The following is a 72,089-nucleotide window of genomic DNA, read 5'->3' as shown; positions in this document are numbered from 1 at the left end:
CGTGTGCTAAATACCGCTTACAGGTCCGCCGTGCCTCCCCCCCCTTCTGTCACACACGGGGTAGCCCGCACGGCTGCAAATGGATGTTTCCATTTGCATCCTATGGGTCGACACCCACATCATTCCATGATCACTGGATTGAACCAGAATAACCCCCATAGTGTAGGTAAGATAATGGAACGAGAAGGAAATGTAGTCCTGCAATCATACATCCACAGTCTGACCGGAGCCTGGATAGTAAAGCACGTTTTTTTTCTAAAGGGCAAAAAAACATGTGCACTGTAGGTGATGCAAACGTAACATGTGCAGAGAGTTAGATTTGGGTGGGGTGTGTTCAGACTGAAATCTAAATTGCAGTGTAAAATAAAGCTGCCCGTATTTACCTTGCACAGAAACAAAATAATTTACACAAATGAAAAAAATGGGCTTTTGCGATCCAGTCTGAATTAGGCCCTTACTTCATAATCATAATGTGAGAGCACCTCAAATGGTGAACCTCAAACAGCAGCGTTAGCACACACATTTAAACAGTGTTAAAATATTTATTTTATGAATATAAATACTAATTAAATATTTATAAACTTTTTAAATTGCTCTTAAAGTTTCACATATCTCTAGTAATTACACTTATATTTATGTTTAGTAGTATTTTAGTATAATGTCGCTTTAATAGATCTTATTTTCTTGCAGTCTCTTAGAGACCTATATATCAAAGACAGATCCCTAAAGTCTGTTTGTGAATGATTTAAGTTAGTGGTTCCTAAACACTGTCCTCAAGGCACCCTAATGGGGCCTACACACGGAGCAATTTCGGGACATTTTCTAAGCAATCTGACTAGATCTGACTAGATCGCTTAGAAAATTACCCAAAATCACTCCGTGTGTAGGGGTTATATCGATAGTGATTTGTGGCCCCGCGCGTCACTATCGGCCGTCTACATTTATACTGCATGTAATATAAATCTAGTCAGATCGCCAGTGTGCTCACCAAACACCGGCCCTGCCAGATTGGTCAGCACACATCGCTTCTGCATCACTGTCTGCTGAGCAATCTAGCTGGCGCACATCCCTCTGTGTGTAGGCCGCATAACAGTTCAGGTTTTAAGGATATCCCGGACTGAGCACAGGTAGTTCAATTATTTTTTGGGAACATGTGATTCAGGGAGTCTCCCATTTTACCATTTCCCACAGGGGCAGTAGCCAAAGCTTGGTATTTTCTATCTTCGTGATGGCAAAGAAGGTTTTTCGGGGCTTAGTACATGTCCCCAGAATACACCTCTCAGGCTAGAATGTCCATGTATAGTACTGAGCAATAGTTATCAAAAAGTTCATGTTTTCCAGGTCACCGATGGATCTTTAAATGTGAAATTTGCCATTACACCTTTGCCCAGCTAGGTGATCTGGAAAATGTGACCTGTTTAGGGTCCTGAGGACCAAGTTTGAAAACCTCTGCTCTACAGGATGTTTCTCCATTATGTTGGCGTGCAAATGTTCATACCTGCTATGTACAATTTGCTGAGGGCAAATAAAATACTTGCATTCTTCAGCAAACTGGTTTTACCTAGAGAAACGCTTAAGAATAAAGTGCATAGACAATGCAGGCATTAGAATGGAGCATGGTCCATCTCACAACCTGCACTACTGAATATGGAAGCTTTTCCAGTGCTGCTAAACAAATACACCGGTTGATCGCAAGACAAATTTGTTTTCAAAGTAAGGGAAAACCATGTTCACTGCAGGTGGGGCAGATGTAACATGTGCAGAGAGAGTTCTATTTGGGTGGGGTGTGTTGAAACTGAAATCTAAATTGCAGTGTAAAAATAATGCAACCAGTATTTACCCTGTAAGTCAGGGCTGGGCAACGCCAGCCCTCCAGATGTTAATGAACTACACATCCCAGGATGCTTTGCATTAGTTTTGCTATGTGGCCATGCTGAAACTGATGCAAGGCATGCTGGGATTTGTAGTTCATCAATATCTGGGGGGCTGGTGTTGCACAGCCCTGCTGTAAGTGGTTCTCAAACTCGGTCCTTAGGACCCCACACAGTCCATGTTTTCCAGGTCACCCAACAAGTGCACTCATTACTGACTGACACATTTTAAAAAAAACCACAGGTGGAGCTAATTATGCACTTGATTTTGTGAGGAGACTGCAAAACATGCACTTTGTGCACTGTGTGCATGTCGGTCCTCAGGACGAGGACCAACTTTAAGAACCTGTGCTCTATGCACATGTTACATCAGCCCTCTCCTGCAGTGCAGTATGGTTTTGGCCATTTTGCGAAAAAAAAATTCCTGCAGTCAAGTCTGAATTAGGCCCAAATACAAAAGGCAATACTGACTGTCCCAGTGTACTGATAACAATTAGGATATTGAACAAAGGGAATTATTCTGGTTGGTTTGCAAAAGCAGATTCCTTCTTTAATGGACAAAAGCATGGGTACTTGTTTCCTATCTGGGCGCCCGTCGCGGGCATCGCGGGTACATTTATGCCTGCCCGCGACGCGACCGACGCGATGCCCGCGATTTTCCCATTGAAAACCATGTTAAACCTGAAAAATCGCGTCGGTCGCGTCGCGGCCGGCCATAAATGTACCCGCGATGCCCGCGACGCGATGCTCACGATTTCCCATAGGAATCAATGTTAAAAGCCGCGATGGACCCGATTTTACTGTTAAATGCCTCAATCCACCCGATTTGGCCATAGGAATCAATGTTAAATGGGCCACAGAGCCCATTAACCCTTAAATGTCCCCCCAATTTTTTGACGCCACCCCACGATCGACGCCAACCCGAAGCGTGGCGAGCGCAGCGAGCCCGCGAGGGGCGGCGGTACGCGTCCTCCGACCTTTTCATGCCCTACTATCCACTAGGGCGTGGTGTGAGAATATAATAGTGTGGCGAGCGCAGCGAGCCACCGAGCCCGAAGCGTGGCGAGCGCAGCGAGCCCCGCGAGGGGACGCGGATACCTTCACAATTATGCGCGTCCCCTCGCGGCCTTCACAGTGAAGGTATCCGCGTCCCCTCGCGGGGCTCGCTGCGCTCGCCACGCTTCGGGCTCGGTGGCTCGCTGCGCTCGCCACACTATTATATTCTCACACCACGCCCTAGTGGATAGTAGGGCATGAAAAGGTCGGAGGACGCGTACCGCCGCCCCTCGCGGGCTCGCTGCGCTCGCCACGCTTCGGGTTGGCGTGGATCGTGGGGTGGCGTCAAAAATTGGGGGGGACATTTAAGGGTTAATTGGGCCTAATTCAGGGTTAATATGGCCAAATCGGGTCAATTGAGCCATTTAACAGTGAAATCGCGGTCAATCAGCCTTTTTAACATTGTTCCCTATGGGAAAATCGCGGTGATCGCGGTCATCGCGGGCATCGCGACCATCCAATTTTACCCGCGATGGCCGCGATGACCGCGATCACCGCGATTTTTACCCCCGATGACCGCGATTTTGATCGTGGGCGCCCAGATAGGAAACAAGTACCAAAGCATGTGCACTGCAGGTGGTGCTGATGTAACATGTGCAGAGAGAGTTACATTTGGGTGAGTTATTTTGTTTCTGTGCAGAATAAATACTGGCTGCTTTATTCTTACCTAGCTCTCTCTGCACATGTTGCACAGGGGCATAACTACGGCTCCGCAGCCCTAGTGGTGGCGGGGGGGGGGGGGGGGGGGGGAGGCGCCACCTGGGCACAGGCTCACGGAGGCTGCCAGAGGCCCGGAGTCTTGTGTCAGGAGTCAGCAGCAGCCAGTAAGATACTTCCCTCTCTGGCTGTCTGCGTGAGGACACTCAGTGACCCGCCCATGGGTCCTCATACAGACAACCAGAGCACTCCCTCTTCCACCCTGCCCACCTCTCCCCCTTCCACCCTGGGCGCCGCTCCCCCATCCTCACTGCTTCTTGTAGAGAGCAGGATGCTCTCCTCCCAGGCCTGACAGATTAAAGCAGGGCAGGTACCATTTATTCTGTACCTGCGCTGTGATTGTGTACCTGTGCCGTCTGTGTGTGTGTGTGTGTGTGGTGGTGGTGGTGGTGGTGGTGGTGGGGGGGGGGGGTTTATGCTGCTGATGTTGCATCAGACCCACCTGCAGTGCACATGGTTTTGTCTATTGAAGAAGGAATTTGCTTTTGCAAACCAAAGTGAATCACCCCCAAAGTGTATGTAGTACTTGTCACCCAGGAGGTTTTACATCTACCCAAGCTGAACACAGCTTCATTGAATCGGAAAAATAGTGTTCACTGGGTCAAACTGAAGAAGGCAGTGCAGATTACTCTCATGACGAATAATATGATTACACTTTATTAAATTATATTAAAGAAAGTACCTAGAGATTATCCTCTTAATACTGCAAGTTTCTTGATAACGTCAGCAAAATACTTAGAGATAAGTAAGCCAGTATAGAACATAAAGGGAATAAAACACATTGCCTTGGGTAAACTCATTAAATGAGAATATTAATTTCCCTTCATTTGTATCATATACAACTTTATGATTATATTTATATAGCTCCATAGAAATACTGTATTATAAAGTGTTATATTCTCTGTTCATTTGTCATTTTAATTATATGCTGAAAACCTCTGTGCATTAAGGCATTACTTCTGTAATTGAAATGAGTATATCTAATGCGAACACATTTATTTGTAGATTCCTTGTAGTTCAAAGACTTTTTGTGTCGAAATACAGTAGTTTTATCATTGCTGCTGATCAAAGAGTATATTTAGCAATTAAATATAAACAAGAGACAGCGCTGGGAGCTGATAACTTCTAATCAATAGACGTAAGGTACAAAATTCAGTACACTGACTGGTAAGTCCAATACAATTAGAATTAATTGTCCACCTAAAATTGAGCCTCAATATGGATTTCAGACTGACACCCCTCTCAGATCGCAAACTTCGGTTAGCCTCTGAAACGGTGTTTTCACCTTAAACCCAGGTTGCCCATTATACAGAGGGCGACCCAGGTTGGTCGACCCAGGTTATAAACTTTGGTACTTTCACACCTCACCTCAACTCTAGTCGACCTGGCAATTACCTGTGTCTGAGGTGCGATGTGAAAGGGGTATGAGAAAACATATTGTTACCAGCATGTTGCCAGCGCACATACAGATGTAGCACTTCTCAGCCAGCCCAGGGAATCACCAGATTCCCTGAGCTGGTGATCACTGGCAGAGAGACGCTGCATTTGACAAGGATGCGCGAGTGTCTCACATACACGCACGTCCCCTTCACTCGATGGCGGCTGGCGGAAACTCTGCCCCTCTCCAGTTCAGGGAGACAGACAGGGTTGGGGGGGAGTGGGGCGGAGTGCGTGGAGCAGCGGGTAGGTGGTGGGCTCCGTCAGAACGGGGCACGCGAGTGTCTAGTGCGGGCTGCTCCATCTGTATCTCCACCCGGCTGCAGGTGCATTAAACTAAAGGGAGTTTATTAGTGTATGTCAGTGCCATAAATGTTTATATTTAGTTTGTAGCCTTTGCATATTTATCAATGCCCAGAGAGGAGTGAAAGGGGGGCTGAACGAGGCTTTGTTTTGGGGGCGGGGTGAGGCTGATGTCACTAAGCCCCGCCCCCACAAAATCATACTGATCGCACCCCGGGTCAATTCCGGAATCTACCCAGGTCAAATCCATTTCATATAACACATTTATACCAACCATCATTTTTGCCTGTTTTCCAGTGTTTGGAAGCAAATGGTTGATTGTCATTTGCATCCATACAGATTTTTGCTCCCATTGGACAGATTGGACTGATAAATCTTTAGGTGTGTGCTTTACATTCTACCTGATAATAGCAATGTAGAGATCAGTTGTATGCCAATATATGGTGAGCCAATAATAGAACTGGCAGTGTTACAATAGATGCATTGCACCTGGGTCTGCCGCTATTAGGGGACCCAAAGCTGTCATAATTTACTCATTAGTATGACGCAGATCCATGTGTAATGACTAATGGTGGCCATACATCAGAAAGATATTTTACCCAATCAACAATCTCAATTGATTGTAAGATGGATTGTATGCAGATTGTGTGCACATCTTGAGTACACAATCATACAATCAATCAACAGCTGGATTGTATGGCTGATTGTATGATGGATTGTGAGTAGATTGTGTGTCCAAAAACCACCAAGGGAAATTGTACACAATCATGAGCGCAATTAATCTTAAGATAGATCTTTCTGATGTATGACCAGCTTAAGAGGTCCTTTAAGAGGCTCCTGCAGCATATGGTCCAGCTGAAGGAGAACCCCCCCCCCCCCACACACACACACACTCTCCCCGGCTCCTCTTCTCTGCCTCCTGAGTGACTGGGACTAGCTGGGTGCTGAGGGGGAGGCATCAGAGCCGGATATAGGGCCAGATGCACTAAGCTTCAAAAGTAATAAAATGGAGAGTGATGAACAACCAACCAATCAGCTCCTGTCTGACATTTTTCAAAGACAGCCTGTGACATGGCAGGTAGGAGCTGATTGGCTGGCTGTTTATTACTCTCTATTTTATCACTTTTGAAGCTTAGTGCATCTGGCCCATAATATCTTTACCTCAACAGGCAGAAAGGAAGTGCAGCCCTGCCTGCCACCATCCACCTCTACCTGTCACCCCCATCCTCCCCATGACACCTGCTGCATCTCTGTGTCTCCCAGCCTCTGTTACCTTCTTCCTGTCACCTCAGTCACCCTCTGCCTATTACCCTTTAACTCTCAGTTGCCAATGGCTACCTAGTCATCACCTGCGATCATTGCTTTCCCTAGCCACTGTTTGCCTCCCGAGTAACCCACTGCCTCCCTAATCCTCCACTGCCTCCCTAATCATCCACTGCTTCTTGCTATCTATCATCTCACGTGTCATACACCTCCTCCTCCGACTCTGTCACCCTCTACTGTGTCCCTGTCACCCACTGCCTTTCCCTGTCACTGTCTACATCTTACCAGTTATCCACTGACTTTCCAGTCAACCACGACCTCTCCCTGTCTGCTTCTATAAAGTTGTCCAATGCTGCTTTGTCACCCTCTACCTCTACATCACCAGCTGTCTCCAAGTCACCATCTGTCACCCACTGCATCTCCCCACCACTTTGTTCCTCTTCCTGTCACTCACTGCTTCCTTAATCACCCACTGCGTTTCCCTATCTACCTCCTGTCACCATCTACTGTACCCGTCTCTTTCCCTGTCACCCACAGACTCCTCAGTCACCCATTGCTCACTGTCTACTTCTCCGCTGTCTACCCTTGCCTCATCCTGTCAACATTTACCTCTTTATCACCACTGGCTTCCAGTGACCACTGTCTCACCCTGCCACCCTCTGCCTCCCCAGTCATACACTGCCTTTTCACATCACCTGCTTCTTCCCCATTTATCTAACAGTCTCTCCATATCTACCTCTCTCCTCTCATGCACTATCTCTCGCTGTCAGCCTCTGCCTCTCATTCACCCACTAACTCCCCAGTCACCACCTGCCACCCATCCCCTCTCTCCATCACACTTTGCCTCTCCTTATCACCCACTGCTTCTCTCTATTACCCACTGACTGTTCCTCTCTACCTCTCCATGTCACCCTCTGCCTCTCCATATACCCCTCTACATCACCCCTGTCACTCGCTGACTCCCCATGAACCCAACTTGCGCTAAACAGGTGCATTTGGGTGTTTTAGGTAACTATTTAAAGAGCATTTTGGGCACTTCTGCACGTCACCTCTAACCAATGTTCCTGACCCTTTATTGTAGGGACTCACAAATGCAACTTGACATTTAACAAAAAAGACCCAAATTGCTTGAGGATGTGTATCCACACTAAAAGGAGAATAGGTCACAGCCAAACTCTGAATGATGTCCTATATTATGTTAGGATTAAAAGTGACATTTCAGGTTCAAGCATTTCTAGGGACATATAGATGTGAAGGTTGCCTTTGATCAGAGCAACTTACCCTGCAAAATTGAATGTGCATCAAGATTTAAGACGAAACATAAAATTCTTATCTTGCAGTGTAGGGAGCAGCTCTGCCTGATCCAGATGTTTTGTATAATTTACCATAGATCGGTGAGCACTAAACATCAGTGAGCATTAATGAATGTTATCTGGGCTCATGCCGTGACCATCTCTAATAACCATAAAGTGGAAGTGACAGCGTTGCGCTGTAAATGGGATTAATTATAGGTTGTATGACCTGAGCTTTAATAAAGGCGCTGAATTGCAGCATGCAGAAACATTGATTGAACATTTATTTCATTCTTTATGTCCAGTAGGAAATTAAATAGTGCTGCTAATCAATAATTGATTCTATTTCACCCATCTCCAATATTGCATGATCTATACAGATCTATTACACCACACAGATTGGTCATATTACACAGATATATTGCACTACACAGATCGATCACACTACACAGTACTGACCATGCAGTGCAGGGGGCATCGCTAAGCATATATATACATGCATGTTCCTAAAGAATATCTCGGTTTGGCTGCTTGGCAGCATTTGGAATGTCCTTTCTCCCTAAACTCATTTACCTTTCCATACCATCCCGCTCATTATTGCTAAACAAATATTTAGATAAATGCAGATCTATATTAACTCGTTGGGGGGAATTTACTAAGATGGGAGTTCTATTTCAGATGGGATGTTGCTGTGCGCAACCAATGATATACTATCTATTATCTTCTAGAAGGTGCTAAATAAATAAGAAGTAGATTCTGATTGGTTGCCCATAACAACGTCAGATGTGAAATAGAACTCCCATCTTAGTAATTTTCCCCCATTATGTACAGAAATCCCATCCTCCAAGACTTGGAGCAGGGGCAAGCATGACTCTTCCATACCTCCCAACATGACCCATTCCAGGAGGGACAAGATGCTCTGCTCCTGGACTTCCTTGCCAGTGGCAGTTGCAGAGGTGAGACTGCACCACTGTCCAAAATTTAAATAGGGGAGCCTATCTGATTTTTGGACTGTGCTGAAGGCAGTCCTGCAACTGCCACTAGCATGGAAGTCCATGAACAGAGCATCTTGTCCTTCCTGGAATGGGTCATGTTGGGAGGTATGCTCTTCCAAAAATTCATGGAGATCAGCTTTCCCAGGTGTGGTATTATATCAGAAAGCATACTGTATGTATTGGCCTAGCTCAAGGATTGGCTTTATTGGGGAAAAAAATGGTTATTTGGCCTACTGCTTGGAACACCCTTTATGGACTTCTAAGCATCTGGTACTGCCACTTGGTCATTTCTCCCTTCAGCTAAAGCTTCTGAACTAGGGGTTTATTTACTAAGATGGGAGTTCTATTGAAGATGGGATGTTACTATGGGCAACCAATCAGATTCTATGGGGTAAATATACTAAGATGGGAGTTCTATTGAAGATGGGATGTTACTATGGGCAACCAATTAGATTCTACGGGGTAAATATACTAAGATGGGTGTTCTATTGAAGATGGGATGTTACTATGGGCAACCAATCAGATTCTACGGGGTAAATATACTAAGATGGGAGTTCTATTGAAGATGGGATGTTACTATGGGCAACCAATCAGATTCTACGGGGTAAATATACTAAGATGGGAGTTCTATTGAAGATGGGATGTTACTATGGGCAACCAATCAGATTCTACGGGGTAAATATACTAAGATGGGAGTTCTATTGAAGATGGGATGTTACTATGGGCAACCAATCAGATTCTACGGGGTAAATATACTAAGATGGGAGTTCTATTGAAGATGGGATGTTACTATGGGCAACCAATCAGATTCTACGGGGTAAATATACTAAGATGGGAGTTCTATTGAAGATGGGATAATGCTCACAGCAACTAATCAAATTCTACTTTTTATTTATTTAGCATCTTCTAGAAATGTGATTGGTTGCTGTGGGCAAAATGCCATCTTCTATAGAACACTCATCTTAGTATATTTACCCCGTAGAATTCCCATCTTAGTAAAGAAACCCCCTAGTTACCCAAATTCCTGAATTTTCCTTTCCATTCTCATCTCTCTAGGCCCTCACTAAATTAACCTTTATCCTTTAATTTAACCTTTACCTTAATCATTTCACCTTTCCCTTTTTTTCATACCTGTGTTATTCGGACTTAAGGAGACCTTATGTATGTAGTGTTTTGTTCCCTTTCCCTTATTTACAGGAACATTATGTCCTTCCTCATACTGGAATCATTCCATTAATTCTAAATTCAACATTTAACGATTTGCCACATCTCTCTGAGGGCGAGATTTACTAAGCCTCGAAAAGTGATAAAATGAAAAGTGATAACCCACCAACCAATCAGCTCCTACCTGTCATTTTTTAAACAGCCTGTGACATGGCAGGTAGGAGCTGATTGGCTGGTGGTTTATCACTCTCATTTTTATCACTTTTCAAGCTTAGTACATCTGGCCCTGGGTCTCTTAACATCTAGTGGGACTAAGGTTAATATTTATCTTTGGTAAAAATTCATCTTAGGACTGCTTTTTTTTTAAATCCACTAAATTAAATGCCCAATACTGCTGGGAGGCTTCTTGGCCTTTTGGCTAAGATCAAGTTTGGTATCTGTTATTTTCAGTGGGTCTGGTCATGCCCCTGGCAGAAGAATAGAGAAAGGCTGAACTGAGTAAATGCTCCAATGGGCAGAGGGGATGGTATTCCTCATGCTCGGGGCAGGGAAAAGTCTGGCTGAGTACCTTCACCCTACCAGGGGAGATAACATGGCCTCCCCTCAACTGGTAGGGAAGGTAGAAACATCAGGTCTAGTAGGTGGCTCTCTTGAAGAGCATTGCAGCCTCTGAAGTAGGAGACATCCAAAAGCCTGGTTTAGTATCCATTCCCAAGTAGTTTCTTGGCAATTTCTCGCATGGAGCCTTCATTGTGAAGAACAAGAATAGACTGTCGAGTTTCACATGAAAGTTATCCTTTGCTGGCCATTTTTGAAGAGTATAATGGAACTCAAATGGGATGCTCCAGATACTCAACTAGCTTAAAGGTAGGACAGTTTTATAGCTAGCAAACACAATGTACCATTAGAACACTGGAGTGATGAGTGCTGGAAATGGGCCTCTATAAATGAGAAATGGGCTTCTATACACCTACATTATATCGATACTCCTTTAAAAACCAGACATTTTCTTTTAAAACATAAGAACATTTCTAAGTGATCCCAAACTTTTGAATGGTAGTATATGGTGTGTGTGTATATATATATATATATAGCTGGGTTGCGGTCCGGCACTCACCCCTCCTGCTCGACTGCCCGGGTGCCCGTACAATAGAATGGACAATGAATAGAAAGAAGAGACTGGCACTCCTGGGACTTGTGACGGAAATCTGTATTCAAAAATATACAACGACCAACGTTTCGGGGCAGATGCCCCTTTGTCAAGGTGTAGGTGATAACGTTATCACCTACACCTTGACAAAGGGGCATCTGCCCCGAAACGTTGGTCGTTGTATATTTTTGAATACAGATTTCCGTCACAAGTCCCAGGAGTGCCAGTCTCTTCTTTCTATATATATATATATATATATATATATACATACAACAATAGTAGAGATGGCACTCTTCAAACTAAGAGAGCTTGGCCCCGGTGCCTACAGATCCCAGCAGCGCTTGAGATCAAATATACGTATCGTGTGAAGTGGCACTCGGGTCTCCCAAAAATAATGGCACAAGTCAGGGGTAGTCTAACGACGTTTCATTTCTCAGTGTAACCTGAAGAAATTTCCACTGAGAAATGAAACGTCATTAGACTACCCCTGACTTGTGCCATTATTTTTGGGAGACCGAGTGCCACTTCACACGATACGTATATATATATATATATATATATATATATATATATATACACACAAGCTTCCTCGTAGTAGCACACATCCCCTTGCGGGATAGATAGGTGGCACTCAACGGACTTTCAATAATTGGTTTGTATAAAAAATAGGGCAAAGCAGCAATTTAAAGGACAACAACTTTTTAAGGCCTATCCGGCCTTTTCATCAGGTGGATACATTGTGCATAAATGTGCATATTTATGCACAATGTATCGACCTGATGAAAAGGCATGTCAACCTTCAGTGGTTAACCCAATCTATGTCGACCTTAAATTGGTTAACCTAAAGACCCATACCCCAAAATCACTGCCCCTACTGAGTGTAGAAGAGAATGATACAGTACATGTCTCTTGAATTGTTTTGCATACATATAATACTGTATTGTTGGCAATCAGACATTTGCAGTTGTTCTAAAAAGGTCTATTTAAATTGCACCCAGATAATATGCATAGGTAATTAAGCTTCATAATGTATTCATATGGGTGTAGTTCAGTTGTAAAAGTTCCTTACAAGTACAGATCCCTAAATTATAGCTGACTGGTATATTGTGTAACCCAATCTGAATTCCGTCCTTATTTACTGGCCCAGCAATTGTAGCTCGGAGCCATAAGTAACCTGGATACCGCACAGTACCGTAGTAAGATTCTGATGATGTTTCCATAATGACTAATCGCAGGCTGGCAGCATATGATTGGAGTCTATTTTTAATTCTATCCACCACTATAAACATGCAATCTGACTGTGTCACACTTTGTACAAAACTAATTAGTTATGTAATTGGATAAACTAACAGTAAGAGAGCGGGAATTCCAGAAGGTATTATACGCCACTGATTGCATTGTGATTAGCCACCTAGCTGTCTGATGAATGTACAAGACTTTAATGGGTGATACTTTGGAAAGGAGAGATGACTGACGTTTAGCATCTGACTGTCAGCATAATAACATGCTATTAGACCCTATTCCACATAAGCTGCATATTTCCTGCATTGTCTCATCACAGTGAACTTGTCCAGGATTTCCTAGTTCATTCATTTGACTGGTCATCTGTACATCTATACAGGCCAGGTTTAAAGTGCTTATTAACCTTGGGACAACCTCCATCTTTATTATGTACACTGTCACAGACCATAGCATTTGTCAGTCACCTATGTTCCCAAAGCTAGTCGGATGTAATTACGCCTGCGTCATTTACATAGAATAACATGCGTATATTCCCCAAAGGCCCCATAGGTTGTACACTTCTCGGTGGCAGGGCCATTGCCGTTCAGAATGTGCAGTGCTCATGGGCAGGGCCGCAGAGAGGGGGGGTTGCTAATTACCCAGGCCTGGGCTTGCTGGAGGGGCCCAGTGGGGGCCCTGGTACGACTCCTCCCCCCTTCCCCCTCCGTGCCTCCCGGGCAGCACAACGACAGCATGTGCTGTGCTGACAGCAGGTTCAACATGAACGTCTCACTGACAGCATGAGAGCTCATGCTGAGCCTGCTGCCAGCACAGCACATGCTGTAGGTATGTGCTGCTGCTGCTGAGGGGGGCAACAAAAACACTCCCCCCTCTTGACTTTAAAGTGTTTTTTTCACCCCCCTAAACATGTTTGGGGGGTGGCCTAATCGTGGGAGGTGGCCACGCCTCCTGCAATTAGACCACGTCCCCTAAATTTTACCGGGACCGGCCATACCTCTTGGCAGCCCTGCTCATGGGCCACAGGTGTGCACATTGTACACCCTGATTATACTTACCCTGTGTGCTGGCAAGCAGTTCCTCTCTCCTCTGTGCTACCATCTACTCAATGGCACCTTCACTAAGATGGTGATGTAGTGAAAGCCAAGACTACAGTATGGCTGTAATTATCTATTTTAAGTCTCCTCTCCAGGAGACACTAGCAAGAGCTTACATTCCAGTGGAGAGGGGAAGGAGTACTGGCGACATACAAGCAGGGCTGGTGAAAGGTTTTTAGGCACCCTGGGCAAAACTTCAGCATACTGCTCCTACAACCACCCACACACAAATACTTCAAGTGAAAGTGTGGAGGTGGCATCTTAGAAGTTCAACAACTGCCGTTTGCATTAAGTTCAACAACAATGCCTCTCTCAATTTTGTGATAGTCAGACTCAGGGGCAGCCCCCAGATTATAGAGCCCCTAGGCAGCTGCCTAATGGTAGAGCTGTCCCTGCATACAAGGTGGTTAAGGAGATAGGAAGGAAAGAATGGATCGGGCAGCGGTCTGGTAGATAAAATAATAGGTGAGTGATTATTTATGTTAGTGCTTTTCCAGCAAGAATAGCAGGGATACTAGGTTGTCAACCACTGAAGGTCCACGTGCATGAAGGTGGACATGACTGTAGGTCGACATGACTGAAGGTCAACATGGGTTAGGGCGACAGGGACGTTAGGACGACACAACATTAGGTCGACATGACTGAAGGTCGACATGGGGTTTTCTCACTTTTTTTGAGCTGACATGTGCCGACAGGCTGTATTTCATGCCCTACCATCCGCTAGGGCAGTGGTTCCAAACTGTGTGCCGTGGCACCCTGGGGTGCTTCAGGACACTTGGAAGGGTGCCTCCGGTTGGTAGCCCAGGACCGATTCAAATTATTTATGATCAATTTAATAGACAAAAACCAGTGCTGGTAGTTGCCAATTATAAATATGTGGACAAACAGAACAAATCCCGTCCCTCGCCTCATAACTGACTATAAGGATAACATACAAACACAATCTACTTAGTTTCAACATTTTTAAAATATTTCTTTTGACATAGGGGTGCTGTCAAAAAATGTGGTACTCAAGGGTGCTAGGGTGCTGTGATTCCAAAAAGTTTGGGAACCCCTGCACTAGGGAGTAGTGGGAGGATAAAATAGTGTGTTGAGCGTAGCGAAACACTGTAACCCCGAAGCCCTATAACCCCGTGCACTTTTTTTAGTGTCCATGTCAACTGTGTTGACAATTGCGAAAAAAAGTAAAAAACCCCATGTCAACCTTTTGCTGTTGACCTTCCCCATGTTGACCTCAGAGGCGAAGTGAGGGCGGAGCACAAGCTCCGGGCGCCGACATATCACAGGGCACTGGAGCCATGCACTCTGACGCCGGCTCCCCCGCCCTGCTCACCCGCTCCCCCAGCTCACTCGCTCCCTGTTCCCCGCCGTGCCTGGCTGCCGGCTGGTGCCCCCTGCAATTTGCAATGAAAGTCTCCCACTGGCAGGGCGGCACTACACGCTGCCACTGCCAGTGACTGTTTTACATGGGGGGCACTGTCCCAGACAGCCGGCAGCAGCACAGGGGTGTTCAGCAACCACACTCCGTGCTGCGCCTGCCCCCTGACTCGGTGTCTACCGGCCGCAGCCAACATCCCTTCTTGGGGGCAGAGCTGAGGGCAGGAGTGAGCCTCTGCCTTCTCCCATCACAGGAGGCAGGGAGAGGTGCAACAGATTAGGGGGAGGGCATACCGTATTTGAGTAAAATAAAACAAACAAAAGGGGGAAGGAAGAACACGGCAAAACAAAACATAGGTAAACGGACAAAGGGCAAACATGTTAATAATTCCATATGGGATATGATAAACAGAGATACCTGCAATAACCTAGTCTAGTCAGGAAGGCTGTGGCCTCAATAGAGGTTCATAGTAGTCAGACCATGGGAGCCAATTTGTCAAAGGAGAGTTCAGGGACATGAGGTATTTGAAGCCTATGGTTTCCATTTCATAGCTACGTTGGATGGCTGTTATAATCTTGGGTGCCATACAATATTTTGATGATAGATTTTGCAAATGGGGTTAACTTGAATGTAATAAAGACAAGTAGCTAAAGTTATATTCAAGCAAACATTCTTTAGTATTTTGCTGATAATAAGAATTTTTTCCTTTTAGTTTGCTTGCATTTGTGATGGGATACGGTCATTAGGTCGACAAGCATTGGGTCGACATGCAGAAAGGTCGACATGGGTCTCGGTCAACGTGGGTCTAGGTTGACAGGTCATTAGGTCGACACAAGCATTAGGTCAACATAGGCACGGTCGACATGGGGTTCTTCACTGTTTTTAGAGCCAACAGGCGGTATCTCATGCCTTTCCATCAACTAGGGTGTGGTGGGAGAATAAAATAGTGTGCCGAGCGCAGCGAGGCACCGTGCCCGAAGCATGGCGAGTGCAGCGAGCCATGTGAGGGGACACTATGCTACGTTTCAGTGTCCATGTCGACTGTGTCGAAATTCGGGAAAAAAAACTGTGATAAACCCCATGTCGACCTAATGCTTGTGTCGAACTAAAGACCTGTTGACCTAGACCCATGTCAACCTAGACCCACGTTGACCATTCTGCATGTCAACATAATGGTGTCGACCAATTGCTTGTCGACCTAATGATCCATACCCCCTGTGAAATATGCTTTCTGGATAATATTGCAAATCTGTATTCATTTGGTGAATATGTGATATCTGTGAGCGAATAGCATAGGCTGTCAATTACTACCTGTGTAGATAACCTGAAATTACATTCATGTTCCGGCTAGCTGTGACCTTTGATTACGCTGGACGGTCTTCCTGCAGTACAGTAGCCTGACTGATGTGTGTTTGTTTTGGTTTCAACAAAAGATTTGTGCAGTAAACGTTCCTTGCTCATTGTTCACTGCAGCAGAAACCCAGTAGAACCAATGTTTCTTGTTCCTGGTTTTCAAGTTTGGGTGCATTTTACACATTCCTTGTCACTGAATTGGAAACGCCTTTAACACTAGATCTGAGAGTGGAAGAGCAGTGTGGAACTGTCAGGCCATACATTTCTGTTCTGCTGTAAGGAGTAGCAGGCACATATAGGACTCACCTTTCTCATCCTGCCAGGACTCTGAGAACAGCACCCAGAACCTTTGCCAGTCTAGGCCCACACACCAGAGCTGGAGTACCACACAGTCATGCAAGGGCGCTTTACATGGGAGCAAAGCTAAACTCTACAGATTTGAAAAGGTAAATATAACATCTGTGTATAATGGTATATAACAATTCTTCATAATTATATTATGCCTAACTCACACTTTTTTTCAAGTCCAGAGTGGCATAGAGCTGCACTTAATTTTACCATACACTCGGATGACTTATCCGAAGAGAGAAGTCACCCGCTACTACCCTTGAACCCTGGGCGGCAGGACTGCATACAATACACCGCATGCAGTCCTTTTGCATACAGTGGGGGAAATTTACTAAGATGTGTATTCTACTTCACATGTGATGTTGCTATGGGCAACCAATCAGATCATGTGTACTATCTTCTAGAGGGTGCTAAATAAATAAGTAGATTCTGATTGGTTGCCCATAGCAACAAATTTTCCCCAATGTGTCGTATGCGATCCCAGCCAAGCCTGCTGGAGGCATGGCGATGTGATTTATCTATATTGTAGCACGAGCTATCTTCATGCTCCGATGTGGCCCTCTCTGTACCGTGCATCGCTTCGGACCTTACGTCAATCACATGCGATTTTTGACACTTTTCATCCAGTTTTTCACTGGAATCGGGTGAAAGGTGACCAAATTGCTGGCAATCACCCTAGTGTATGGGCACCTTTTTTCTTGAGAGTGCAATATCATATGATGCACCTTTTTGAATTTCCATCTTCAGATGCCATTTGCTTATTGGCGGCCAGAACCTCTTATTTTCCAGGATACTACTGCAGAAGGCATTTTGTCAAAACCAGGCCACTGTTTTTATACGGAAACTCTCTAGCATTAAAACAAAAATAAGAAATTACATGAATGTTATCAAGCACTAACTTTAAAAACTGCTATACCTGTACGCTATACCTCCATTGTCTATACACCCTGCCAGAAGCCACCTACAGTATGCACTGCGTTCAAGATGGCTGCCTCAGATTGTTCCCCTTATGGTTGTACTAGACATGGATCTATCGGTTTTGATGGGACACTACGGCTAGGGTTATGGTGCAGCAACCAATAATTTTAAAGTATGTAAAGTGACTTTTGGGGAAAAAAATGAATGATTATTATTATTCATAATAATTGTATTTATTGACAGTACTTTATATAGGGCACACATGTCCTGCGGCACTTCACAGAGAATATTTAGTCATTCCATTCTCAGACCCAGATGAGCTGACAATTTATTTGACCAAAAACATGAAATACAAGCTCCACACGTTGAGGACCTTGATCCAAAATGAACCCATGACCTCAGTGCTGTGAGATAATGCTAACCACTATGCCAATCATGCTAGTTTAAGAATGAAAGAAGCCCCAACATATTACACACCGTACTGTACATGTGATTGTGATACAATTAAACAATACACAAGTATTGGCTCTGTGGACTAGAAGCCAAATGCTCTCCTAGCTGTAATGCTGGAAGTTCTAACTGAATCTAATTGTCAGACAGAATTGCTGGACAGCACCGAGGCACAGTAATAAGCACTGCTGCCTCACAGCGATGGGGTCAAGTGTGCGATTCCAACCACGTCTCCAACCATATCAACTTTTCTTTTCCTCATAATGTATTTGTGTCAGTTTCACCCCATACTCCATTTTTACCAAATCTGAAGACTCAGCTGCTGGCAGCCATGAACTTCGCCATTTAACTGAACTTATTTCCTTTCTTTGGTTGTAGAGAAGTCATTCCTCTTTGTGCTTTCTTGTGATTATCCCCCAGATGGGAATACCGGTCTCCTGTTATTTTATTGGCATCATACTTTGATATATATTTGTCCATATTATTAATATGTACATTTACATTTATATTTAGGTTACATTTTCCACACATGTAACACATTTCGCTGAGTACAGATATATGCATTTCAGATACATACACTCAGCTGAACATGACCATTATTGGTGTTGTAAGAAATGTTAGAGGGAAGAGAAGGTGTTCATTGATGAGGCTGCTGATCTGGAGCCTAATGCTTACTAGTAAACCATTGTAACCTGACATTACGGCCTATGGTATATGGTCATAGTCAATGTTACTGTATGTTATGTACAGTACAGAGCTAGTGGCCATTTCCATGACAGTATTCTATAATAATACAGCCATGAGTCATTAAGAGGGTGCAGGCTACTCCATAGTATTGCTGTACCATCTGGCATCACTCCAATGAAACACTGCTTACATTTTTTCAAAATAAATTAATTTATAATAAATAATAAATATATTATTTTCCAGTTATAATACTTTTCAATTAAAAGGGTCATTTTAAGAGATGAGAGGGCCTCTGTTGTAATTTTTACTATGCATGTGCAGGTCTCCGGGAACATGGTGTCAGTGCCTTGTTCCCAGGGATATCTACAGTTCACATGCAAAAATTCCCCGAAAACATCCGCAGCCGCCATTTTCCAAGTGATCTGCACTTCTGGGATGCCGGCTGCTGGACACCGGAGAGGTATATATAATATATGGGTGTAGGGTGTGTAAGAGGCTTGTTTTTCTCACTCTCTCTCTCTCTCTCTCTCTCTCTATATATATATATACAAGCACCTTGATAAAGAGACCTAGAGGTCTCGAAACGTTGGTAAAACTTGCCTGCTGTGTTTTATTCGAGTGCCGCCGCCACCCCATCGTCGTATATATATATATATATATATATATACACACACACACACATTCATCCGCATATTTCTATAATTATTCTATGATCTGTCATAGAGGATAAATATTAGTCTTAGGAAATCCCCTTTCAGAGCCGCTCCCTTTTGTATGTTCGGTGTTAATACAGTCAGCATAATGGCAAAATATAACAACACCAATGGCGTGCGATGGGATGAGGCAGGTGAAGCAGAACCTTTCCTGGCAATATCATGTATATGCTGGAGTTTTGAATATATAAATGATATGGAAAATACAAAGAATATGTTAAAAATGTCTTATTTGGATGATTCTAATAATTTTTATAGTCAAAACTCTGGAGTAAAAAGTCTATGGCTGGTGAGGCAGTGCCTCACCTGGCTACCTTTTCCACACATGCTGTATCTTATCAAAACTCCCCAAATTTCCAGCAGTATATGCTGCCGCTCCTGTGTATAATGCCCACATGAATCCTTTGATACTAGCCAGGGGCTACTAAGACATTTACCTTACCGCACTATGTAATAGTATATATCCAAATGATGTGTGTGTATGTAAGTATATATATATATATATATATATATATACATACATAAATGCAAAGAGAAATTAATTTTGATGAATATGTAAAATGATACTGTATATTATGATAAGAAATCATTATTATTACCAAATTATCAAAATCTTCTTCAACACTATGTTAACATCTATGATAGCTATACCTTGATGTTTAATGGTTCTGATACAAAATAATGCCGCAATCCTTAGAAAACAACCATTTTCAGTGGATTAGCTACAAATTTAGTGAATTTTTTTCCGAAAACCACTGCTCCCACACGGTTATGTATGTACACACTGTGTGGGAGCAGTGGTTATCGGAAACAAATTTCCTGTGTATTATGTATGCTGTACATTGATATATTTAGCAATAAAGTGATTCTGATTTTGAAATAATATGCTGCATCAATTCCATTGGAAAACAGCTCAAGACTTGAGAGTCCAGACTCTTAGCAAATACCAACCATATGAAGTCCATATGTTTTTTTTTTTTTTTTTTAAGTGTCACTTTAAAATGTCATATCCTATTGCTTTGGTTGTCCATATAGATGTATAGTTATTCTAAAATCATTATACACTAGAAAATAGTGTGTGTTTAAATAATGCTTTGTTTAATTGGGGCAGTACGGATGGTGTAATGGTTAGCATTACTGCCTCTCATCGCTGAGGTCATGGGTTTGACTTCCACCTGGACCCTAACTGTGCGGAGTTTGTATATTCTCCCCATGCTTGTGTGGGCTTCCTCCGGGTACTCCGGTTTCCTCCCACAATCCAAAAATATACTGGTAGATTAATTGGCTTCCAACTAAATTATCCCTAGAATGTCTGTGTGTGCGTGTACATGTGGTAGGGAATATAGATTGTAAGCTCCACTGGGGCAGGGACTGATGTGAATGTTCAAATATCCTCTGTAAAGTGCTGCGGAATATGTATGCGCTATATAAGAAACTGTTTATAAAGAAATAATATATTGTGTCGACCACTGAAGCATGTCGACCTTTTGACTGTCCACCCTCCCATTGTTTAACTAATGCTTGTGTCGACATTCATATTGATGCCTAAATCATGTAATAATCATGTCATGTGATTTGGCTGCGTGACAAGTAACAAGTTTTGTGTTTGTACATAATATTTACAGTGGATAACGCAAGATGCGGGTTTGAGATGTCAATATTCAAAAGGAACCTGTCCCTTCAAAATGTCTACAGTATATTCCTGCTTGCATACAGCAGTATATAAACACAAATCTATAAATTACCACTCCCCCCCCCCATTTTTTTTTTTAACTCTCATTAGAATTTGCTAAATCAAATGAAGCATGAAATGTTTCAATTTGCCCCCTGTTGGCCACACATTGTACTGCACGGTACCAACTTTCCTGTTCCCTTTCTGATACTCCTTTCTGACAGAAAAGTCTGAAAATCCCGGCAAATACACAGCATTTCAAATGCATTGTCATTTTGCCGGGAGCAGCCAGACCCCCCCTTCACACAGAAGAACAAATTACCGGGTTGAAAATTTCTACCCGGTAATTTGCTGAATAACACGGGTATTTCTTCTGTGTGAAAGGGTCAACACGGGTCATAAATCCCGTGTCCTCGACCCTGGTCAATCCCAGGGTCGGAGACACGGGATTTACGACACGGGTGTGCCCTTTCACACAGAAAAAGGACCCGTGTATTTAAAGAAATTCCCGGGTGGAACTGCTTCACCCGGGCATTTCATTTTCTGTGTGAAAGGGGTATAATACGCATCAAGCAATATTTATAACATGGAGGAATTACAAGTACTAACATTCTGCCTGTCACCTTAAGGTTGTATTCATAACTGGTATGGAATTCCCTGGGGAAAATACAAAACAAATTTGACTAGAAAGTTGTCCTTATCAAGGCGACTACATCCCAGTGTGATGTTTTTGTAAAAGGGGTTACAGTATCATTGGGATAAACAGTAAAGAAAACAAACTCTCTATAGAGGTGTGTATCTTAACAATACTAGTGGGAGGTCTAATGCAGTATGTCAGTTTATGTCAGCATGTATCTGAGTTTTAGGGATGGAATTGTATTCCCATCATTGCCCTATCTGTGTGGAGTTTGTATATTCTCCATGTGCTTGCATGGGTTTTCTCCGGGATCTCCGGTTCCCTCCCACAATTCAAAAATATACTGGTTTACAGTTAGGAGCTGATTGGCTAATGTGTTATCACCAGACACTTTATCACCACTGCGCCAGGCTTAATACCTCGGCCGGTTTACCAGAAATGAGCACAGTGAAGTCCTATATTTAAGGGCGAGATGTATCAAATGGAAAATGCGGTAAAACCCCAGTTTTACCGCATTTTCCTATGTATCAAAAATGATACCGCAGTGAAGGGTATCGCCACCTTTGGGTGGCGATACCCTATAGAAGCCTATGGGCTTTTTTTCGCCACCCGACGACGACGACACAAACCCGCCGCCTCGCCGACCCCCCCTCTGGCTTACCTTCCTGAAGGGTCCTCCTGGACCCTGGAAGGTAAACCTCTCCTCCCCTTAGTGATGCAGCCGGACATCCTTCCGGCTGCAGGGGGGAGGAGGAAGCGCCGGGGACAGCCTGCTTAGCTGTCCCCGGCGTGAGGGGAGAGCGTGGCAGCAGGGAGGTGACGGAGACCCCCCGCACACCAGTGTACAGATATCGCGGGGGGCCTCCGTCACCGCACCGCGATGCCAGCCGCAAATGTTAGTACATATGCGGCAGCATCGCGGCGGGGGGTGGGGGGGGGTGGCGAAGGGCGGCGATGTATTTTAATACATCCCGCCCTAAGTATCAGCAGCCACAGTCCTGCTTTTTGGAGGCCTTGGGGGAGTTCTCATAGTGGGTCAGATGTATCAAGTTTTGGAGAGAAATAAACTGGAGATATACTGTATATCAGCTCCTTACTGCCACTTTACAGACTGTGGGACAGATGATTTAAGCCTTAAAAAGAGATAAATGTGAGGGTGATAAACGTCAAGCCAATCAGCTCCTAAATATCATGTTATAGGCTGTAATTGAAAATGACAGTTGTGAGCTGATCAGTCTCTCATCACTCCTTGCCTCTCCCTCACACCCTTTCTCCCTCTCGGTCTCTCCCTCACACCATCTCTCACTCTCTGCCTCTCCCTCACATCCTCTCTCAGTCACTGTCTCTCCCTCACACCCTCTCTCACTCCATCTCTCCCTCACACCCTCTCTCACTGCCTGTCTCTCCCTCACAACCTCTCTCATTTACTGTCTCTCCCTCATACCCTCTATCATTCCGTCTCTTCCTCATACCCTCTCTCACTCCCTGTCTCTTCCTCACACCCTCATTCTCAGTTTCACCCTCACACCCCCTTCTCACACTGTCTCTTCCTCACACCCTCTCTCATTCTCTGCCTCTCCCTCACACCCTCTCTCACTCCCTGTCTCTTACTCACACCGTCTCTCACTCTCTGCCTCTCCCTCACATCGTCTCTCAGTCACTGTCTATCCCTCACACCCTCTCTCACTCCATCTCTCCCTCACACCCTCTCTCACTTCCTGTCTCTCCCTCATAACCTCTCTCACTCCCTGTCTCTCCCTCACACCCTCTCTCATTCACTGTCTCTCCCTCACGCCCTCTCTCATTCCGTCTCTTCCTTACACCCTCTCTCACTGCCTGTCTCTCCCTCACAACCTCTCTCATTCACTGTCTCTCCCTCATACCCTCTATCATTCCGTCTCTTCCTCATGCCCTCTCTCACTCCCTGTCTCTCCCTCACACCCTCATTCTCAGTTTCTCCCTCACACCCCCCTCTCACACTGTATCTCCCTCACACCCTCTCTCACTCTCTGCCTCTCCCTCACACCCTCTCTCACTCCCTGTCTCTTCCTCACACTCTCTCTCATTCTCAGTTTCTCCCTCACACCTCCTCTCACTCTCTCCCTTACACCCTCTCTTACTCTCTGCCTCTCCTTCACACCCTCTCTCACTCCCTGTCTCTCCCTCACACCCTCTCTCACTACCTGTTTCTCTCCCTCACACCCTCACTCTCTGTCTCTCTAGTGACAACTTTGTGTGTTGGGGGCCCTATTCCAAATTTTTCTATGGGGCCCACAAAGTGATAGTTATGTCCCTGCATACAGTATAAAGCTGGTGGACTTTACACAGGATAGCGAATGACAGTAATATAAACAAATCAATGGGCAGCCCTAATGGTGTAATGGTTGGGATTACTGCTTCACAGCAATGAGGTCATGGGTTCGATTCCCACCATGGTCCTAACTGTGAGGAGTTTGTATATCCTCCTTGCACTTATGTGGGTTTCCTCTGGGTACTCCAGTTTTCCTCCCACAATCCAAAAATATACTGGTATACTGGCTCCCAACAAAAGTAACCCTAGAATGTATGTGTGTATGACATGCCTGAGGTTCCCACACTCTCATGACATGCTGGAGGCTCAACTGCGCTAAGTTTTAGAAGAAAGTTGAAAATAAATGCGGTGTACTAAAATGAGAGCAAGTAGGGCCTTAAAATGTAATTTTAACTTAATGTGCATTTGATTGAGTCTGCAGTCTACAGGTGATCACTGAGATGATTGGATGAAGTAACGTCACACATTAGTAAAGTGTTGTGTTCGATTCCATGTGTGCCTATTAGTGACTCCTAGTGAATTCAAAGGAAACATTTTTATTAATTGATGCTTCTGTGGTGATTTTTTGTCTTATACCAGAAGATAATCGCCAAGTGTTTCTTCCTTTGCTGTGATAAGCTTTAAATAATTTAATGAAGACAGGATTATCGAGATCAATGAAAGGCAAGAAATAAGCCATTTTTAATTGTGCTAGTAGATTTTATTCGTGTTGTTCCAACAACAGAGCCAATACTTCTATATTCTAGCATTGTTTTTTTTTTTTCTGGAATTGAACCCTTTGTAAAATGAGCCTTACAACCAAAGAAACATATTTACATCTACTGCCGTTATGAATACTTAGGTGATACATATATATGGACAATTTTTTTTAATTTGAGAGAATAATAATTTTATTATCGTTTTTTAAGCTCCTTTATGCCTCAATATTGATTATTTGTGGCTGTACAGTAGAGTTCTCAGAAAAAAAAATGCCAAGGCAATAGTTCTATTCAGGAACTAGATATTCCGTTGTTAAAATCAGAACAATTAATATTTAACGAGGTTGGAAACTAAATAATTCCGCTGTAATCCTGCTTTACCCTATGCTGCTTGTATTCTCCTTATGAGGTAAACAAATACTGCAGTAAATAAATCAGGAATAAAAGAAAAAAACACAAGATATAACACCTAACAACCTACGGTAATTAATATTAATAACTGACAGCAGAGTAATACAAACTACATCTGGAACATTGGGAAAATAATAGATTTCAGAACAGATATTAGATTATTGACCATCAGGACTGCCCCTCACTGGCATACACAATTTATGTACAAAATTCCTCACATCAGTTTAAAAGTCATGAGTAATTGTTAATGTTATTGCCTATTGTGGTAAAATATTCCTAGATTGTTACAACCCTGCTTTTTTGTACAATAGAGTTGAGGGGGAGGGGGTATAGAGTGAAAATGGGGAAGTGGGGATGGGTAAGGAAGGAGGGGTAATTAGGTGTAACAATAATACACAATACAAAACAAATGTCAGAGACCAAACATTTCACATAAGGACATGATACAATAACAACGTGAATGAGCAGAGGATCCAACACAGAGACAATAACAATTTCAGAAACATTACTTTCCTAATCAATAACGGAAGTTCAATTAGTTTCCTGAACAATAATACAAGTTCATAGCGTGGGCATCGCTATGTGGCCAGCTGAGAAAGGGTAGAGGCTGATGGAGTTGTATATGAACTTTGGAGCAGTTGGGAGATGTTGGTTCAGTTAACATTTTATAGAATACACTTGATCATTTATTGATAGTAGCTATTTGTCCTCTTTAGAAGGTTTGATTCATGTAGACACAGAGAGATTTTAAATCTCCTAGAAGGTTAACCAAAATCTCCCAGTTATTCTTCTGCTTAAGGTCCATATACACTGGGTGACTATGCCCAGTGTGTATGGACAGCGATGATCTCTATCATTGCTGGGGGAAAACTGCTCAGTGCATACACACTGAATGGCTTTCCCCCTGCCCGGTGCCATCAGCGGGGGGCAGACGGCTTTGCATAGCGCAGCGCTATGCAAAGCCGTCCTCAAAGCCGCTCATCTGCTGGTAATACCGGCTTTCACGCTGATGATGCGTGAGAACGCAGCAGCGCTCACCGCTCATCATCGGGCCATACACGGGGACGACTTTAAGCTGAAAGCCGCTCAAACGTGCTGTTTTGAGCGGCTTTCAGCTCAAAGTCACCCAGTGTGTTTGGGCCTTTGGACAAAATAGCCTAGTCAAAATCTCCAGTGCATCTAGTCAAAATCTCTTGTGCATCTAGTTAAAATGTATTAGTCACACTTCCGGTTCCGGTTAGCAATGGAGTAGCTGCTTGCTCCAAGGCTCCCTCCTGAACCGATTGGAAAAAGCCAATTTACACGGCCAAAAGCCTCCCTAATACTTTGGAGTGCCCTTACAGAGAGACGCTGACTATACCTAACAGCACAAAGTGGGCGAGAGAAGGAATCTGCCACCCCCGGCAACGGAGACGCTGACGGCCTGCTCGCAGAACGATCACCGCGCCACAAGCCTCTCCCGGCGGGACGAGACCCCCTACACCTCCGGCGGCAGAACACAGTAAGATAGACATCCAGACCTGCAAGCGCCAGCACTGTGACGGCGGGCTCCCCGCATCCCAACAGCCGACAGACGGCAGGTAATACAGCAGATTGCGCACGTGGAGACTGACGCGTGGCGCACTACACAGCCCAGAACATCAGACTCGGCACATCAACACCAGCGCACGCTATCCCCCCCCCCTCAGGAGGCTAGTACTGAAGCTCTGCTTACCATCGTGGGAAGTGCTGCTGGCGCACTACTGCTCCCAGGACATCGCGCTTGAGCCTAGTGACGTCATCTCACCAGGGCAGCAGTTAGAAGTCACTACTGAGCAGCCCCTGCAAACTTCATCCCCTCCCTCCTCTAAACCTCTGCACCAAAGCCTCTTGGGAATTATCCAAGCAGAGACCATCCCTGCAGCCTGAACTGAATACTAAAGTAAATAAAAATAATAAAAAAAAAAAAAAAAATAATAATAATAATAAAATAAAAATATAATAAAAAAATAAATTTAAAAAAAAAAAAAAGAAAGAAAAGGAAATAAATAATAATAAAAAAAATAATAAAAAACAAAATAAAAAAACAAACAAACAAGATAAGCCAGCAAATTGACACAGTCTAAGGAGACTACAAATATAAGTACAGGTACAATAACGCCTGAAGTTGGTCAAACATCCTAAACTACCCCCAACTACATAATTTCCTCCCTACTATTTGGACTCCCTTACTCAAAGACTCTGAGAAATCTTCGACCATAATTCCAGCGAGCTTGCCCATTCATCATTCGCACCGTGTGGTATAGCTGAGGAAGTACCTTTACACTAAATAAAGTCCCGGATCCTTAATCAGATCCCACAGAGGGTTCGAGGGAGAAAGGAAGCTCCTAACAATATCCCCCCCCCCCCCCCCAGACACCCTTGTCTCATTGCTAAAACGCCACCTAAGCCTAAATAAAACACCTGGCGAAGTTACCCCCCATACTGCTCTAGAATACTACTTAAGTGAAACTAGAGAAGCTGTTAAATAAAAACATAATATAGCTGGGTTTAAACCTCTAAGTTCCTGTACACCCTACCAGTACCTCTTCCTATACACAGAGGAGGAAAAAAAAAAAACAAAAAAAAACTGGAAACTGACCTCCCATCCACGTGGTAGCGAACATTTTTGTGGACACAAGTTATCAACCCAATACTTTTGTGGACTGCCTATATAATACGCTGCAAAGACAACATCCTTTTCCGATACCTTACAGTCCCATCACAGTCGATTTTTTGAAAAGACCACCACCCCGGCCATAATATTGACATATTGAAAGACTGCTTCTTCACTGATCAGCGGTGTAATAATGGACAAATACAGCACATCTCAGCAACCCCAACGTTCCTCGCAGCAAAGCATGAGACAGGTAAAAAGAGGGATCATTCCCCCCACGGAAGACGAGATGGAATCAATAGACACATCCCCTGCCTCAAAAAAAACTACTACAACCTCGCTAGATGCAGACTCCGACAGTAAAAGGGTCAACGCCCTCACATATGAAGATCTTGTTGATGCAATCACCTCAACGATGGGGCCACTTCTGAATAAAGCTGTAAAAGACATTAAGACTCAACTCCAACAACTAAGCTTAAGAGTAGACACCACAGAAAACAGAATTGGGGCCTTAGCTCAAAATATGGCGAACGCTCAATGCGAAATCAAAAGGCTTGAAAAGGAGAACTACACCTTGATAAATAGGGTTGAAGAAATCGAAAATCGCTCCAGACGCAACAATTTGCGTATAGTAGGACTCCCCGAATCCCTGAAAGGACCCTCCTTAGACAACTTTGTAAAAACAACGCTGCCACAAATGCTGGGAATCCAGGAGGCCTGCTCGACCATGGTCATTGAAAGAGTCCACAGAATAGGGCCCCCTCCTCGCCCCCAAGATACACGCCCGAGGGTAACCATTTTCAAATGCCTCAGCTATACACACAAAATGGAAATATGGAACGCTTCAAGGAAGCAACCTATGCTGAAATGGGAAGGAAAGACTATAAGACTTTTTCAAGACTTCTCTGCCGAAGTGACCAAGGCACGCAGGGCCTTCTCACCAATCTGCAGTCGGCTGATTGCAGACAAAAATAAATTTGCCCTTATCTATCCGGCGAAACTCCGAATTTTCTACAAAGACACTCACTATGATTTCACATCACCAGCAGAGGCGGCTGAATACCTCCGTCATCGAGACCTCCAAGTAGACCAGGACATCTCAGATAAGAAATGATTTATGATGATCATCCACGCTAACATGTTCTGCTTATAGTCATATATCTAGATATAGTATGGCGAAAGTTTGGACTGGTCTCGCCCTCATATCTCTCTCAATAACCCCCCTCCCCCTCACCCTCCTCTCCACTTACCCACACCCCTTCCCCCCCCCCTCTTTTCACTCCTAGTTCAATATGGTACACTTAGTTAATTACCATGTAAGTTTTAAATTTAGCAAGATAACGTACAAACTATAAAAAGTCACTCCAAATCTCCTCGGTTGGGAACGGAGGGAGCCCAGCTCCGGATACGTTTAAATTTGTTTAGTTAAATCCTTAAGATGGTAGGAACTTACCATTGCTACGGAAGTCCATTAGCTTTCATTACGGTATTGTTGAGATGTGGATCATTTCAACGCATCACTTGTAATATGTTATATGTTTATTTCGTTATTTCATTGCTGTATGCTGTCTCCCCCTCCCTTCATGTTTCTTTCCTTAGCATTTACTCCGATCTGAATATTAGGCTGAGATGGGTTCAAGTTATACAAATCGTTAAGGGTAGCTATATCTTCTTGATTAATAAACATGTCGGAACTTAAAATAGGCTCTCTTAACGTAGGGGGTTTTAACTCCCCTGCGAAAAGAAGGAAAGTATTGGTCTATAGCAATAAATTAAATCTGGATCTGCTGTTCTTACAAGAAACACATTTAATCCACACGGAAGTGTTAAAACTACAAATGCTGGGTTGGAGCCTACTAGCATCTGCTCCATACAACTCCAAGTCTAGAGGAGTAGTCATCTTAATTAAAAGGTCCATACCCCACGAGGTACTCAAGGTCATTTCCGACCCTGAGGGAAGATATACTATCGCTCTTGTGTCCCTTCAATCAAAAAAGTTTACACTATGCAATGTATACGCCCCCACACCCTACAACAAGAGATTTTTTGAACAATTAATCAAAGAGCTGACTCCCTATAGCGACACAAACTTGATAGTTGGCGGAGATTTCAATTTAATATCAGACCGGGTCCTGGACAGGTCCACTGGTTCAACACGTGGTGTCTCCTTGCCCGGCCTGGGGATCCCCCAGGTAGCCAATCACCTGGGATTGATTGATGTATGGAGATCTCTTAACCCTACATCTAAAGAGTTTACATGTGAGTCAAAAGCTCACCATAATTTCTCTAGGATTGATTATATCCTCCTCTCCGAAACCCTGCTTGCCAGAATATCTGCGGCTGAAATTGAGCCGATTACTATATCTGATCACGCACTACAATGGGTTAAACTTCATGTGGCAGATGAAACCTCTCATAATAAAATATGGAGATTCCCCGCCCATTTACTAGCGTCAGAAGGTTTCAAAATGATGTTAAAGGACAGCTGGGAGGACTTCCAATCCAGCAACCAGTCCCATGCTGATAGCAACCCCCCCCTTTTCTGGCAAACGGCAAAGTCCGTCATACGAGGGAACATTTTATCATACACAACTAGACTCAATAAATCTTATTCAACCACTTACCTTAAACTCCAAAAAACCCTTACTCACACATATACCAAATACCAACAAGATCCTACGCCATCTAATAAGCACGAGTACACCATAGCCAATACCCATTTCAATGAATATTTGCACTCATGTGGAAATAAAAACCTATACAATACAAACTACCGATATCACAGATTTGGCAATAAGACTGGAAAGCTTCTCACCAACATGTTACATGGAACTAGGTCGGCCACTACCGTCCATCCCTTAAAACTCCCTGACGGGACATACACAAGGTCAAACAAACAAATAACATGTACCATGAAAGACTTTTATTCATCCCTTTATGCAGTACCGACTTGCCAAAACACTACAGCTTTTAAAACCCCCGAAGATGCCCCCCCAGACAGCGAAGCCCCTCGCCTCCCTACCATATCTAAGGAAAAGACAGAACACCTCACAGCCCCCATAACCACTAAAGAAGTGCTTGATACAATTAAGGCCTTAAAACAAGGAAAAGCACCTGGCCCGGACGGCTACGGAAGTAATTTCTATAAATTCATGGTTCAACATATACTAGAACCCCTTACAAACTGCTTTAACACTATGTTGCAATCTGAAATCCCCCCCTTACATTTTAACGCGGCCTATATCAAAATTCTACCTAAGCAAGGTCGTGATCTCTCATTGCCAGGGTCTTATAGGCCCATATCTTTGCTTAACACGGACTATAAGATCCTGGCAAAAATACTGACAAACAGACTTAAAAGTGTCATGCCAGACATTATCCATCCCGATCAGACTGGGTTCATCGCTGGTCGACATTCTGTCCTCAACGTCAGAAAAGTCATCGCGGCTGTCCAACACCTACAGAAAAGGGAAAGCATGTCTCCTGTAGGGGCCATTGTGTCCCTCGATGCAGAAAAGGCCTTTGACCTTGTGCTATGGCCCCATCTATATAAAACAATGGACGAATTCGGCATTCCCTCTAAATTTATCAAATATATAAAATTACTATATACCTCACCCACTTCCCAAATAATGTGCAATGGCCAATTATCAGATCACTTTAAATTGCATAGAGGCACCAGACAAGGGTGCCCTCTATCACCCTTACTCTTCGCTATGGCCATTGAGCCGTTAGCGATGAAACTGAGAAACGCCCCTGATTTCCAAGGTATTAAAATAGGAAGACATGAGATTAAAGTCTCACTTTTCGCAGACGACATGCTGCTGTATGTCGCCAGCCCCATGACGTCTATTCCAGTTATACTTTCGATAATAGAAACTTTTGGTCATGAATCAGGTTACAAAGTAAATCTCGACAAATCTGAGATAATGATTTTGGGGCACTACAAGATCGATCCCTCTTCCTCCCCCAGGTTGGCACAATTAAAAACTAAAGCGACCCAGATTAAATATCTAGGTGTGCAAATTCCGAACACAACGGAACACCTATACAAATCAAACTTCACTCCCATAATTACCAAAGTGATTAACCTGATGAATACGTGGAACAGCTTTCCTCTCTCCCTCTTAGGTAGAGCCGCGGCAGTCAAAACGGTGATCTTTCCTAAGGTGTTTTATGCACTTCAGATGCTCCCCATAGCCATACTCAACACTGACATTAAAAGGATAACATCGGCAATCTCCAAATTTTTATGGAAAGGGCAACGGGCTAGGATCTCGATTGCAAAACTAACATCTCCTCGGCCCCAAGGGGGTTTAGGAATACCCGACTTTGAGTTATACTCTAAGTCTATATTCTTCAGATACGCAGGGGACTGGTTGCTGGGGAGGTCTACATATACGGACGCTGCACTAGACCGAGCAGTCTTTCATCCTTTCTCACCTGCGGCGCTACTGCATATGAAACCTTCTGATATTCCCCCAGGCTTACTCGCAAATGTCTTATTTAAAGACACATACAAGAATTGGGTGGGGATTAATAAACTTCTTAACCGGGACTACCACATTTCGCCTTACCTACCTCTGTGGGGAAACCCCGGTTTCAGCCCATCCTTGACCAATCCTGTATTCAAGATCTGGCTTGAGGCTGGCGTGGACCTTGCAAGCAGGGTGTTCGACCCAGGAGGACACGTTGTCCCTTTTGCTGACCTTCAGGAGAAATTCATATTACCAAAAAACACCTTCTATCTCTATCTTCAGGTGAGACACTATGTACGGTCACTGGATAAGGGCCCCCTGCTGGGCAAGGAGACACACCTTATCTCTGCTATACTTCGGGCGTGGGATACTGTAGAATATAGAATAAAACACTTATATCCATGCCTAGTCGAGGCAAAAAATAAATCTAGACCCCTTACGCAAGACTTAATAGCAAAATGGACCACAGATATTACTGATCCTGGTAAACTGTCTCCATCCACAATAGTTCACTATGGTAGATGTAATCGATACTTATCTTCTGCCTACTTACAAGAAACCCACCTAAAGACATTGCATAGATCATTTATTACCCCCGCCCAGCGTAGATTTATGATGCCGGGGAATTCGGAATCAGGTGACTGCACTAAGTGCAAAATGGCAAATGCAAAATACTATCACTGTTTCTGGGAGTGTTCAAAAATCCGTCGCTATTGGGCAAAGGTGGTAGCTTATGTCAACAGGGTTTTGGGGATATCAGTGTTGCCAACACCAGAGGCATGTCTGCTCCTTGATTTTAGCTCTTGGAGCCTAGCTCCTCACACACCACGACGGGTCCCCTTTCTAGTGATTACACTAACCTTAGCAAAAAAAACCATTCTAATACATTGGACCAAAAAATCAGCGCCCACAATACGAGAACTGATAGGCAAACTATTACAATTGCTATATTTTGATGTGAAAACCCTTATGATAAACGCAGGGGTGTCCGCAAAATCCTTCCATGATAAATGGGATGCCTTCATAAATTGTATGGACGAAGAAGCACGAAACACCATACAGGGATTCTTTAATAAGGGAGAATGGGTAAGGGCAGGACCCCATTTGAAAGGCTTATTGCCAAACTCACCTTCGAACTAACTTACTCAGCTCTGACATTATTCATTTTTTGACGCCTTACATAATGTACCTCCCAAAGGAAATACTCAAACAGCGAATTAGCCAATACCTTCCTAAATGACATAGATACTCTATTGTTAGAATAAATGTCAAAGAGAGCTCCTAGATTTGTTCCTTGTTTTACCTGGTCCGATTCGTAGTCGGCAATACCCAAATTAAGCTATCAAATTGTCCAGTCATTTACTAAACTCAAACCCCCCCCCCCCTCCCTCACCCCACCCCCGATGTGTCTGTTCTACGTCTATTTCAATATACTATGCTATTGTTAAAGAAAATATTTGGCTGTCAATTTCTGACATTGTATAACTGACCTATTGTTAAAGATCAAGCAGTATTCAACTTCCTTATACAATGTGCAAAGCAATTGCATATCCATTCTTTTTGCCATTATATGTATGTTTGTGTACATGAAAATTTTCAATAAAAAGTTAAAAAAAAAAAAAAAAAAAATGTATTAGTCAAAATTGGCCATTAGCCAATGTCTCACCGTGTACGGGGTTTAGTTCTGCATGATTTGGCAGTGAGCTAACAGATTGTGTGTCTGTTGTCTAGGTTAAGAGGGAGGGGTGGCCTCAACCACTAATATATGTTTAGCTTCCTTCTAACCAAGGGGTCTGACCAAATTTATATTATCCAACTAAAGTCTATCCAGACTTCTGATGATAAATAAAAAGCAAACATTTGCCTTTGAAAAGTGTCTGAGACCTGCGATTGCTGACTTGTAGATGAAGAGATTAGGAGGCCTTTGTTTAAAGACTTGCCCACAACGGGTTTTGTGACTATTATTTTACACTTGTACAACTGTTTGACCTGTACATATTGTGAGTGTCTGGGTGCAGTACTAGTAAACGGTCTACTCATGTGATCTGTGTTATATCCTCGTCATTGCTCACTAGGAATATTTAGTAAAGTTTAGTATTTACAGATAACAGTTGGAAAAATATTATCAACAAACAAATCAGTATATGGGTCCCAGCCTTGTACAGTTGCCTTTGTGTAAGATACTGTATTCGCCTGCTTCTCCATGTAATGTCTGTCTATCCCCTAGGGACAGATGCTTGGTTGCATAGGGAGAGGTATCAGCAGTTGAAAGAAAGAAGTAATAATTCCACTGTATAGGTCATTGGTACGACCTCACCTAGAATACTGTGTTCAGTTCTGGATGCCATATCTCCAGAAGGATATAAATACATTAGAGACTGTACAAAGAAGGACATCTAAAATAGTGCATGGCCTACATCACAAAACGTACCCAGAAAGACTAAAAGATCTTAATATGTATACTTTAGAGCAGAGAAGGGAAAGGGGGGACATGATAGAAACTTTCAAATATATCAAGGGCTTTAACAAGGTACAGGTGGGAGACATTCTTCACAGGAAGAGGAGCAACAGAACACGAGGACATGCACTGAAACTAGAGGGAGGAAGATTCAGGGGAAATCTGAGGAAGAATTACTTCACAGAAAGAGTAGTAGATAAGTGGAATAGCCTCCCATCAGAGGTGGTAGATGCAAATACAGTAGAGAATAGAATAGAATCAACTTTATTGGCCATGTGTGCTTGCGCACACTAGGATTTTTTTGTGGATTACAGTGCAGCATCAAGCAGGGATGAAAAGGGGGGGGGGGGAGGGAGACATTACATATATTACATAAAGACATTACAAGCATTTAATTTCTAGCTACGACTATGGTGGTCAGGTCGCCAAGTAGGGACATGTTGTTTGGCTGTTGATATTGGGATTGCATTCGCTTTGATTGGATTGTTCAGGTGATGGACGGCTAACGGAAAGAAGCTTCTTGCGGATCTGGACGTTTTGACGGGGATGGACCTGAACAGTCTTCTGGATGGTAGGATGTCGAACAGGTTGTGACCAGGATGCAGCTTGTCCTTTGCGATCTTCTCAGCACGTTTCCTTACCCTGGATGAGAACAGATCCCTTATCGGGGGGAGGTCGGTCCCTATGATCCTTTCCGCAGTCTTCACTACCCTCTGCAGTTTTTGTTTGTCGTTCTCGCTTGCGCCACCGTACCAGATTGTGATCGAGGAACATAAGATAGACTCCACGATGGCGGTATAAAATACGCACAACAGCTCCTGTGGGATGTTGAATTTCCTGAGTTGCCTCAGGAAGAACAGGCGCTGTTGGGCCTTTTTGATGTTTGTGGTTATGTTTAATTCCCATCTTAGGTCACTGGACATGGTTGTCCCTAGGAATTTGAAGGAATCAACCCGCGACACCACTGCGTTGGCTATTGTTAGCGGGGCTAGTGCATTTGTTTTTTTCCTGTAGTCGACCACCATCTCAACTGTTTTGGTGGGGTTTAGATAGAGGTTGTTGCTGCTGCACCACTGTGTCAGCTTCTCCACTGCATGCCTGTATGCGGTCTCGTCACCATCCTTGATTAGGCCGATTATAGTGGTGTCATCTGCGAATTTGATGATTTTCACTGACTGCTCAGCTGAGGTGCAGTCATTCGTGTAGAGAGAGAAGAGCAGAGGGGAGAGGACGCATCCTTGGGGGGCTCCAGTACTGATTGTTCGTGTGCTGGACGAGAAGGCGCCGGCTTTGACCACCTGTTCCCTTGCTGTTAGAAAGTCCACTATCCATGAGCATGTTGATCCTGGGACTCCTGAGAGCAATTTAAACATACTTGGGATAGGCATATTGATATCCTTACAAAGAAATAGGTTTGAGGTAACATGTTTAAAAAAGGTGCAGACTAGATGGGCCAAGTGGTTCTTATCTGCCGACAAATTCTATGTTTCTATGTTTAGTTTATACTCTGCAGTTGCTACAGGCACCTGAGGCCAGGTGTAAACTCATTCTTGGGAAGCCCACGCTATGCAGAAACACCAGAGCAGCCTGTTCAGTAGAAATTGGACACTTTCTAGTTCTGAATTTATTACACAGTGCTCCTTTAGTAAGAAGACTCATGTGACTGCTAAACAGGCTGTGCTGGTTCTTCCATGGTCGCATAGAGATGGGGGAAAATAGGCAGCCCTGAAACCCATGTAGAATAATAAGGTCACATCAGATTACTCAGAGACATCGGGTCCTAGTGCAGTTACTTCCTTTGCTAGCCCTAATAGTATAATTGGTCCCTAAAGCACTGTACATATAAAAAGATGGCTGAGCCGTGAGTATACAAAACAGGGGGGGATACATATTATTGTGTAGAATATGTCTAAACATATTTAGTTTTACACTTTGCACAGTGTTTGAGTATGCATCATTACTGCCTTTGTTATGCACCTGCCAATATTAGGTAGCACTCATTTTATGCTTCTTGTTATGCAGCTGCTGTAGATTTGCTTACAGGTAACCCTTGTCCAGTACGCACCACTAGTGGATGGGTGAGTTCTGGCCATAATAAGTATTAAGCACAACATTAGTTTAGGACTCTTTTGGATGCCAGGGATTTGTGCTTCCACATGCAGGCGTGGCCTTCAGATAAAATATGGCTTCACAGGAAACTGCATACACAGAAGTCACTCCTCCGATTTTTATCACCCTGGGGGCATACTGCTGGTATGTTCCTAGTCCCTGTGCACACTGACAGAGACTCCATGTATGATATCAGCTCACTACTTGCTCTGATAACCAAAGCTGTGAGATAGAGGGGGCCTCTGAAACCTCTGACCCCACCACAGGACACTGCGGCCCGAGGTAGGACATTAGGACAGTGCCCCAAAAGCAGGACTGTCTCTCTAAAATCGGGAGGGTTGGGAGGTAGGAGGGAGGAGATTTTAGCTGAGTTTGTAAAGACAGTAATGTGGGCTCTTTGTTGCTTTTTTATCATGATACAATTTATAATGTACAGAAGTCAATGAGTTGGCAAAAACTGGAACGGATCTCAGAACGCCGGACCAGACAGACTCCAGTCATCAAACGTTGTCATTCTGGAGCTTGTAGTGTCCGGTCTGGGTGATGCCTGTCTGGTGGGGGTGCCTGTGCTGTGACACCTGTCGCTAGAAAGACTGGGAGGGAGAGATTACAGCAGGCAATGGTCCGGGGATGTATTAAAATGAGGAGACTGTAATCTCTCCTTCCTCAGGTTGGTCCAGTTCTGGTTTTTACTTTGTCCCCAGAAGTCCACAAAGTTTTTCTTTGCTAAAATAATGTTATATATTGCAGAGAAAAATTTCAAACCTTGTTTCAATAATTTGGCAGATGATTAATATACGTCAATATAATTGATTCAGAGTTGCATGTAAGTCCATTTTGTGGGTGAAGCTTACAATTGTTTGCACAATGCATGCTCTGTAGGTGGGCATGTGCCACTTTAACTATTGACTTTTCTGCATCTCATGCAGAGTGGGTATAACTGGGCATTAGCTAGCCATTCACATGTAGGTTGTAAGGTGTAAGTGTTCTGAAGGTGTACAGGTGGAAATACAGTCTATTGAAAGGTGAGGTTACCTAGTGACCCATCTGGTTTCACACAGATCTCTTGCACCTGTTATCTGTGTGACCGCACAACCTGCACAACCCTAGTTACCACCCTTGTGGTAACAATGACTGCCATCTTTGGTAAAGTCTTGCTCCTTGCGAAGTAGCCTCTGCGTGACCAATGGGTGTGTTATATGGCCCCGACAGTCGGGATCCCGACAGTCATTAGCCCAACATTGGGATCCCGGCTGGCCAGACTCAGACAGCGGGGCAAGCACAACAAAGTCCCTCGCTGCACTCGCCACGCTGCGGGCACGGTGGCTCGCTACGCTTACCACCTATTCTATTCTCCCTCTATGGGGTCGTGGACCCCCACGGGGGAGAATAGCCGGTGTCAGGGTTTTGACTGTCGGGATCCTGATGTCGGGGTAATGACTGTGGGGATCCCGACTGCCGGGAAACTATCCGGCACCCGTCATCAATTGTGTTGTATCTTAGACTCCATCCCTTCACCCCCATAGCTACATAACCTTCTGGACTCCACCAAGTCCTATTGTACAAAATAACTAAGTCATTTAAAATGTCCTTGGATTTTTTATGCTGTGGTGCTAGTGTGCCCTAACATTTGCCTCTAGAAATATTACATACAGTTCTAAGAGAGTCCTTTATCTGTCTGTTGTACATTCAGTAGCTCCATCCCTAACAAACTCACTCTATCATATAGCAGAACTTGCGTAAAGAAAATTAATAGGATACTTAGGGTTGGACACTTAGCTGCACATAATGCAGTTGCAATTCCGGGCACCAACAGCGGATTTCTATTGTAACAATTCACCCACATTCTCAGTCAATCATATTTCTCTGCCTCCAACCAACATTGTCAATAACGGCATACCTACCCCATGCTAGGTTCCGGAGATACGACAATTTGGCATGTGCAATGTATATGCACATCTCAGAATAGGTAGTAGTTCTGGGAAATTAAGTGCTAATGTCCCATTACCACCCAGTTGCCAGGCAATAAGCCCATTCATTGGTCACAAGAAAAGCCTGGATCTGCACAGGTCAGAATTTCTCTTAAGCAGCTTCACAAGGTACTGTATAGGCAGTTTATTAAAAGAAGAGCCCACCCACCTACCTGAACTATTTTAGACCTATTCAATTGGTGTGTTGTTTTCAACTTACATCTTAATTAAATTTGATGGTAGGTGTGTCCTGCCTTTGCGAGGGGACAATTGGTTACGCTGAGCCATAGTAAGGGTTGGTGAGACCTTCTCAAAGTAGGTTATGACTATGTTTCAGATGGGGCATTTCAGTAGCTGCCATGTTCATTTGCAGCATTTCAGTCGCTGCCATATTGTAAGATCTAGTTGACTAGAGATGGCTAATATAGCGCCTTCCTTGCCATCCCTATATGAAGAGGTCATTCCAATTAATAAATATTAATGAGTTTTTAATCCAACACAATTTTGTCCGTGTCATTATTCTTACTTGATAAGCTATCTTAAAGGTTTTGACAACATACAATCACAATAAATGTATAATAAATGTATAGATGCCATCATTATTAATTTTGGTCATTTAGTTGAATGTCTGCAACAGCTCCCCCAGTGGTAGAATAGTAGAATACTTGCATTATATCACCAAGTTAATTTTATAAAAAGAATTTGCCCTTGTTTTACTCAACATGAACATTAACCCAAACCATATCTTATTTCGTGTATGTTTCGGTATAAGACCCTATAAATAGTTTTGCGTAAACCTATTGTTATCACTTTCTGAAAGGATGTTTAATTCAATTTCCTGGCAAAAAACCATCAATAAGCATTATAGAATAATAAAATACATTTTGTTATGTTTCACTGACAGGCTCTGACTGGCTGCAAGACATGGAAGATCTGAGGGAGAGTGCGGTGGAGTATAGGACTAAGGAACAGCCTGTGAAGACAACAGAAATGGGCTCACGTTGTGTAGTTTTCACCTACTATCAGGGGGACATTAATAGTGTAGTTGATGAACACTTTTCCAGAGCATTAAGGAATACAAAGGACCCACAGGACTTAAGTACAAAACACAGAAGTGGTGAATTTCTTCAAAAGAACAGTGAGTATCATTGGACACAGGTCATAAATAAAAGGCAATACTGCTGGTTTTACAGGTCTGACAAATGTCAAGCTGAAATTTAGACTGGGGCTGAAACAGGATAGTGCCATCGGTTTAGCTTGGGGATAAAGCAAGGGTTGGAGAAAGAGAGGAGCAAGCCCTTGTGCAGCTTCCACGGCACTGGTTACTGTGCATGTTTAGGTCTCCAGGAACATATTGCTCGTGCAATGTTCCCAATGATCTCTGCACTGTTCTTGTGCAGATCTCCGGGAAAATGGCTCCAAGTCATTTTCCTGGTGATTTGTGCAGCACTAATGCAAGACTTTGGAGAGGTAAGCATACTAAATGGATGCTGGTTGCATGCATTGATAGCCTTCTTGAACATAGGGTTCTGTATGCACCACACACCCTGCACCATTATAATTACATACCTCCCAACTTCTGCAATACTGAATTTGGGACCCTGGCACGTGCCCAAAATTTGGGGGCATGGCCTGGTGGATAGGGGGGACTCCGGCCCCGATCGGGAAGCGGGACCATCCCCAAAAAAGGGACTGTCCGGCAAAAATCGGGACATTTGCAAGGTATGTAATTTCTCCACTGGCCATAGTGCCTGGAGCATGCACATGCTACTGAGTCCTCCATTCCCTCTACTATTCTACCACTGGTACGGTGACCCAGCAATGTGGGCTACGGGTCAGGAGGATCGCAAAGTGAAGAAAGGCAAAATATATGTGGTAATATGTGGACTGTATAGTGGGGATGTAATAGCTTATGAAGGTTATGTGGGCGATTCTGGAATTTGATAAGTAGCCCGAAGAGGTGAGTTTTCAGGAAACGCTTGAAGGTTTGGAGACTAGAGGAGATATTTATTGTGCGTGGGAGGGCATTCCACAGAGTAGGTGCAGCTCAAAGAAAGTCCTGCAATCGTGAATGGAGCAAGTAATGATTGTGGATGAGAGATGTACTGCATACCTTGTGAAGAGCAAAGTAGTTGGGTTTAGTATATAATGTCCTCCCTTCAAAGACCTTTGACTGACTCCTCCATGCCTTCTAGTCCATTCCGCAACCCCATTCTTCCCAGACCACTGCTATAGCTCCAACTGTAAAAAGGACATTTTGTTTTTGCTTAATCCTGTGCTTCATTGAGGGTAACTTAAAATCATTAAGGAAAGCCCCTTTTCTCTTCAGGCAGGTTAGTCCACCATTGTGACCAAAGACTTGGGTAATAAAGCTGGATGTGGCCACATGGTGGATATGAAAACTGAGCAATATCATCAATTATATTATTCAGTGTGTACTGTATGTACTACATTGTTTGTTCAAGAGTTCCATGTAGTTCAGGAGAAAATCAGTAACGATATCATTCATGGATAATATTATCTAATGTGCATAATACTGTTAGTTTAGACAGGAGCAGATCTCAAAAGTATGAGATCAAGCCAAATAAACTGTTGGCAGATAGAGTGACAGACGTCATGCCTCATAATGTCATAACAACGATGGCAGTGCTAACGTCTGACAGTTGCATTGTCTAGGCCCTGTGATTCATCTGGACCCCAAATGCGAGGGATAGGAAAGCAAAGTGGAGATATGATGATGCTGGAATGGAACATCCTGGCTATAATATGATGGAGTAAGATCTGATTCAGTTTGCAGGCATAAATGTCTTCTAATGTGAATGTATATATATATATATATATATATATATATATATATATATATATGTATGGATTCTCTTCATCTCTGTGGCCATTTTTTCTGCGGTAAGATGCAAATGTAACCAAAATGTTTTGGTTTGTATATAGGATGTTGGGCAGACATAAATGTGATATGATGATAATAATATTAATGCAATGAGCTGGCCCAAGGCTGATACAAACATTAGGTAGCCTGCCCCTTCAGGGAAATCCGTCTGACTATTTATTTCTAGTAAAATGATGGCTCTGTACCTGCATTCTCTCTGGACCACAGTAGTGTCCTAGATTATGAATCATTGTAGTTCCCTAGATTAAATGAAGTCACACCTTTGGGCTGCAAGTACACATTATGCCACACCATGTTCCCAATTCACATTATGACATAGTGTCCCCAGTTTTTGCCCCACTGTAGTGTCTCCAATTCATATTATGCCAATTTAAAATACCCCTGTTCTTATTATGTAACATTATAGTGCCCTCCGCATTTCAATGAGAAGATCAGATTATGTGCATTACATTCCCCCCTACCATTATAGCACCCACTAAACACTCCTCTCAATAAAAAAGTAATGTCACACAAAACAGGCTGGGCAATGGATCAGACACATTTGCTTAGTAGACAAATAAGAGAAATTGGTTTGTGACTTTATAATCGGGGTCCATTCCCCATAAGTCTTAGAGCCCCATAGCAATGGCACCTCTTGTACCCTCTATAGTTACACCCACTATAGTTACACACCCATGCCCTGCACATTGTACTCTTATGCTACCCCAAAAAATCTTTAAATTAAAAGTATTTTAAATAATAAATGTGACTCTATACTAGTGCTAAATGGCTATCAAGGCTTGCCACTGTCCTGCACTACACAACCCATATCTTATGTGTGCCTTTCATGTACACACATCCACTCAATGAAATGAAAGTCTCCTAGCTGTTACCAGGTAATGGTTGTACCAATGGTGTAGGCAGACGTAGGCATAGCATACAAATAACATGCAAAACAGGGGAGATGGCATTTATATCCCTGTGGCTGAAATACCAATGGTCAGAATGCCAAAAGCAACATCCCAATGTTTAAAATCCCAATGGGGCCCAGAATATTTTAACACTAACAACCCCTCCCACAACCCACTTGGCCACAAGGAGGAAGGTGGGGGGGTCTCACACAGCGGTGAGGCAGGAACCTGCAGAACAGGATCCGGTCATTACCGCAGAAGGACCTCTTGGCTTCAGCCCTACCGCTAATGTGTAGGTGGCCACATAGGAGCCTGTGTGCACACTCATTGTGGTGCAGCCAGTCCTGCTGCGCTGCTATGTGTAGCCCCAGCCTAACCATCCCCTCTTGCAGCCTAACTCTCTCTCCCTATTATGATGTTAGTGCCCCCAGCAGCAGGAATAATTGAATGGCATAATAAAATATTGTGCAGGTAAATGACAACCTTTCCAAGTCTGTTATGCTTCTTTATTTAGTACATTGATTTAGAATTTATTTATTTTCCAGAAGGCCAAAATACTTACCAGGAAGCATTCCTAGCTACTATCAAAGTATATAATTTGTTCCATAACAATACAGGGGTGGGAATAATCATTTAATGCATAGCTAAGTACCCTCTACTTTGGCTCCCCTTTACACTTAGAGGTACAGTCTTGGGGTGCCCAGGGCACTTAAGTCAGGGGAGCCCCAGTTATCCTTGCATCCCAATGTGACCCATTCCAATTCCAGCTCACGGAACCTGATACCCTTGGTTCTGCTGCTGCATAAGAGGGACAGCTAGTGAGGTCAGTGCACTGCAGCTGGGGGGGGGGGGCTGGCAAAGAGGGGCCTGGGGTACAGTATGCCCTGTGTTCCCCCCTTAATCTGTCTATAACACTGAGCTGCTAATGCCATGCATTCTGCTGGATGTACAACCTGCGTTAGAAATAGGTAGGTGCTAATGGTTTATGTCACCCTTTTAACCTTTTAATACAATAAAAGTATAATATTAATATTTTGTCCTTCCAGCAAATAACATGATGGTGGATGATTTCAACTGGTCAAAGCCCTATCAAGCCAATACTTCTGTTAGGATGACATCTCCTGCATTAGCCCAACTGTCCTCTACCTCAGAGCACTACCCAGCAGCGGCGGTATACCAGCAACACCAGCAGCATCACACCCAGCCATCAGATTTATGGCATTTCCACCATTTTGGACCACCTAGCCATATTAATTCTGTCTATCATCACCAGTCCGTACCAGAGTTTCAGATGGTCTCAGGTGCTGATGCAAAATGCAGCTCATTTCTTAATCTGTTACAACCTGAGAGATATCCAGGCACTCTGCAGGAGTCAATGTCAAAACCAGACCTCCATACATCAGCAGCCAGTGGCTCTCCCATACCCGAGAACATAAACCAGAGAATAAGCTCACAAGCAGGTAAGAAGTCTCTGCACTTTAGTATTAAGCTTCCTTCGTAATACTGAATTGACATGTTTCAGCTCTCCTGTCTGGGATACAGTAAATGTGATGCAACCCGAGTGCTTTAACTTCCAGCTAAACACACACCAGCATTCATAGGGTGGTATTCAATTGTAATTTTGCACCATTTTTCCCATTCACAGGATATAGCGGGGATATCCAATTGAACTTAATGCGCTCATTCGGGTTTTGCTAAGTATAGCAGCTAAACCTAATCAAACTAATGGTCGCAACGCAAAAAGTCCTGTTTAAGTGCTTAAACTTTTTTTTGCACTTCAGCTCAACACCACCAGGGATAGCAAACTGAAGTGATGTTAGTATGCCCGTTGCTAGAAATAATTGAATATCCCCCGTAGCATTCATTCAACCTCATAATGATATAAATAAGTGATGTAGAACATCTCTTTCCTGTCAGAATGTGAAAGTAATTAATGTCCGAAACCGTGAGATTGTCTTTGGTTGGGTCTAGATCCACTTCTGTTCTTTGACGAGGATGTGAGGTTAGGTGAGGACAGAAATTGTCATACGCCCTCACAGCAGTTTTTATTTTATTTGCAATTTACGCAGGTGTAGGTTATTTTCTTTAATTGCGGCTTCGCTCGCCACACTTTTACATTCCTTCTCCAGGTATACGTGGACCCAGTGCATGATGGGAAAAGGCAAAAGATAGAAGTGGATCTAGTCATAAGCCAGCTTATTTACTTCCATGTGAAAAGGGGAGGAGTGTTTTCCAGTTCTTTAAATTTATCTGAACGGACAGGAAATAGGTTTCGAACTAGGCACAATAATTGGTGTAAATTAGGTCTCAAACTAGGCACAAATTACACTTCCTGTCACCAATGCATGAATGCAGCACAATGTTTGGAGCATGGTGAATGGACAGTTCCCACATCAGGTCACAACATGTCTGCTGCATGAACTGTTGACAATACTGATTCCGCACGTCTAACAGATCAATTCATCTTGATGAGAGATATGAATGTTATTTTTTTTTTAAAGCTGGGGAACATTATTGCTTAAAGTTCTCGTGTGGCATGTACTGCAACACAAGCATAAACAGTGCAAATAAACACAAGATATGCTCCGCTAATGAGTGAACCTCCAGTTCTATTATGGAGAAATTTTTGTGTTATGTTAATAATACAGGCTGACGTGCATTGTTTAACCATCCTGTGATTACGCAGGAGACTGACTAATGTCATTTTCCAGATAACTGGATACTGCTATGTATCTAGGTATCCAATATGATCTGGCTTTCCTGGGACTGGCCCAGTTTTTCGTCAGTAGCAATCGGCTTCTTGAGGCTGCCATTCCCATAGTACACAGATTCTCCATGCCCCTCCATTTATAGGTTACTATGGAAGAAAGTTTTAAGTCCCTTTTGGACTGAACTAGCTATATATATATATAACAATGGTGTCCTCTGACTTAAAGTCATGGTTTACGCTGCGATGCTCCAGTGGAAGAGTAGAGGTCACACTTGGAGCTCACTGTGACCCACACAAGTGCTGCTGTACTACTCTGTCAGGAGCCTCTTGTCTCGGGAACTTCTGTCCCTGCTCCTAACTGATTGCTATAAACCTTATCATATCCGAAAAATATCCGTATCATGCCCATTATAATACGTGGCAAGGTAGTGGCAAAGCTTTATCAGTATATCGGCCCTGCTTACCCAGCTGCTACTCATTATCAGTGATGGCTGCTGCAACTGGGCTGCAGCACAGACAACACATAGCATCGGAGTGTTTATACAATATAAACATTCCTTTACATTCCAAATTGCATGTGTTTTAGATCCGATCTGATGTGAGGTCTTGTGCGCATTGGATCAGAGTCCCTAGATCGCAAGTGCTGCACATAGGATCTGTCAGATTGGTCAGCATCCGGCAGCACTTACTGGGTTTGCATGTGATCCTGCTGCCTGGGAAGCTCCCGGGTGGTTCAAGAGTAGTCATCTGTAACTTTTTCCCTTGGAGAAGTCGCAGTACTATATAGGGGCCTTTAAACTGTGGTCAAAGTTTTCGCAAATGTGACTGCAGTTCATACTTACCTACTTTTGAAAACTAGTTTCAGGGAGATTATAGTTCGTAGCAGAATTTTGCAAGGCGCCCCATTGAGGGGGCGTGTCATGCTCCATCCAAAGGGCGTGGCTTGTCCATATAATTAGAGATTGTGAAAAGAGATTGTGAACGTGGCACCTAGAAGCGTGGGTGTATACTGCCACATCTGAGAGGAATCTTTTAAAATGACTTATATACAAATGTAGATGAGCCCCAAAGCAGTTAGTAAGAGATACTATACTTGTGCTGGGAAATGGTGCTGGTAATTCAATGTAAATGTATCTATCTCTCATTCCTTTCCCCCCCCCCCAAAAAATGTAACAGTGTAATGTGGGCAAGGTGAAATGAGGGAGATTGCTAGACTAATGAGGGAGAGAAGAAGATTGCTCTTATTTCAGGGAGTCTCCTGCAGAATGCAGGAGGGTAGGCAAGTATGCTGCAGTTTAACTGCTTGCGTGAATGTGCAGATTGCCGAAACATAAAGCTGAATAAGGCCTATAGTCATGATTGTGTTGAAAGTGGATAACCACATTAACTTATAACTATTATTTATTTAATCCAATCTGCATTGTACTAATGAGTTTTTCAGCCATGTACAGTAGTTATACTTTCTAGGACAGTTGTTCATTTAAATTGTCCTTAGATGCAGTGGCGTAACAATAGCCCTGCAGCCCCCGCGGTAGTGGGGAGGCGCTGTGTAAGGGCGCCGGGGAGCTGCGGGGCTATTGTAATGCTGCCGCCACAGACCCACAGATTTACCTGTATTTGCTGCGGTGGTCCCGGCTCCCCTCCTGACTTCATTCTGATGCTATGGAGACAGACCATCATAAAATGTCTGCCCCCATATAGCAGACAGTTCTCTGAAACTGTCTGCTGTATGGGGACGGACATTTTGTGATGGTCCGTTCTTCATAGCATCAGAATGAAACCAGGTGGGGAACCGAGACCACTGCAGCAAATACAGGTAAATCTGCGGGTCTGTGGCAGCGGCGGCATTACAACAGCCCCGCAGCCCTGCACTCACACTTCGCTGCTGAATTGTCAGCGGGGGGCGCATAAATTATAGTTACGCCACAGCTTAGATGTTAGACCACTCTTTTATCTTTACTTGCCCCCTGCATTGGATACTATATTCAGTACATAGCGCTGTATACGGGGGAGCAAATAGCCACTGTGGCTCCATGATATATAAGGCATGCCTGGAAAGCACAAGAAGTTAGAAAGGTGCTGCAATGCATTGAGGAACAGTGGAAATGAGCATACACATGCCAATACATTACAGGTTATCTGCAGGTTAAAATGCAAGAAAGTAAATAAATGAGGCTTCCAGCTGCTGTATTATGCATGTAAATGAGCAAGTTTAATATTGTAGCATCTTTCCTTTACAATTATTTCTAGTGGTAAAACAGAATTATTACATAATTACATGTCCACATGATTTATGAGTTGTTTTGTTTGTCTTTTGTCTCTAGGCCTTCATCCTCAGGAGAGACGAAAGGAGTTTTTCCACCCACAAGAGCGAAGAAAGGATTTATACTTTTATTAGTTTTTTCATTGTTTGCAATTAAATCATTTTAGAGAATGTATAATAAAGGACATTGGGCCAGATGCACTAAGCTCCAAAAGTGATGAAGTGGAGAGTGATAAACAGCCAGCTAATCAGCTCCTACCTGTCATGTCACAGACTGTGTTTGAAAAATGTCAGGCAGGAGCTGATTGGTTGGTTGTTTATCACTCTCCATTTTATCACTTTTGAAGCTTAGTGCATCTGGCCCACTGTACTGCAAAATACTCCTGTTAAAAATAATATTTTTTTTTTTAAATATGGGGTGGGATGTAATGCCACCCAAGATCAGTGGCCATGAGGGATGCCAGTCGAACTTAGACTTTTTTGTAAAGGGCAATCACTTTACAAGGCAAAACCTTGTAAAAAAAAAAGTCAGAGTTTGGGCAGCATCCAGCACATGTTCTTTGTGACTAAAACACTGGTGCAGCACTTCCATACTGAATAAATACTCTGCCCAATCATTGCATGATAACAACAGGGAAGAACTTTACCGCATGTAAGACAGCAAGACAATTCACAAAGATAAAAAGTTCTGTCTCTCCATTCTGTAGAATGGCATTTAGACTTTAACTGTAATCATTCATGAGGTGGAGCTTACATTTTTTTTGAATAGAACAGGTTGACAATGGACAATAAATTGTGCTGTGTGGTGTATTCGGTGTAAGCCAAATTCCATCAGCAAAGAGAATAAGCTGGAAAAAATAGAAACTAGGAAATATTAGAACAGTTTGGTGCATTTTAATCATATCTAGCTCTACCAGTTGGCATGGGAACCTTGCCACTAGAGGGCAGTGTACCATTTACAAAGTCTTGGATAATATTTCAGTTTACATTGGTAGACAGCATACAGAGAACAAGCAATTTGATGTATTGAAATTTCCATTTTGATGGAATAAATATATATATATATATATATATATATATATATATGGTACTTATATATTAGTTGGGTGCCCACTACAGTTAGTACGCTCATACCCCCACTATCCATGTCGGCATGGAGTTGATTCTATATAGTGTTGTGAGCGCAGCGAGCCACCGAGCCCGAAGCGTGGCGAGCCCCACGGAAAACTAAGCAAATAGCTTAGTGGGCGCCCAACTAACATATAAGTACCATGTATGTATATATGTGTTATGCTGAGCCTGAAGACAGGTCAGCGTAATTTATTTACGGAGACAAGGACCGGTGAGTGCAGTTCCTTCGCAAAATATACAACTACTTTTGGACGGGCACCCCGGAGACTGATCCTGAAGGATGTGTGCGCTGTGAATCGGAAATATATATATATGTGGCCGAGTACAATATATATATATATATATATATATATATATATATATATATATATATATATATATATATATATATGGATGAGCAAGTCTAATGTGTTTAAATGTGCTATTTTTTTCTTGTAATATATTTTCAAAATGAAATGTATAATACATATTTGATTTTATCTGTAATATATTTCAATGGTAAGAAAATGGCTCTGAGTCATACAAATGTATTAGAAAATAAAGGAAATTCTTACAAACACAATTGTCCTGCTTTGTTGCATGATGAACACCATATAGTTTGGCCTGTTTAACACGCCATTCTTATGATTGGGGTATAGGTTTGATACAGACAATATAATTGCAGATTATAGAATAGGAGTTAGCGGCATCACTGATGCACACAGTACAGAGCATCAGTCCTTGGTTCCTAGCGAATAGTCATTGCTTAGAGTATTATGGCTACTTTCCTTGCGTAGGCATGATTCTAGTTAGATGCAGTGAAAGTGGAAGCCTACACCAAATGATAATGTCTATTTAAATGTATATTCTCTGATGTTTCCCAGGATTGAAAAGGGTTGATACTCAAGAGAGAGCATCAAAAAAAGAAACTCCCGGGTGGGGCACTACCTTCTAAGGTCTGTGTAACAGTCTAAAATGTCAACTTTATTTGTTACTAAAATTGATCCTATAAGTGGATCAAATCACAAACATAAGACAAGAACATACAGATAACATGAATAATAATACACGATATTGAGAAAATGAGTGAAAATATATTGTGGGAGTCTGAGAAAAGGACTATATTGCCTCTATCATAAATATCAATAAATTTGTACAAGAAATTCCTCTCAGACTAGGCACGTCTTCACTTGACCAAAACAATTGGGTAGCACTTCAAGGTATCAAAATGAATATCATATATAGTAGGGTGGAGGGCTCACTGTCAAACAGCACACATATCAAATAAATATGATTAAGCTTCAAATTAGCTGCAGAGTCATAATGTAAAAATACAGACAGAAATGAAATACCTGAGCTATATGTACTCGCGGAGTGGCTGCTGTCTGTGCTTTCGGTGGCAAACAGATATTTGCACAGTTGAGCGGACTCAGCGAGTGTCACAGGTACGGAAGTATAGCAAAAAAGGGGGTTTCTGCTGTCTCCAGAGGCGACCAACCTGGCCCTGTTATACAAAGACAGCGCAGGGTCAGGTGATGGGTCCTCCGGGGATGAGAGAACCCTGATAGAAGGGGGTCAGTAAAAGAGAGCGCCTTCACTGTGTGTTCCTGGCGTACGCTACTATCCAGTGTGTGTGTCCATGGACACAGTGAACGCTGGTTGAGCGGTATGCCTAGGTGGTGAATCGCAGAAAGAAGTATAGATTGCACTGTGGTACTATCGTCTTAATTCGTGGATTCCTATTGTACCCTGCAAAGGTGGTAAATCAAGGAAAGATATTAAGGATCAGGGATTGCTGATCAGTGGTCCCTGGTAGGGAGTAACACTGAAATATCAATTATACAGGATACTCCAATTATCTCCTATACAATGATTCATGATTAATAGTTCCACTAAAAGACCAAACTGTGAAAGGAAGAAGTGTTATGTCACTCAGTTTAAGGGATAAATCTCAGGATCAATTAGTAACCTGCTGCTGTGTTAACATATAATGTAGCACTCTATCTTAGTATGCTACAAAATTACAGTTTTTTGGATATATATGCAACATCTACTTGAATCATTTAGCGTGCAACAGAATATCCATATGATCTTTTTGCAATAGGTAACTGACCACAGAATTAGAGTGTGTGTCACAATAAGATATAAATTAATAAATAATAATAGAGGGTATGTTAAAGTGGGAACAAAATAATGCTGCCCTGAGGGCTGTTCGACTCACGGACACCCGGTCCCGGGTGTATCGCTGGCCACTCTGGACGTCAAATAGCGAAATCCCCTCGTGTGTATGCTCCAGGAAAAGTCCTGCAATCAAATATCCTTGGATATATAGAATAAGTGGATCCAAAGAAAGACAGTCTGTATATCCGGATAAATAAATAAAGATAACGGTCTCTGCGTTTTATTAAGAGAAAGATTCAGCTCTATTTGTCTTGTGTAGCCGCTGATTTAGGCAAAAAAGAGGCGATAATGCAATGTCCCAGGTAGGGATTCGTTCCTGGGACATTGCATTATCGCCTCTTTTTTGCCTAAATCAGCGGCTACACAAGACAAATAGAGCTGAATCTTTCTCTTAATAAAACGCAGAGACCGTTATCTTTATTTATTTATCCGGATATACAGACTGTCTTTCTTTGGATCCACTTATTCTATATATCCAAGGATATTTGATTGCAGGACTTTTCCTGGAGCATACACACGAGGGGATTTCGCTATTTGACGTCCAGAGTGGCCAGCGATACACCCGGGACCGGGTGTCCGTGAGTCGAACAGCCCTCAGGGCAGCATTATTTTGTTCCCACTTTAACATACCCTCTATTATTATTTATTAATTTATATCTTATTGTGACACACACTCTAATTCTGTGGTCAGTTACCTATTGCAAAAAGATCATATGGATATTCTGTTGCACGCTAAATGATTCAAGTAGATGTTGCATATATATCCAAAAAACTGTAATTTTGTAGCATACTAAGATAGAGTGCTACATTATATGTTAACACAGCAGCAGGTTACTAATTGATCCTGAGATTTATCCCTTAAACTGAGTGACATAACACTTCTTCCTTTCACAGTTTGGTCTTTTAGTGGAACTATTAATCATGAATCATTGTATAGGAGATAATTGGAGTATCCTGTATAATTGATATTTCAGTGTTACTCCCTACCAGGGACCACTGATCAGCAATCCCTGATCCTTAATATCTTTCCTTGATTTACCACCTTTGCAGGGTACAATAGGAATCCACGAATTAAGACGATAGTACCACAGTGCAATCTATACTTCTTTCTGCGATTCACCACCTAGGCATACCGCTCAACCAGCGTTCACTGTGTCCATGGACACACACACTGGATAGTAGCGTACGCCAGGAACACACAGTGAAGGCGCTCTCTTTTACTGACCCCCTTCTATCAGGGTTCTCTCATCCCCGGAGGACCCATCACCTGACCCTGCGCTGTCTTTGTATAACAGGGCCAGGTTGGTCGCCTCTGGAGACAGCAGAAACCCCCTTTTTTGCTATACTTCCGTACCTGTGACACTCGCTGAGTCCGCTCAACTGTGCAAATATCTGTTTGCCACCGAAAGCACAGACAGCAGCCACTCCGCGAGTACATATAGCTCAGGTATTTCATTTCTGTCTGTATTTTTACATTATGACTCTGCAGCTAATTTGAAGCTTAATCATATTTATTTGATATGTGTGCTGTTTGACAGTGAGCCCTCCACCCTACTATATATGATATTCATTTTGATACCTTGAAGTGCTACCCAATTGTTTTGGTCAAGTGAAGACGTGCCTAGTCTGAGAGGAATTTCTTGTACAAATTTATTGATATTTATGATAGAGGCAATATAGTCCTTTTCTCAGACTCCCACAATATATTTTCACTCATTTTCTCAATATCGTGTATTATTATTCATGTTATCTGTATGTTCTTGTCTTATGTTTGTGATTTGATCCACTTATAGGATCAATTTTAGTAACAAATAAAGTTGACATTTTAGACTGTTACACAGACCTTAGAAGGTAGTGCCCCACCCGGGAGTTTCTTTTTTTGATGCTCTCTCTTGAGTATCAACCCTTTTCAATTGTACTTACCTTACTCCCTGGGAGCACCTCCGCAACAATACCATATATCATAATTTATATGTTGATTGGAGAAACCTTCTAACCCTTTAGCAAATTAGTCCTGTGCCCTTGGCCTCATCCCCTTCCCCCTTTTCCCTGAGCTACAGTTTCCCAGGATTGATAAGAAGCACCCATCACTACTTCCAATGTAGCTCCAATTACCTGCAAGCGATTACCGCTCTACTGAGTGCAATGTCATCATTTAATGTAAGGGGTGTTCTCAAATGTTCAATTTTTAAATAAAGCACGGGCAGCATAAACTCACTTCCAGCCTCCTCCAACCACCCATTTGTGAGCCAACATTCTCAAAGTCGGTCCTCAGGACCCCACACAGTGCATGTTTGCAGGTCTCCTCACAGAATCAAAAGAAATAATTAGTACAATATATGCACAGATATTGGGGAAAGAGGGGGGGGGGGGACTCTGGACTGCACACCATATTTTTAAACAATAATAATTAAAAATATGGTGTGCAGTCCAGTCCCCGCCCCTCATACCCCACAGGCACTCTGCAGGATATAATAGGTCTACTGAATTTGCAGCACAGGAAATCAGGACTTTGGGGTAATCATGTGGCAATGGGGGAGTGCTCACACCCTCCAGGCTCTGCTTTGTGCACCCGAAACAATAGCCTGCTCTTTAACTTCTTCCACTCCAAACATCCAGTCATTGCAGCTCGCTCCTGCCACTAGAGCAGCAGTGAATGAGACATACATCAACGCTTTAGAATCTGTGTTGGAAAGGTACTCATGGCAGGGCTGAATCCTCAAATCGAGACTGTAATAAGTAGTAGGTGGATCACATCACACGATCCCACATTAACCTTGAAGCACAGACCTTGACATAATGGTGGCTCTCCAGGTGCATACTTGCTTACTTTTGAAGATTGGCACCTAGAAGTGGGGACGTGTACTGTACTGCTACATCTGAGAAGCATGTCATAAAATGGCTTACATCCAAGTGTAAATTGACCCCAAAGCAGTTAGTAACGGTACTTCAACTGTAGGGGAAGGAGGGGCTAGTTGTTACAAAAATACAGATATTCAAATAGCTCAAAATTCTTTCATCACAACCAAACAGAAAAATGTACACACGAACCAGTATTATTTCTTCTCTTTATAATGGGTGTAACATCCAGTAATTATTATTAACAATAAAAAACATGTTTTCAGAACAAAAATAATCATAACAATCTGCCCCCTATGGGTTAAAGCTAGGCTACAAGAAGGGAGGTTAGAGTAAAGCTAAAGGATGGAAGGTTTAGGTTAGGCAATATGAGGAGGTCTCTTGGGTAGGGCTACAGGAGAGGAGGGTCAGGCTGCAGAAGTTGAGGGTTAGGGTTTCATACCCTCCAACATAGCCCATTCCATTAGGTACAAAATGCTCTGTTTCTGGACTTCCTTACCAGTGGCAGTTTCAGATGTGAGCCTGCAGCACAGTCCAATATTCAAAAAGGGGAGCCACACCTAATGCCACTCCAAACATTGCTGTCCCGGACTCACTGGCAGTTGATGTGACCCCCCCTTTAAATTTTGGACTGTGCTGGAGTCCAACCTCTGTAAATGCTACTGGCAGGGAAGTCCAGGAACAGAGCATTTTGTACCTAATGGAATGGGTCATGTTGGAGGGTATGGGGTTATGTCACAGGAGGGTAGATTAGGGCTAGGCAATAGGGTGAGAGTTAAGGTTAGAATATTCACCATTGTAAGGTCCAAAAGCTCCACTGAAATCAACTTGATTTCAACATTAGAATGCCAACCCCGCTGTACCAGGTAAGTCACCACTAGAGCTCCAAGGACATTTTAGTGACATACTGATCTTGGTAACATTTCAGCAGTGCCGACAGGCCAAGAATGTCGACATTACAACCATGTCAGTTTTCTTAATGTAGACAAAATATACAACATCCATCTAGCATTCTCCAACACATCACATACAAGCATTCTGCAGCATATGACACACAGATCCACATGCACACTGCAGTATACTGTATACCATATTGCATGTTAGACAACAAGGACAGCCTTCGGGGAATGTTATGTAGGTGCCCACTGAAGGGTTGTGGCACTAAGCTGAGCGGATGTGGTCAGCTCTTTGAAGATTCACCAGGGTGGGCAGAAAAAAAAAGGCAAAGTTCTGCCTGAGCAGGACAGTCACCCAAAAGCATTGTTGTCCAACCAAAATGCCGAAAGCCTGAGTCTTTTCACAGGACCCCTGCTTGTTCACATTAGCGTCTATACTTCCTGTTACCTATTTTAAGAGACATACCGTAAATTCAAAATAATTGTAATTTGATTGGTTCTTCCATTTTATTTATTTTTTTATTTATTAACAGTTTCTTATATAGCACCCACATATTCCACATCGCTTTACAGAGAATATTTGAACATTCACATCAGTCCCTGCCCCTGTATATTTTGGAATTGTGCGAGGAAACCCACGTAAGTACAGGGAGAATATACAAACTCCGCACAGTTAGGGCCATGGTGGGAATGGAACCCATGACCTCAGCGATGTGAGGCAGTAATGCTAACCATTACACCGTCCGTACTGCCACAAATAAATAAGTTACATGAAAAAGACATAAACCATATTGGATACACAATAGAAAACATAGGGAATAGGTAACAGTGAAATAGCACAATTAATATACAACAATGTAGTAACTTTACACTTAGTAAATTAGAACTTTCTCAACTTACTATAACAAGTCAACTGTAGGGAACATACCCAAGTATAGATTTCAAAGAGGTTATTGAGTAATTGTAAGTCAGAGCCATGGGGCCAGTAGATGGCGGCTACATGTAGAAGAATAGGTGGATCGTGTGGACTTCAAATGAGGAGAGGAAAGGTTTTTGGGGAATGACCCAAACAATGCAATCAGGAACAGAAGAATCACAACAGTGTCACCATAGCAGTCAAAAGAAAAGGTCACCATCAAAAAGGAAAGCTGGCAAAGTGTCTGAGCAGGCTTGCCTATCCTCCCGGAATGGCCGGGAGCCTCCCGGAAATCGGTTCCTTCTCCCGGGCCGCCCGGGAAGGTGGGCAAGTCTCCCGCATTGTGGGATTTGCCCCGCTCGTCCCTTGCCCGCTGGTTAAAATTACATGAAATCGCGGGTCCGCGGGGAGGGGGCAGGGCTTAAATGACACAATCGCGGCATTTTGCATCACTTAAGCCCCGCCCCTCCCAGCGCCTGCGAATCACGGAGGTTTCCGTCATGGGGGTCGGGGCCAAGTGATGTCAGCCTTGCTCCCGCCCCCCTGATGTGTTGCCTCTCCGGGCTTCTCCCGGAGAGGTGAAGATGAAAGTAGGCAAGTATGCTCTGAGGCAATAATCTAGGTCTCAGTGATGGTAAGGAGAATGAGGAAGAATGAGGGAGTGGGAGATAAAGAGTTCATGGTTGGGGGTGAGTTGTTGCAGACTGATCTGGCATTCCAGAGTGCACACAACTAGGGGATCGAAAGAGAGAGAGAGAGATGAGATGGGTGAACGGGGAGCAAAAATATTAAAAGGAAGGAGTGTTGTGTGATTCATCATGTAGACAGCTTTTAAAGTTACTTTAATCTCCACAGTCGGGAATATAATAAAGTCTGGCTAGCTGCCACCACAGTGGTGCCCCCCCCCCCATACTAATAATCTGTAGCTTTAAAAAAATAATACCTCTTGGACAAAAGGAATCACATAGTCTTTCATGAATATCTTGGTTAAACTGATCGAGCTCTCTAAGGGTTGTATAAGAAGAATGCATACTGAAGACAAGCAGCTTAGTTCTGTAATATGCATCCTGCTGAATAAGCTATGTATAGTTTCTACTGTACAGTAAAATTACTTTTTATGTCTTTATTAAGCAGCAATAATGTTATAGTCATTTTACTATTTAATTGGTTTACACCGCAGAGGACTTCATACAATATGTAAAACTTTGTTATGGTATTCCGAGAGCTGCAAAAGTAGATTCTCAGCAAATATTACTAATGATTTTCTCATTTATGAATATAATTACAGCAAACAGGTCAAGGACTCTATAAATAAGTACAGAATTGTGTCCTCTAGGGGATAGTGCAGCTGTAGTAAGGCAGCAGCATTATCATCCACACCGTGGTTATTGCTGGAAGAATACAAAAGTGAATGTGCAGAAAAAGTCCCATTTTCTTCCCATTTTTTTGTTAATCCATTACTTATGTTACCAGTTATTTGTATTTTCTTACAATTAATGCACCACAGATCCATTGGTGCATTCCAGAAATTAGTAATGGATTAATAGATACAGTAATTGCTGATGCCAATTTCTTGTGTTATTGTTTATATCATGCAAGATATTTGGAACTCTAGGGTGCATTTTGTAAAGGGTGATTTGCATTTTGGTTTCCCCCAAAATACTGTATCTTCTTACTTAATGAATTGAACACAAAATGCAAGTCACCCATAAGTTTTACTGAACACTTTATTAAACCTTAGAAATAAATAACGACACGGACAACTGAGTAAAGTTGGAAATTAAAGGTCACAGCCAAATTTACTGAAATGTAATTAGTTTTAATTGAAGCCACGGTGGCGACCTGAGCAGAGCTCCTCGGTCGCGGCTCGTAACTTGCTCGCTTAATTAACCAAATGGGAGTGGCTTAAAGTCACCCCCTGCACAACCATCTTGGGTAGAAATCATTTCCCCTTAACTGGCAGAGTGCTAGCCCCTCCCTAAGATGGCGACCTGGTCCTCCCCTAAGGTAGTGACCGACTCGCCGTCCTCAAAGGGGAAATGCTAGTCAAAAGCTAGTTGTGCAATAATTTGAGCCACCGAGGAGCCCTGTTCTCCGCCCCGCTGTGGCCTTTATGTCGGACTTGGCTAATACATGTCGGACATGCCTAATAGCCATCCAACGAAAATTCACCAGCAAAAAAAAAAAAAAATTCTCTTCCAGGGCGGGTGGGTGGGATCCACTGGAACTAACAGCCAAGAGGAAGTGATCACCTCAGGCTGATGCTTATATAACCTCACAAGCCTTCCCAGCAGGATGCTGCCATTGGGTGAAAAATTGATTGACAGCTAATCTAACCACTAGCTACCCTAACCCCCCCCCTGCACAGCTAAACTTCTAGAAAGTTCTACATAAAACTGGGTGCTTATATTGTTTCAAGCTTATGCAAGCTCTCTCCTATATTACTTTATTTTTTTTATAACCGCCATTATATAACTTTTATTGATAGGGCCCCCCACAAGTTTGTTGTCCGGGGCCCCCCACAGACCTTAATCTGGACCAGGTGTGCAGCAATATTGCCAATGATGACATACCTTATTCTACCACCCAAACATTGTGGGCTTCATTTAGTGCTATTCTGCTGTGACCTCTTTTTGCAGCAGTCACATGTGCGACTTCATGCTTATGCTAGTATCAGCTTTTCCTCTGGTTTACAAGCATGAGTTTGACTGTGCAAGGGCTCAGATGCCCATCGCGAATGTCCTGATATACTGTACTCTTATACATCTATCTATCTATCTATCTATCTATCTATCTATCTATCTATCTATCTATCTATCTATCTATCTATCTATCTATCTATCTATCTATCTATCTATCTATTGTAACAGGGTCAGCATGAACATACCTGGCAGGGATATAGAACAGCAGGATATGATTGCATTGAATCCAGGCCATATATTAGGGGGTTTATTTAATAAGATGGGAGTTCTATTGTATTTTGGATCGAATGTTGCTATTGGCAACCAATCAGAATCGAATTCTTATTTATTTTGCACCTTCTAGAAGACAATAGATAGAATCTGATTGGTTTCCCATAGCAACATCCCATCTGAAACAGAACTCCTATCTTAGTAAATAAAACCCTAGGTGTGGTGAAGTCTGAAGCAAGCCTGGTTGCAGATACCTGTCAGTTAGTTAAAATGCTTACAGAAACAAAATACAGTGCTCCTGATGATATATAAGCTTGCCAGGTGATAGGCCTGAAAGTGGTGTTAGGTGTCCTGGAACATACTGGTCTCTGTAGGAATTCACACTGCTGTGACCTGCAGTATGTCTTGTGAACTGCTGACATTCTGCTAAGAAAAATTATTCTTGTCACATTAAATAAATAAATATTATACAGTTGTGCTCATAAGTTTACATCCCCTAGCAGAGTTTGTGCTTTTCTGCCCATTTGTCAGAGAATATGAATGATAACTCACAAACTTTTCTTTCACTCATGGTTAGTGGTTGGATGAAGCCATTTATTGTGTTTACTTTTTTTTAAATCATAATGACAACAGAAACTACCCAAATGACCCTGAGCAGAAGTTTACATACCCTGGAGATTTTGGCCTGGTAACATGCACACAAGTTGACACAAACGGGTTTGAATGGCTACTAAAGGTAACATCCTCACCTGTGATCTGTTTGCTTGTAATCAGTGTGTGTGTGTGTGTGTATATATAAAAGGTCAGTGAGTTTCTGGTCTCCTGAAATACCCTTGCATCTTTCATCCAGTGCTGCACTGACATGTCTGGAGTCGTGGGTAATGCAAAAGAATTGTCAATGGATCTGCAGGAAAAGGTAATTGAACTGTATAAAACAGGAAAGGGATATAAAAAGATATAAAGGGCGAGATTTATTGTGTTTACCGTTTTTCCGAAAATGCGATTTTTTCTCAAATCGCCCTGTATCGCCGTTTTTTAAAATCGCATATTTGCCGCGAAATCGCATATGTAATGAGGTGTGTATTCCGGCATGAAAAGTGCGAGAAAGTGCGATGTAGGGCGATTTTCGGGATGAAAAGTGCGATTTTTTAGTCATGAAAAGGTGCGATTTTTTAAAAATGTGCGATTTTGTGATAAAAAAAATAATAATAAATTGGCGTGAGGTCCCCCCTCCTGTACATAACCAGCCCGGGCTCATTGAGCCGGACCTGGTTCCAAAAATACGGGGGACAAAAAGCGTAGGGGTCCCCCATATTTCTGAAACCAGCCCCGGACTCTTGGACCGGTCCTGGTTCCAAAAATCTGGGGGACAAAAAATCTGTGGGTCCCCCGTATTTTTAAACCAGCACCGGGTTCCAACAGCCCGCAGTGTCATGCCACAGCCGGGGGACACTTTTTACACAAGGTCCCCCGGCCGTACCATGAGCACCGTGGCTGGTCAGCCTTGGACGGGGTACCTGGAGGAGTGGGGACCCCCCTAATAAAGGGGTCCCCCCCAGGCTTCACCCGTCCAGGGCTGAAGCCCGGGGCTGTCACCAGCGTCCCTGGCCATTGGACGCCGGCCTGATATGGTTAAATTCACATTCCTAACATTGCTTAATACAGGAGAATTACAAGTGCCAGCAGACCTCCCCCGCAGGCTGGGACTTGGAGAACCACAAGTCCCAGCATGTGGGGCATTAATGGGCCCGCTGGGACTTGTAGTCCACCTGTAAAAAGAATGTTAAAAAACACATACACACAGAAAAGTAAAACTTTATTACATACACACACACCTCACTTTTACACCCACATTCTTACCGATCCAGGATCCAGCGCTGGTCTCTGCAGCAGAGCCGGACAGCCCGCACTGACAGCGGGCTGAACCGGCTTTCTTCGATGCAGCTAACAGCTTCTGTCGCGTTGTTCCAGCGCAACAGAGGCTGAGAGCGACTCCTGGTTATGTGTCTCCATGGAGACGCATAGCTCAGCCAATCAGGGCTGAGCTATGCATCTCCATGGAGACGCATCGCCCAATCACGCTCTCAGCCAGTGTCGCGCTGGGACAGCGCGACAGAAGCTGTTAGCTGCATCGGAGAAAGCCGGTCAGCCCGCTGTCAGTGCGGGCTGTCCGGCTCTGCTGCAGAGAGACCAGCGCTGGATCCTGGATCGGTAAGAATGTGGGTGTAAAAGTGAGGTGTGCGTGTATGTAATAAAGTTTTACTTTTCTGTGTGTGTGTTTTTTTTTAACATTCTTTTTACAGGTGGACTACAAGTCCCACCGGGCCCATTAATGCCTCACATGCTGGGACTTGTGGTTCTCCAAGTCCCAGCCTGCGGGGGAGGTCTGCTGGCACTTGTAGTTCTCCTGTATTAAGCAATGTTAGGAATGTGAATTTAACCATATCAGGCCGGCGTCCAATGGCCAGGGACGCCGGTGACAGCCCCGGGCTTCAGCCCTGGACGGGTGAAGCCGGGGGAAGGGGGACCCCTTTATTGGGGGGGTCCCCACTCCTCCAGGTACCCCGTCCCAGGCTGACCAGCCACGGTGCTCATGGTACGGCCGGGGGACCTTGTGTAGAAAGTGTCCCCCGGCTGTGGCATGACACTGCGGGCTGTTGGAGCCCGGTGCTGGTTTCAAAATACGAGGGACCCCCAGATTTTTTGTCCCCCGTATTTTTGGAACCAGGACCGGTCCAAGAGTCCGGGGCTGGTTTAAAAAATACGGGGGACCCCTACGCTTTTTGTCCCCCGTATTTTTGGAACCAGGTCCGGCTCAATGAGCCTGGGGCTGGTTATGTACAGGAGGGGGGACCTCACGCCAATTATTTTTTTTACTTTTACACATATTTTACCAAAGAACCATACACAGATCACAATGATCTGTGCATGGTTCTGACAAAATCGCCATGTTTCTGACAAAATCGCCAGTCAGGATCAGGTCTATTTTTTTTTTTAACTTTAGACCATTTTTTTGGGAGATTTCCAAATTCGCATCTCATTAAAAATGTGAATTGTATATTTTTCAATGGGGAAAACATCTGGATGCGAATTCCGTAGTTAAAAAAAAATTAAATTAAAAGTGCGATTTATGCCGCAAATCGCCACCCATTAAAGTAGTCGCTTTTGGGAAAAAAAATGAAAAAACTGCAGTTTTTGCGATATAAATCGCCAAAAACCCAACATCGATCTCTAATAAATGTCATCCAGAGTGTGTTTTTTTTGGATTCCACACAAGGTTTTGCCCACCTAGGGTGAGGGCGGTCAAGTGAGACCTGTTCTCACCTGTGGTGGGATGCGGCCTAAGTAGCCTGTGACCAATTCTCAAAAAAAGTGTTTATCACCCTGATGGGGTGCGAGTTATTCTGGAGTTGGTGGTGCTCCCCTGTGTCCGAATATAAACATTAAACAAAAGAGAAGAAAAAGAGGACTCTTTGTGTGGGGCACTCTTGAAAATGTACACTTATGAAATTAAAACGTAGCTTTTATTAAATTTCTCTTAAGATAAATGGGACAAGTAGGCCTATTGTGTTTAGAATCTATCCTTCCTACGCCCATTGTGCAGTGAGCCTTTACAGTACATGCTATGCACTCTGGGGGTATGTATAATATTTTGCTAGGAAGGTGTGCCCAGTATGGCCAAAGCTCTATTGACTGGGAATCGTTGGAGGCAAAAATGGTATAGAATGCTATGTCATATAATTAAGGGTTGTATTCCCTACTAGAAATAAGGAATTCTATCTGGTTTGAGTAAGGGTTGGATTCCCTGTAAAAAGGAGACTGCTTTGTGAATACTAAAATATGAAATAGGGTAACACCCTATCCGGATGTCAGGATTCTGATTGTGTCTTTAAATCAAATGCAGATGGTATTTATACAGTATAACATGTTTGAAGCCAAATCTTTTTAAAGATTTGCATTTCATTAGCTGATGACGGACCTGTGAGTCCCGAAACGTTCTATTCTTGAGCACATGGATTAAAACTAATCCTCGAGTTTTTTCACCTGCTTACAAGTCTCCGAGTGCCGCTTTATTCCTTTTTCTACTACATGAAGGAGGCTTCACCATCTCGACAGTGAGGGCACCGGAGCCGGTTATTTGCGGCTATTCAAGCAAAGCCCTGAGTGACAGGTCCATCTGGTACACACATACTGTATATAGTGTAAGACCATGAGTCTGAAGCTGCACACACTGCAGCTTTACCCCTCAAAAGGGGCCTACCACTATCCCAACTGCTAAGAGTAGTACGTATTACCTCGGACATTGAGACCCTTCCACAAGCCCTTTCAGAGATGAGTACACGTTTTTTACAGCGTGGTTATGATGCCAAAGAAGTTTCTGAGGCGGTGACACAGTGTTTGGAGACTTCGCGGGACCAAGCATTTGTCAAACGTGCCAAGAGTTTGAACAACAATATACTAATTTTTTCGAGTACATACTCAATTGCCTCGGCACACATTCGTAAAACCTTTATGAAACATTGGCATATTGTGCAATCGGACACAGTCATTGGACATTGTTGCTCACAAGCTCCACTCTTCTGTTACAAGAGGAGTCGAAATTTGAGAGATGTACTGGCTCCATCAGATATTGGACCTATTAAAAATCGTACCTGGTTACAAACAAAGAATGGGGTCACGAAATGTCACGGTTGTGTGAACTGTCAGTTTCTAATGTTGGGTGACAAATTTGCAGATCCCAAAACTGGACAGGCATATGAGATCAGACATCATTTAAACTGCGACAGCCGCTATGTGATCTATGCCATCGTCTGCCCCTGCCAGATGGTTTATGTGGGCAAAACCATTAGATTATTAAAGGAACGTGTTGCAGCACACCGGTCATCGATTAAGAAGGCATTCTCGAAAATAGACTGAAATACACCTCCAGTTGCCCGACATTTTGCCATTATGAAACATTCAATGCGTGACCTGCGACTGATGCCGATTGACCATATCCCGCCCCTTAGACGTGGAGGGGATCGGGATAAACTCCTTCTCCAGCGAGAGTGCTTGTGGATACACCGCCTTAAATGTACTACTCCTAATGGGCTCAATGAATATCAATCACTCCATTGCTTCTTGTAGCAATTTATACCTGATTGTGGTGGCTCATTCCTAGCTTTGTCATTTAATAGTATGACTTCTATATATGCTGTCTCTGCATGTTTCTCCTGTACTGGTATTGTCTTTGTGTATGTGAAATTGTATTGCTATATCCTTTTTGCTGGTCTTTGTCTTCTTTATGTTTGTCTTTGTCTGCTTCCTTTTTCCTATAATGTTGATACGCGCTAAATATACCCCTGTTGTTGGACTATCAGTCCTTTTTTTTTTTAAACTCGATCCTGTTCTATACTCTTTATACTTGTCATTTTTTTGTATTAGCATCATAAGTAAATTAGTGCTGTCAAAGGTTTTTATTAAGACACTATGGTATGTGGCTACCGGGCACTGGATGCATATACTTACTGATGACTGTTGCACTACGTACATGGCATGATTTGTATCCTTTGTTGCCATGATACAGTGCGCCTACGTCATCATAGCACGGTCAGCTGCCTTCTGCCTGCCCGCCGGCGTCCGAGGTTGCTGGGGTAACTGGACGGAAGTTCCGTCTGTTGATTGTGCGTCTGGCGTTGCCATGACGACCGTCAGTTACTTCCGGCTGGGCGGCATGTTGGTGTGCTATTCCGCGGCTTTTTACAGGTGAGTTTGTTTTACTCTGATTGTCCATGGGGGTATATTAGTGCTTGTCTGCATTCTGTCATTTGCTCATGACTAAGGTGCATCCTGGCACCGAAACAGCCTGTCGAGCGGCATGACTGATTATCAGAGGGATTGCGTTCTGAGGATGTCTGTGATCCCATCATTATGTTAAGTAGACGCTCCCTCTTTTTTAATGATCCGATTTGCACTTTATATGCCTAAATAAAACGTTTTTCACTTTGATGCTGCTGGCTCTTTAATGCATTTTATATATATATATATATATATATATATATATATATATATATATATACCTCCCAACTTTGTCAATTTCAGAATAGGGACACTCGCGCGGTGAAGTGGTGCGAGCGCCCGAAAAGGGGGTGTGACGCGTTTAGTGGGACAGTTGGGAGGTGTGTATATGAAATATCTTTATGAAGCATTCTGGGGTGAATTTATGAAGCTTGGAGAAGTGTTATCTATCCCCATAAAGAACGTTATGAGCAAGGTGATAATGGTTCAGCCAATCAGCTCTTACCTGTCAATTTACATATTGTAGCTGATTGGCTGAACCATTATCACCTTGATCATAACGTTCTTTATGGGGATAGATAACACTTCTCCAAGCTTCATAAATTCACCCCTCAGGCCTCATGATCAACTGGAGTAAGTCCTGCATACTCCCTTTAAGAGGTACTTGCCCTCCGGCCCTGATAGGACCCACCCCCTTAAAATTGGTGGAAGAAGAATCTGGGTATATGGGTTGCCAGGGATTTCTTAAAGTTTGAACCCCTTAATCTAACACCCCAAATTAATTATATTAAATCTAAAATTGGACCACGGGGCAGATTACCACTGTCACGGTCTTGGGCTTGGAAAACCAGGGTGGGGATTGACTGGGCCTGATGCAGGGGTGCGGAATCTTACCGTGCTGATGTTTTTTCCCAGTGACCCCTCCAAGCAGGATATGGGCTTTGCTGCATCAGACACGCCTGTCATGGTCCCCTGATCAGGTTCCCCATTTAGGACTGGTAAACCCTGGTAGACAGGTGTAGCGGAGACAGAATTACTCATGGTCTTCATAGCCAGGTCAGAAACAAGCGGGCAAGGCAGGCACCAAAGGATTAGGCAGGAGATGTCCAAAATCAGGCCAGGTCATACACTGGGAGTCACAGGAAGCAGTACACGGGGAATAGGCAGGAGAATGGTTGAGGTGAAGCCGGGTCATACACTGGTAACACTAGCAGCAGTATAGAAGGGTAAAGCTGGAAAATAGTCACGAGGAAGCTGAGGTCAATCACTGGTAATCTGGAGAATACAAACACTTGGAATGCTGGAGCAGGTTGTGAGCCTATACACTGACAGGGAATACCTGCCAGGAACTGCATTTTATAATGAGCTAATGAGCTCAGTTGCCAGCACTGAGGTAGTGCTTTACAGGTTACAGAGGGGGAGATTCTCTAAACAAGAAATGCGGTAAAAAACCCGTTATCGGGTTTTTTACCGCATTTTGGGATGCTCTAAGCATCCCCCGCCGGGTTAACGCGGCGGGGGCATCGCCAGAAAAATCTGGTGATGCCCCATAGAAGCCAATGGGCTTCTACCGCATACCTCTGCCGCCCCGCAACGACCCCCCGCCACCACGCACGGACCCCCGCCGCCCCGCATCGCCCCCTCACCTGTGTCCGGGCAGCACAGCGCAGTGCTGCCCGGACCTGTGACCTCCTCCTCCTCTTCCGGGTGCAGGGAGGAGGAGAGCCCGGCGCAGCAGCAGCAGCGCCGGGTGTGTGAGAGAGGGGGGAGCCGCCGGGACCTGCTGGGACCCAGCGACTCTCACCGCAAAGGACAGCTCTTAACGCAAGAGCTGTCCTTTTCTATAATTATCGCATATGTTAAAACATATGCGATAATTATAAATGCGATGGGCGGCGAAGGGGGCGGAGATTCTTAGAGAATCTCCCCCCTAATCAAGGAGAACTGTGCATGGACTCACCCAGGTGCTGCAATCAGCCTGCAGTGTTCAAACTAACACAGAGCTGGTCAGCAGCATGGAGCAGAGGAAGACAGAGCAGAACCAGCAAGATTTCACAAAGAGAGTTCAAATTAATTGGGACACTTTAACTAGATATAAAACTGAAGGTGGCTTTGCGCTGCTTGACTTTTGGCTATATTATCTTCCCTATCAGCTAGCATACCTTACAAAGTGGATAGAAAATGGGTAGGAGAACGATCTGGTAGAGGTCCTAGAGGGGGGGGGGGGTGTCCCCTTGGATACAGTCCTCTACAAATGTTACTGACTAGTAATATGTATCGTAGGTGGCCACCCATGGTCAGACAAGTAGCTATGGTATGGAGACAAGTAGAAGGGATATTGGGGAGTCAAGGAGTTGACCCAGAGACACTACTGCACAATGCCCAACGCTTGAATGAATTAGAAGAGTTGCAAGTCTGGAAGAAATGGGGGCATAGTTGAAATAGGGCAGTTGTACAATGACATTGGGATAAGAACATTTCAATCATTAAAAATTGAATTCTCCCTCCCCAACAACTACCTGTTTAGATATTTTCAGAAAAGGCATGCCCTTCAAGTCCAGTTTGCTAAAGAAAAAACAAACGGAAGATTCATTAACTTAAAAAACCAGTGTGATTTTGCAGTGTAAATGATTGCCGCTTTAAATAAACTGGAGATTTCTTACCAAATCTTTCCCTTTCTGAATCTCTCATCCTATTAAATTTCACCCGAGGTCTCTTTCTTCTATAGAGCTCTTACTCAGACACAACAAAGTGATGGACTAGAGGGGCTGAAAATTAAATGGGTAAAGGGAAGTGGGGGAGGTAACGAGATGATTGGCAGAAAGTGCTGGTTAATATATGAAACACAACAAACCAGGCAAGATTCCAACAGGTTCAACTCTACTTGATCCACAGGACCTATATAACACCTGAGCATATGTATACATTTGGAGGTAGATCTAATACCACCTGCCCCAAGTGCCTGGGTGATAGTGGATCATTCTGAAATCTACTATGGACATGTCCAAAAAGTTGCTGTATTTTGGACAGCAGTGATAGAAGTCATAACATCTATGGGTATCCCTAAGGCCCCATACACACCAGAAAGATCAGGATCGTCTAACGATCGTCTAACGATTTTGTGTGCACTTTCCTGCGGCGCTCTCCCGTGGCCTTTTAACGATGTGCTAACGATCGTGTTCTATGTTCCATACGATTTACTAACGATGTACTCACGATACGACATCGCACATGATGGTCGTACGACAGTCGGATGTGCGGATCGTGAGTGCATCGTGAGTGCACTGGTCACGGTCGTTTTTGGAATGTAAATAAAGGGCCGGGCTACCAGAGGGGAGACAAGGTGGGGACAAAAGAACACAAAGAATTATGGGCTGGGCTAGCAGAGGAGGGTAACAAGACTAGGAGCCATTTTGCAGGACCTCATTTCTGCTTTGTGACTAGTGAGGCTTGGTGTATACCTGCTGAACGCAGCACATTGCTATTTTTGTCTGCTTTGTTTTTGCATTCCTTCTGAATGCTGCACATTGCTATTTTTGGCTGCTTTGTTTTTGCATTCCTGCAGAACGCTGCACATTGCTATTTTTGGCTGCTTTGTTTTTGCATTGCTGAACAAAGTGTGTTTTTTTCCCCCATTTTGCTTTTTTGAATTATGGATTCGTTCCAGCAAGATTTCCTGCTTTCCTACGTTGTGCTCAGGGTGAGGAGGATGAGGGCCCAGCGTAGGAAGGCTCGATCCTGCTGGACCAAGCAGTGGCTCCTGGGACGACAAGCGCGGTCTCATATGCCCCTGCTGATGGAGATTCGCGACAATAATCCCCAGGATTATCGCAATTTCCTTCGCATGGACGATGAGACCTTCCAGGAGCTGCTGCGTCTGGTCACCCCCCACATCCAGAAGCAGGATACCAAGTACCGGATGGCTATCCCTGCTGAGGACCGGCTGGTGGTAACCCTCAGGTTTCTGGCTACAGGACGATCGCTGGCGGACCTCAAGTTTGGATCCATCATCTCCCCGCAAGCGTTGGGACTCATCATCCCGGAGACCTGTAAAGCCATCGTGAAGGTCCTGCAGCATCAGTATTGCAAGGTAAGGAAAAATATACCACACACTTGTAGTGAAAAGATAACGTTTTTTATTTAAATAATGGAACTGTGAGTTTCACAAATACTGATAATTTTTTTTTTTTTTACAGTATAAATATAAAAATTGCCAAAAAAGTTATGCAAATATCAAAAATATAAAGCAAATGTATTGTCTTTGTTCGGACATGAGGTAGATCTCAGTATGACACATGGTGCTTGTGCAGATAATGCATGTCCCCTCCACCTCACGTGATGCATAGTGCAGATGCAATAGTCCTGGCACCATTGATATGCACTATGTGCCACGTGGCCATGTCCTTTGTCTGTACCACAAGTACCATGTGTCATACAGCACATTGAGTACACATAATTTTTAAAAGTGCTTTGTGTTGATTTAAATATTGTTATCCTAAATGCTTATATAGTAATGTTGTTTATTTAAATATTGCAAGAACATTATATTAATTGACTGGAATGCAGCAAGGGGGCAGCATGGCAGACGACGCATGTAGCGCGGACAACAAAAGCACCCTCATGCATCCATGGCGCATAGTGCAGAAGTAGTGGTCCCGGCCCCATTGCTCTGCACTCTGCGCCACTGTAGCATGAAGGTCCTTTCATTGTCTGCACAACATGCACCATGTGCCATACTGCTCCAAGCATGGACCTATAGAAAGAACACACATAGCATATAAAACATAGGCAAAGTGCCATAAAAATAACAAGGCATTTCAAATGCTTCATTGCCATGCGGCAAGGGACAGTATGGCAGACGACGCATGTAGCGCGGACAACAAAAGCACCCTCATGCATCCATGGCGCATAGTGCAGAAGTAGTGGTCCCGGCCCCATTGCTCTGCACTCTGCGCCACTGTAGCATGAAGGTCCTTTCATTGTCTGCACAACATGCACCATGTGCCATACTGCTCCAAGCATGGACCTATAGAAAGAACACACATAGCATATAAAACATAGGCAAAGTGCCATAACTACTAAAATTATTTTAACTTAAAACCAAACCAGTGCCTCATTGCCTTGCAGTATGGAGCAGTAGAGAGACGGCGCTTGTAGCGCAGATAAAGAAAGGGACTCATGATTACCTGTTGCATACTGCATATACAATGGTCCCGGCCCCATTGTTCTACAAGTATGCAACAAGTCAGCATGGCCATTATCTCCGCCACAAGCACCGTGTTACATACTACTCCATGCCAACTGCGAAATAATTCTATGGGATGCGGTCATAAATCTTGCAAAACCGGTGTATCATCCAGGTTCGTGCTGTCTCCCAACAATGTTGTATACATGTGACTGTACCGGGGTGGGGTCTGAGGTTGGGTACAGGATTGTCTAATGGGCGGGGTGTTTAAAGGCAATGATGCAATGGCTGGTGAGGGTACGGCAGGCATCTGTTGCAGCGTCTGGTGCAATGGAAGAAGCCCCATCAGTGTGGTTTTGATTGACAGGCGGCCCTGTCGGCCCATAAACAGGAGTTCGCTTGTGACGCGTTCGAACGCCATCTGTTGGTCCGGATGTAGCTTCCGTAAGCCATCAGCCATGTACTTTCCAAAGGTGTCAAACTCATCAGATGGCCTACGCAGCACCTGTTCGGCTCGAACCAGAATATCATCGGGTTCTTGTTCAGGAACTGCCTTGGTTCTGCGTTTTTTCTTTTTGCCAAATAGTTGAGGCGGGGTGGGGGTTTCCGGAACTCCATAGATTGTTCCCGATGAGTCTTGTGGCTCTGGGGTTGGATTAGGGGTTGAGGTGTGGACCACCTCTATCTCTGTACTTGTTGTCTGTGGAAAAGAAAACAACAACAATTAGTTAACATCACCTTCTCTTTTTTTCAGTTCCCCAACACCGTTCAGGAGTGGCAAAACATCGCTGCTGAATTTGATGAGGCGTGGAACTTTCCTAATTGTGGAGGAGCCATCGATGGGAAACACGTCCGGATCAATCAGCCACCCCACAGCGGTTCGTACTACTTCAACTACAAGGGGTACTTCAGTATTGTGCTGATGGCTGTGGTCAATGCGAACTACGAGTTCCTCTTTGTGGATGTCGGCAGGAATGGTCGGGCCTCAGATGGTGGAACTTTGAAGGACACCAAGTTCTACCACAGGCTCGCCTCCAACACCATGCACTTGCCCACAGCTCAACAAACCAAGCATGGGCTGAACTTTGTATTTGTTGCGGACGAGGCATTTGGGCTTCATGAACACATCATGAAGCCCTATGCCAAGCGTGTACTGGACCACGACAAACGGGTGTTCAACTACAGGCTCTCCAGGGCACGCCGGCTTGTGGAAAGTGCATTCGGGATAATGGCCAGCAGATTCCGCATTTTCCACACAGCCATCAACCTCCGGCTGGATAAAATTGACTGGGCCGTCATGGCGTGCTGCGTCCTGCACAATTTACTTCGCCACAAAGAAAGGGCACATCGCCCGGCAGGACCAGCACCGCCGGAGGACCCAGATGATCCCAGGGAGGTTGCCCCAATTGTGTCCCTGGAGATGCCGGCCCAGCAGTACCGGGGGACAGCACGAGCCAAACAGGTCAGGGACCAATATAAGGCATATTTCAATGGTGTTGGTGCTGTCCCCTGGCAGGAAGACCACATTTAAAATCTTTTTGGATAAAGGAACAAAAAAATGATTGAAAGAAAGAAATGGGGCAAAGGGGTGATATACACATTGGCCCAGTACTTACTGATAACGGCTGGGAACTTTCATCCATGGCCGCTGTCACGTCATCCGCCTCGCCTTCCACCATCATGCAGAGCCCTCGCCTTGGCACCTCCTGGCTGAGTGTGAAGGTCAGCAAGTGGTAATACCACAGCGACGTCTCATACACCTCTCCTGCACCAGCACCGGACCTTTTGGAAGACTGTATTTTTTTATGTTCCTTAAGAAACACAGTCCGCAAATTCTGGATCTTTTTACGGACCCATTCCGTATCAGCCTCTGGGTTGTAGCTCTTGCTAAATTCAAGGAGATCTTGCAGCGCTTGAGCTCTTTTGATTTTATTGCTATAGTCTTTCGACTTTGTCTTCCAGAGGCATTCAAGTTCGCGGTATTTCTCTATGAATGCCTCCACAAACTCCTGTTCTTTGGCCAGTGCCTGGGACATTCCTGCCAAAAAAAAATAAAATTTGACAATAGTCTATGTACATATTTTTCAAATGTCAATAGTTTGGTTAATATAAATAGTAGTTAAAATTAAATGTTTCATTAAACTGTATATAATTAATAAAAATAAATGTTTTGTTTTTATACATTTAAGAAATTTTAATAAATCATATTTCTATACATTTATCATCTTTACATTACATTTAGTGGTGGTGGCATAATATTTGGTAGGTAGGCCGCAGGGGAAGATTGGCGGCTGGGCTGGCATAATACATCTGGCCACCTTTATTAGTGGGCAGCGGGGACCCAGGTGGGGTGTTGAGTTCAGCGGTGGCCTGGTATGGGCAGCGGGGACCCAGGTGGGGTGTTGAGGTCAGAGGTGGCCTGGTATGGGCAGCGGGGACCCAGGTGGGGTGTTGAGTTCAGCGGTGGCCTGGTATGGGCAGCGGGGACCCAGGTGGGGTGTTGAGGTCAGCGGTGGCCTGGTATGGGCAGCGGGGACCCAGGTGGGGTGTTGAGGTCAGAGGTGGCCTGGTATGGGCAGCGGGGACCCAGGTGGGGTGTTGAGTTCAGCGGTGGCCTGGTATGGGCAGCGGGGACCCAGGTGGGGTGTTGAGGTCAGCGGTGGCCTGGTATGGG

At 43.7% G+C, this 72,089-nt stretch overlaps 2 protein-coding genes across 2 annotated transcripts; one reads left to right on the top strand and one right to left on the bottom strand.

Moving 5' to 3' along the window:
• Window positions 1-16,660: 16,660 nt before the first annotated feature.
• On the top strand, window positions 16,661-47,772 carry VGLL1 (vestigial like family member 1). The gene is made up of 4 exons (XM_083160592.1): window positions 16,661-16,761; window positions 39,715-39,948; window positions 43,652-44,065; window positions 47,640-47,772. Exons 2-4 carry the CDS (start codon window positions 39,735-39,737, stop codon window positions 47,711-47,713), a joined length of 702 nt encoding a protein of 233 aa, XP_083016718.1. The 5' UTR covers window positions 16,661-16,761; window positions 39,715-39,734; the 3' UTR covers window positions 47,714-47,772.
• Window positions 47,773-69,169: 21,397 nt separating this feature from the next.
• On the bottom strand, window positions 69,170-71,812 carry LOC146035832 (uncharacterized). Its single transcript, XM_083159490.1, has 2 exons — window positions 71,032-71,812; window positions 69,170-70,115 (listed from the first exon to the last, which is right to left on the bottom strand). Exons 1-2 carry the CDS (start codon window positions 71,449-71,451, stop codon window positions 69,558-69,560), a joined length of 978 nt encoding a protein of 325 aa, XP_083015616.1. The 5' UTR covers window positions 71,452-71,812; the 3' UTR covers window positions 69,170-69,557.
• Between the last annotated feature and the right edge of the window lie 277 nt (window positions 71,813-72,089).

Source organism: Crinia signifera, chromosome 9, assembly GCF_055691185.1.
Source record: "Crinia signifera chromosome 9, ASM5569118v1, whole genome shotgun sequence".
NCBI classification, from domain to species: Eukaryota; Metazoa; Chordata; class Amphibia; order Anura; family Myobatrachidae; genus Crinia; species Crinia signifera.
This window is presented reverse-complemented; position numbering and strand designations above follow the sequence as displayed.

Excerpts from the sequence above, each read along its gene's own strand:
- VGLL1 (XM_083160592.1), top strand. The coding sequence starts at position 39,735 with ATGGAAGATCTGAGGGAGAGTGCGGTGGAGTATAGGACTAAGGAACAG. Across the intron at positions 39,949-43,651 it reads TGAATTTCTTCAAAAGAACA|CAAATAACATGATGGTGGAT; the intron begins GTGAGTATCATT and ends TTGTCCTTCCAG. Across the intron at positions 44,066-47,639 it reads GAGAATAAGCTCACAAGCAG|GCCTTCATCCTCAGGAGAGA; the intron begins GTAAGAAGTCTC and ends TTTTGTCTCTAG.
- LOC146035832 (XM_083159490.1), bottom strand. The coding sequence starts at position 71,451 with ATGTCCCAGGCACTGGCCAAAGAACAGGAGTTTGTGGAGGCATTCATA. Across the intron at positions 70,116-71,031 it reads AAAGTTCCCAGCCGTTATCA|ACAACAAGTACAGAGATAGA; the intron begins GTAAGTACTGGG and ends TCTTTTCCACAG.